This window comes from Cariama cristata, unplaced genomic scaffold (genome assembly GCF_000690535.1).
Source record: "Cariama cristata isolate BGI_N322 unplaced genomic scaffold, ASM69053v1 scaffold1250, whole genome shotgun sequence".
NCBI lineage: Eukaryota > Metazoa > Chordata > Aves > Cariamiformes > Cariamidae > Cariama > Cariama cristata.
This window is the reverse complement of record NW_009592769.1, coordinates 29,021-101,109: the sequence shown is the minus strand read 5'-3', so window position 1 is coordinate 101,109 and position 72,089 is coordinate 29,021. Positions and strand designations below refer to the sequence as shown.

Here is a 72,089-nt window from a genome sequence, read left to right as displayed (position 1 = left end):
AATTTCTAATTCAGTCATGCATCAGTTCTTCGACTTTAGAGGAAATTGGTCCAAAGGTGAGCAGATTCAAACTCATCATTGTCATCTGGCTGGTATTTACCCTTTTCACAAAGGCTGCATGATTTCAGTTCACTTCCTGTTGATCAAGTATCTCACCTACTCAGCAACAGCATTCTGATGGGAGCTGTATTTCAGGACGTCAGCATAAAGACAGAAATGGACTGGATGCAAACCTCTCACTCTGTGACAGATAGTCTCTGTAAGCTTGGGTTGATGGTTAGGCATTTTAGAGAGCTTTGACTAATCCTTCCTTCAGATTTAGGTGATAATTAGATTATTTTGTTTTTCAGGGCTACCCACAGAATAACTTGAATAGTGCGGAAAGCCTGTCAAAGAGCTTTTAACCAGATATCCAAATAAGGCTTCTGCCTTAAAAATGTAGTCTAAAAGACTGGCTGAGGATGGTTTGAGGGTTCTTTAGTTTTCTTGTTGTTTTGAGTGGTGTTTTGCTGGGGAAGCTAACCAAAATATCTCCGTACCCTGACACTTCTCAGTAAGTAACCATCATGGTTGACTGATAATAATTTGTTTGCGGACTTCACTGTTTGCTTATTCCTATCTTCCTTTTTCCAGCTCCATACATCTTCCTGGCTTATGGCTAACATTTCAAGGATACATTTAGTCACAACTGCACAGTCTGTTGCATTTTTGGCTGTGCTACGTGACCACTGTGTGGGCAAAGAAACCACTCATTTTCCATAGGACTCACACAGGGTTTGCAGTACAATATTTCAATGGAAGTATGGGAGCTGGTTTGTAGGGAATCGTATTTGCCAACTATACCTTCTTGGAATGGGAAACAGCTTTACCTACAAGGTCATGATGGCAAACAGAGTTACCAAGTCTGATGATAAATCTTCTGGCACAATTTCTTGAAACTCCTGGTAGAGGCAAATGAACCAGTATTACTTTCTATGCTACTGGATAAAGAACTTTTTTTCTTAACTTGAGACAGCTGCTAGAGTCTTGTTTCTTTATTAGCCTCATTTAGCCTTGGTTAAAACAAGCAGACACACCTGCGCTCTATCTGTTCACATGTTCTGGCAGATCATTGCAAAACATTTGTCATTTCAGGAGTTTTTTTTCAATAGGTATTATTCCACATGTGAGATTTAGCAGAGCTCATAAACAACACTGTTTTAACAATTGAGTAGGTAAGAACATTGCCAGGACTTTGAAACATTCTGTGTTTTGAAAAGAGAATTAAATTGAGGGGAAAAAAAAAAAAATGTCAAAACTACACACACATGCAAGACATTGGAAAGGAAGGATGTCCCTAAAGCTGCCAGAAATAAGTCCTTATGTATGGATACTGGTCACTTGAAATAGGAAAATTAATTCTCGAGCTACATAATATCTAATTTATCTAATATTGGTTAGTTTTGCATATTCAGTTTACTCATCAGCTAGATACAAAGCCGTGTATCTCCTAAGTCACGCAGGTCATAATTACAAACAAACAGTTTGATTTAGGTCCCACTTTTACTTCTGTTATGAAAAAAGCATACTTGTGAAGAAGACGTACCTGTCCGGCACAATTTCTAATTATTCAAGCAGCAATACTGGGGACAAGGAATCGTAGTTGAACTTTTGTAACTCCTTCTCACTTTCACATCAAGGTCAGTAAAATCTGCGTTAGTCAACAGAAGGGACAAAGAGCTCTCTCGCAAGTGACAACTGGCCAGTCAGGGTGGAAATCAGGGAGTGAGATAAAGCAGTGGTTGAACTGGAGAGTCTGGCTTGCTTGGCTGTCCCGAGGAGCGAGCTGCGTTCAGCAGTGTGGTGGTGCTTGGGTGGAGTGAGGTGGAGCTGACCGAGGGAGCAAAATGCACTGTGAGAACTAGGTCAGGGGAGCGCCCAGCTCACTGGGGGTGCCGGCGTAGCCGGAGGCTAGAGAGGGAAAGCCAAGAGGAGGTGAAAGGTGGATGGGTTGGGTCTGTGGCAGGTGATCTCAGCCAAGAATGAAGGCAATGAACTGAGGGGAAGGAATGGTGCAAAGAGGGGAAGATGCAGATCTGTAGCCAGCTGCAACCTCCAAGGAAGGGAGTTGATTTTTATTCTCCCCCCCCCCCTCTTTTTTTCCCCCCCCCCCCTTTCTTATTTTGCAAAGACACAGGACTGGCAATCAGTTAGCCGCAGAAACATGAATTATTTCATAGCCAGCATGTGTATTGACTAACACATAGTACTCTGAAATTAAATGCTTTAGTGTTGACTGAACATTTAGTTAAAACAGAAGCAGCAGTGCTTGCCATGGCTGCTATTGCCAGCTTTTTACCATACTCCCATTAGGAGAATTGTAGTATAACCTTTTTGGTAACAGTTTGCAACACCTTTGTTCTGTTTGTATGGGCTAATAAGAGTGCTTTAAACCATTTTGTCATACATTCTTCAAGAATATACTTAAATTTCACAATTTTTTTTCCAAATCCAGAGTTGGGCTGTACTATTTCTGGGGAAATGTGGTCTCCTCTGCAGTATGTCTCAAGATACCAGCAGCAGATTTGAGGGCTGTGTGGGGCTGAGATGGATCTTAGGAAATGAGGATAGAATTGCCTTTTTTTTGTGTGTGTGTAGGAATGTAAGCCTTCCGCATTATTCTACTGAGGTTTTTGTAACACAGGAAAAAGTTGGTAACACTTAGCTCTTATTCACTACTGAGACACAGGGACATATATGGAATTTCAAAATAATTCAGCTGTGCTTTGCAACCTAAGCACTCAGATTTTTGAAATAGCTTTCAGAGAAAATAAAAATCTTTCAAAATTCTGTGGTCTGTAATTCTTTCTCCTGGCAGTGCAGGAACGCCCATGTCAAATATTTTCCATTCTTGGCATGAATTTACTCCCTCAGAGGTTATGTTCTGTTTTAATGCAAATAATCTATATGGTGTGACACACCTGAGTGAGGGTACTTTAAAGATTTGGCATTCCATTCCAGTTAAGACATAAGTGATAATATGAACCTTAATAATAATTATATTTTTATTTTCTATACCTTCTTGTATACCTTCATTTACCACTGCCCAGTCTGACAGTTGCATTTTCAGTTCTCTAGGCATGGTATAGGACCCAACCTTACTACAGGGCTGTCCTCAAGCAATTTTGGCATACAGTGGCTAGATCTAGCCAAGCCTACCTTTTGGGGCAATGTGTCTATGGTAGAATCTCAGTTTGGATACTCTTCCATTGTTCAGGGGGTTTTGTTTCCAAAAAACCTTCTCATCTGTTTTGTTCATTAACAAATAACAGAGGATACTGGATTTTACCCTCATGCTTTGGCTTATAGTGATTCTGTGAGAATGAACCAGCAACACATTTGGTAAGGCAAACCTATAAATAAACTACCTGAACATAGAATTGATGTTTTAGGGTGTTTGACATGAAGTGATATAATGTCTCTGCGTGCTTTCCTCCGACTCTTCTGAAATGGGCATAACTTTTTGTTGGTACCTTTCAGTGTCCCTCAGAGAAGCCAGTGCGTTTCACCGTACACTTCTATGTCCTTTCCATACAACAGCTCCAATGGAAATGGCTATACTGAGCATTTAGCTTGGATTGAACTGCCTTAACCCTCCTTTTATCCAAAAGGAGAAACCTCTCATTTATTTCTTTTTTAACTTGACTTAAAGCTAGAGCTCACAGTACACTCTGGTGAGTAGACTCTAGAACTGGATGGGGATATGAACTGCCACCTCTCTGTGTGGATGTAGGCAAGAGTCAAGCCAGACCACTGGTCTGATTCAGCTGAGTCCGATTCCAGAGCCACTACCTCTTGCAGAGGGAAGGTACTGCCAAGGTATCTTGCTTTCGTAAAACTTGGTGTCAGGGAGCAGTTGGCAAGCCTGCCAGCTCCTGTACAAGCCGTTAGCCAGGAGCCCCTGCATGTCACTGAGGCAAGACCTTGCCTTCAGGCGTTGCAGAAATCACCTGCCATACGGACTGACTTACTGCAAAATAAGGAGTGTAGCGTGGCAGCGGAGGGCGTTATGGGTGATCTCCTGGCATCCTGGAGTGGAAGTGCTGCTGGTTAAAGAAAAGAGTAAGAGACATCGTTGGAAACATCAGGTCCTCCCATAATTCAAGCAATTATTTAAACAGGTAACTCAAGCTAATTACATAGTTTAGCCTTTGCAACTGACAGTTCTGTTTTTCTGGAAGCAAGATTCATCTTTTCTAGAAGTTTCTCTAGGTTCTTGTACTGGTGCCTATAGCTGCATTTCCTGAGTACTGAGTTATGCTTTTTTTGGAGCTCACAGTGCTTTAGCCATATTCCCCCACTGACAGACCCTGGATTCTGCCTCATGAGTCCCTGCTGTTGGGCAGCTCTACCTGAGTTTTGTTCTAAGAGCTTCCACTTTCTTCCTCCTGAGCAGAACGCAGAAAAAAAATTAAGATGTGGGAACTGCAAGTAGTGTTTTACCATACTTTTTATCTTCCACCAGCTGCTATGCTCTAAGAGATTAGCTTTGATCCATGAAAATGAAGAAAAATGTCTTGTATGAATTTGGTCCCCAAAGGGAGATATTCTTGAATTGTGATGATTATTCTGCTTGTCCCTCGTGTCATTCCTTATTTTGTAACAACTGATTTTTTTTTTAGACAGGCTGTCAGGATGGGCACATAAAATTTCTTAATTCAGTTTAGGATGATTAATTTCCTATATGAGAATGAGAGGAATGCAGAGCTTCCTTCCCTGTGGAATGGGAAAGAATGTAAAATAAGGAGTTATTAGAGTATACTCGTGTTGTGTCAGAATTCACTGTGAAGCATTATGTCTGAAACATCTAAATATTTACCTACAGGCGTGTCTCCTTAGACAGATTTTATGAGGAGTTTATGCACATGAGACCTCAGGTTGGTTGTTTGTTTTTTTCCCCCCCTGCTGTACCTGAGCTTAATTAATTCATTATCAACTGATTTGTACCATGGGACATGCTAGTAAGATCATATTATTTTGGACATGTGGACATTCCTCAGAAGTAAATGATATTTTCCTCTGCTAGATGGTAGCATGTATGTAGTTCACCCTCTCAGAGTAGTTACTGGATGAACTAAAGTTATCGGAACAAATTTGACATCTCTTTCCACTGCAGTTGAGAGAGACACCTGCACCTTTTGTCATTGCTCGTTATTTGCCTCATTGCACAAATACATTTGTAGCAGCCGTTATAGATGGGCACATTAATCTTATGTTCAGGTTTGTAATTTTTTCTTTTTTTTAGAAGTGGCAGGATAGAAGTGAAACGAGGTCATCTGAAAATGATTTATTTATCTTCTATGTGAAATTTTACTGTGACTCGCTTATCATGTATAACTAACCAATCACTATGTGTTTTCATAAATACGAGACTACTTGTTTTACTAGTACTTTAAAATCTTTGCGTTTTAATAGGCTTTAAACCTACATTTCTTTCTGAGAGAGAGCACGCCTTCCTTTTTGGGTTTTGATGACAATGGTCATATTTGAGAAATAAGACTAGTGTATAGGCATCTTCTGTCACTCCTGAAATGTGTCAGGTAGCTCAGGAGGGTGTATGGTTGATCAGAGCTTCGGCGTATCCCTGCTAGGTGGTCCTGCCTAGTCTTTGCTTTGCCAGCTACTGTTGGTCTATCTTGGTTCTTCCCAAATTTAGGAGTACAGGCACGGATGTGTGAACAGAAGTGTTATCCTAATGGAAAAGTCAGAGAAACATTTTCGTATCTCTCAGAGGACTGGTATACTAGAATGGTGCTATGTAAAGATGCTAATGAGACAGAGATAACAAGGGGTTTTATGTGACCACAAAAGGGAAAAAAGTCTGTACGGACTTGACTAGCCAGAACTTTGTTCACTGATTTGTAAAGTGTACTGAACAGATTTAAATTCTCCAAATACAGACAGTTAGCAAAAGTCAGAGTTATGTTCATTTTATTTTAATTTTAAACAGAAACTGTATATCTACTTCCTTGTTCCAGCATCCAGGGTTTAGAGGTTCTCTTTCTCTGCTTGCGTTTCACTGTGCAAAATGTGATTCAGCTATTTTTGGAGTGTTCGGTCTTTTCTGTTCCACATTTACTGTCACAGTCAGGTTTCTGAATGTAAGGTAAATGGGGAAAAAATACGTAATAAGGCTTAAAAGTATTTTGAGAAGTCATCTAGTCCATTTCTATATAGCAAGGCAGACTTGGTTTTATCCAGGGCTAGTTTTATGCTAGAATACCTTGAAGGCTCTTCTAGAGCCTCTTAACCCATAAGCTGTGCACTGTCTTTTGGGATTTTGTTAAGAGACTGACAGCACTACTTTCAGCTGTCGTTTGCTAGACAATATTAGCTTTGACCTTACATAAAATGTTCCTGACAGAGGTTTGTTTATACCTATCTTAAACACCTCCATTGCTCTAGCTTCATCTTTAACTGCTTTTGTCAGCAGAAAGTTCTTTCTAATGCTGATTTAGATCACCTTGGCTGTGATTTAAGCATGTTGATGCTTTCCTGATTATAGATTATTCTCTTCCTCTTGCAGTTACCTTTTACATGTTTGAAGACTCTTAGGCTGCCAGTCATTAGGGTTTTCTCTTCTCTTTAGACTAGACAATTGAAATTCTCTCATTCTTTCCTCATTACTTGACCAGACATCATACTTCACTTCCCAGCTCTCTCAGTTTGGTTCACCTTTCTTACAAGGCATTGCCCAAAGCTGGATGAAGTACTTCAGCTGACACCTGCATACTGCTTGGTAGCACTAGAGTGGTTTGTCCTTTTGCCCTTAACATTGTTTTCTTAAAAGATGGCTGTTTTTTTCCCTAACTCCATTTAGCTTTAATATTGCTTCCTATAGAGTTGCCTGCTATTTCTGAGTACAGTTGTGCTCTCCTGAAATCTGTTATTCTGCTGTTCCATTTCCTGCTTTTCCTAAGGCCCTTGATTTCTACCATTTTATGATCAATATAAATAAAAACTTTGAGTTAAGATACCCTAATGTCTACTTAAACTACTTCCAAGGTGCAGCGATGTTTTAAGTATTGTTTTTTAATTTGCCCCACAGCAATGTGGGAAGAAATAATATTGGAGGTAAGACAAAGGCTTGCAAAATGTCCACAACTGTGTTTTCCACAAGCAGTGGGTCTAACGAAGCCTGATTTCATCTTGTGTCCAGCATCTTCTGCCACCCCAGAACATTCCAGCTTGCCTACCACATCCTCACTTTCCAGATGGGCAAGAGACAGAATGAGCTATAACTTATTGCTGTATTTCCTTCAGCACATGAATTTGAATCTCTTTGCATATCAATGTCAGATTTTCCTGAAGGTTCAGGAAAGTTCACATCTTGAAGATCTTTGTTCTTCCATCATATTTGATTAAAATTGGTCTATAAGCTCAAAAGCTACTAGAGGGGTACGTACAGACAGAGGGGTAACATGAGGGAAGAAGCCAGTACTTTCTTAGAAAGCAGGTTAAAATTTTTCAAATCCAAATGCTAATTCAACTGACTTTTTGCTTCTTGCTATGCATTTGATAAGGTGTCTTCCTTTGCTGAACTAACAAAACCATGCTTCGGTCACTCATTTCCCTCAGTATTCATGCACCTGATTTCTATCTGTTGAATTTCTGGTGTCCTCCTTCTTCCTAATACTTGTCTTTTCAGGCAAGAACCACAGCCTCTAGGTGTTCACCTCTAGGTAGACGTGGATTTACTGATGAAAATTAGTACATGGTGGGATGAGGAATTTCCTTTTTGATTACAGCTGTGCTGCTATAAAACCTGGGAGAGCATTTATTTAAGGGTGATTTCTGCAAACCTGATAGTTACAGAAGGTTCAGATGAGAGAAAGCCAGCCATTCTCATCTTCAGTGTTACGAGTTACATAATTAATGGAACAACTTACAAAGAGTGTTTTAAAGTATGATCTACTAAAAAAAAAAAGTAACAATTTATTTCTAGATTCTTTTTTATGAATCTTCAAGCAATTGAAGTAGAATACAATTATTTTGTTTTGAGCTTTCAGATTGAATTAGCCAATGTAATAATGGTCAACGGTTATTATTACAATTAAACAGATACTAAGAAGTCATCAAGGCCCAGATCATCTTTTCCAATTGTACAAGGCATAAATTGAAATCAGTGGGAAGAGACAGCCTCTTGCAGAACTGTTGTATCGCCTCTGGGATCCTGGAGGAGTCCACCTGTGAGTTCCTCATAGGTATAGAGGTGGGCATTACTTAATCGTAACAGATTGAAACCACCTTTTCTTGGTATTTTCCAAACAAAAAGTAGCTAGAGAAGGATGTTACTATTTCTGTAGAGTTTTAGGTGGGGGGAGAAAAAAAATCTAAAATAAGTAATTGGTTGTCATCTGCTAAAATATATAGCTTTTCTGCATTAGGGCACAGGTTGGTGAATACAGGTTACTCTGTAAACTTTTCTGGGGTTCTAGCAAGATAATTTGAGGATAGGTGGGTTGCAGCCCTTGTATTGTTGTTAAATGAAATGGTGCTCTGATTTGATCAAATGTCAGTTCTGATGCCGGCATTGGTATAGTCAGTCTGACTTTAATTATGCCATGGTCACTGCAGCCAAGTTGCCTAACTATTGTTTAAATGAATTCCTGTCTTCTTGCTTAAGACAACTTCGCTTGTGTTTGAAGGTGTCAGGCTATTAATTTTCTCAACTTTATTCCCACTGTGATGTGCTGTGAGACTGTTGACACGTTTATAGGATGGCTGTCTCCCTCATCTTCCTCGAATTCTGTCCTAAAAACCTATGTGCTATACAGTAAGCGAATTTATTCTGGATGTTTGGTTTTTTCCCTAGGGCTCTTTTCTGATGCTTAAGTCCTATCCTAGCTCAAAGAAGGATCTTGTCTACCCAAATAGTCATCTTCCTACTGAGTTTTTAATTCTCCTACCTGTAAAACTAGGAATGCAAATCCTGATTGCCTCTTTCCTAGCTGTTCTTGAGAAATTCTGCTTTCTCCATCATTACATTGGTAATTTTTTTTATTATGGTATTTCATATCTCTCTCTTTCCTCTCTGTCTGTGGTATGCTAAGAGATCTGTATTTAAATATAGTTTAAAAGTAGTTAATTACCTTGGAAGAGATAGCATAAATCCAGGTAAGACACTAATTGCATTAACAAAATTGGCAATGATTTTCTTTGTTGTTACCTTTCTGAAATATGATACATTACAGAATAATTAGAATAATGTGCAAATTATTCTAATGATATGCAACTTTCAGTTAGCAAGTGTGAATGCTGTAAATTACACTTGTGATCCTTTAACAAGGGACCTGATGTATTAGTCCTTCCAGAAGTCTTCATCAAAACTGGTGGTGTCATCTTGGGAACTAATGATGCCCTGAGACTGTTTCTGGTGTTTTAACACGTTAAGACTGAAGCTTGTGATGTATTTGGCATGATCCAGGAAAGTCCAGGGACACATCCATTCTGATAGGGGATACATGTCTCATTATTAAACTGTTTCCGTTTGTCATCTCTGCAAAATACTAGCTGTGTGTTTGAAGCTGTTGTACTATATAACGAGAAAAACTCTGGGATCCAAGGATGATTCAGTTATGCAAGTTAGTGCATAAGATCTGTCTGTTCATCTATAGCGTTTTCTTCACACGGGAATTTTGCAAGGAGAGCAATTTGATGCTGGTTAGAACGTTTTCTGTTGTTTTGTGCAAAGTCACTGTGGGAAGTTGAGTCGGATTGCTTCATGTAGGTTTGAGTTCAGAATCCACACTGGGCAAAATCACTAACAGTATGGTTAGATCATCTCAAGTATCTTTCCATTCAGTTACAGTCTTGAGCCCAAAAAATATTAGTTTCTTATAAAAAATGTATATAACGTCCATAGAATGAATTTCTAAATGCTAAATCACTTCTGGAAGAAATTTCCTGTATTAGTAGGTCATTGCTAGTGATGTGCAGAAACTCAAGGCCTTTAAAGTGATATCACTTCATCATCATCTTTTTTGTTTGTTTATTCTTAAAGCCGAAGCTATAGGATTTGAATGATCAGGAGATATTCTGATGTGGCCAGGCAGTGTGAATCTTGTAGCTTAATATAAGCCTTAGAAATAATAGCAAACACTGTAACTTGACGCCATCAGCTATGTCAGGTTTGCTGTAACCTAGGCATTTCATCAAGTTCTTTTGTCTGATTCAATGTGCCTGACTTTCTACTCTGTAATTGCTGTAAGGTTAGGAAATAACCTTCTGGTGTTTGCAAGTATCTCTCTGGGTAGTGAACTTCATTGTTTTGTCTCTAATAAAATGAGATTATTAAGCTCCATCTTTGCCCTCATGCCTTCCTAGTTATGTTGAGTTGAGTCCACTTTGAATTTTCTGGGAGTAATGGCAGAGTAATAGCTGAACTAGGCATACGAATTCCTTTTTCTTTCTAGTGTTTATTGCTATTGCTTGCAATGTACAGATGTAAAGCCACTGGGAGAAGGGTTTACTGTGCAATTTTTTTTATCTCTCGTGTACTGTTTGATGTAAGTGCCTTAGTTGGTATTGGATAGTATCTGTTATGGTTTATTGGATAGTATCTGTTATGGTTTATATTGCAATTTCTGAAACCTACAGTTCGAAGTAGTGTGTTCTTAGATTCTTGTCCCCATCATCACGTTGCATTTTCATGGTTTGCTACTGGCATTTGTCCTGACTCTGCGTGCATGACTGTCAACTTCTGTGCTGTAAAGAGAGGTATGTGGCTTTTATTTTGACAAAAACAAAATGTAGTATGACCATTCTGCAATGTGTGGTTCTACTTGCTGGACTAAATTCATACCAGATGAGAACATGTGCTGATCTATAGGTCTGGTGAAAATTGCACACAGTAGACAGTTTACTTAATAGTTGCAAATAAACATTCATTGATGCTGGAATGCATATTGCTTGTAGTGTGTGCAGGGCAAGAAATTCATATCCTGATATACCAGGCTAAGAGACTTCTTGAATAAATATAAATATCTGCATAAAAACTTACAAAACAAAGACAATGAAATGTGCGCCTTCCAAGTTTGTCTTTGTGCTAGTTTAGACCTCTTGCCACTGCTCTCTCTGGACTTTTACCAACTTCTTTTTCTTCCTGAATGTTATTTACGAGTAAGTCTGCTGCAACCTTCCAGCCTCCTATATTGCACTCAGAAGTATAATTTTAGCATCAGAGTGAAGTGTTAGTCTGAAAATTATACGGTAATGGTATTGTTTTCCTAATTATATAACAATGTCTTCTACTTAATAGTATATTTCTAATGTGCTTGTCATTCGCATCTGTATTTTCGTAGTATTAGTGTCATAGTTGGCATTGCAGGACTTGATTATTTGGTGCTGAAAGAATTTATTGTAAGATGAATATGTTGGAGTTTCACTTGTGCTCGACCAAAAAATTATGCAAATCTGGAAGGTGAAGATCCTGTCTTTTTCTCCCTTTATTGGCAGTTGCCTGTAGTATGCTGTCATGAATATGTAGAGAGGCTGCAAGTTTTTAGTCAATAATTAGGTGATAGTTGATTAACAAATCAAAAGCCATTTCCTGGTGCTTGTGAAAAGTATGGTGAAAGGACTCAATCTTCATACAAACCTCAAGCAGCAGAACAGAACAAGCAACCGTTAACACCATTTTCAGGAAGCAAACTTTTTAGAGTTCCTGAGTTGTTAAATTCTAAATCTCTGGAAGTTCAATAGCACATGGAGTCCTAAGTTATTCTGAAAGTGTCTTGCATTTCCTAAACCTTCTGGATAGTCTTGGAAATTTTACCCTTAGTCCTTATCAATTGCCTTATTACCGGGTATATATTTTTTTCTTGAAACTTCAGCAGAAATCAATAATCAGTCTAAAAAGGATTCTGCAGACACACAGCAGCAACCAAACGAAAAAAACTTTAGTTCTTATTATTTATAGTTTGTGTTGTGTGAAGATTATGCTTTCTTGTGGCATTGTCACATTGAAAGAGGCTGCAGCCTTCATTTTAGTACCTTCTAGACATCTAATTTTTACAACTATTTTTAATTTAAGTCTTGTCTGTATAGCTCAATAAGCTATGAATTCCCTGTGGAGCCGTTTTTGGTTTACGTTTTAGAAACTTGAGCCTGTATGATCTGAAATGTGTTGTAACAGAAAAGAGACCACATCCTTAAAGGATGTCATTGCCAGTAACTGAAGAGATTTGTGAAGTAATCTCAATTTGCATCAATAGTATATTCATTATAGGAAACTTCCGATTTTCATAATTTCAATTTCCTTTTTTCTTTTTCTGGGGACTGCATACAGTCATTAAGAATCCCCCAGTGTCCAATGGATGCCTGGGTACGGTGGTTTTGGGGAAAATGTGATAATTATGGCAGTCAACCTGGTGAGTTTGCATAGAACCTGACAGTTTTATTCTTTGAGACCCAACCTTCTGGTGACAATGATCCATAGCGGACAGAATTGCACACCAGCCACTTCAAACTGTGACTGCCCAGTGGCAAGCTTTGAGCAGGATTCGGCCAGACCATACCCTTCTCATGGCTAAAATGGAACCATGTAGTACCCCATCTTCAGCCTCTGCTCCAGAAGGGTACAGACCTCTATAGGTCCTGTCATCCCCAGGTGGCTGTCTCACATATCCTAAGACGTCTAAAATCACCTACATTTAGGGTCTTGTCCCAGATGCTTTTCTTCTAGTGCCAGGGAGGAAACATCTGTCTAGAACCAAATCATCTGCAAGCAATCAGATGTTCCATCAATGATTTTCAGTCTGTTCTCCCATCAGTTTTTAACAGCAGCAATGCACTGTCCTAACTTACTCAAGATTTCAATGTTATCTTGAAATCTGGCAGATATTTTGAGCAAATGTGGCTATCATTTGGTTCCTAGTTTTCAACACCTCTCTCTTTATAGACATATCTCTCTTGGAAGCTCTATGTAGATCAGTCAACTTGCATTGCTTTTTTAATAGGTTGTATGCAACGACATGATAAAATCTGATCCAGAAACAGATGAAACATTCTGCTTAAACTGAAGGAAAGTAAAGTAAAGTTTCATCTGCTTCTGGATCAGATTTTATTCCTAGTGGGGAACTTATATTTAAAGACAAAGACTTTATTATTCTCCCAGTAGTTTTATTTCAAGGATATAGCTGTCTGCACCTACTGCTGCTGTATTGGAAGTGGCCATAATAGCTCACAAATACTTAATTAAGGAGAGGTTTCAAAAAGCAGATTGGATTTTCAGGATTTCTTTAGAGCTTATGTTGTCTCTACAGAACAGACTTGCATGAGGATAAGAGTTCTCGGGTGTCAGTTTCCTTGACACAGCTCCACTCACACAGGTTTACTCCTAACTTATGCCAGCGTAAGTGGTTTCTTCTTTGCTAGTAAATTAGTCAGGGCCAGCAGACAGGTTTAGTACTGTGACACTATGCCTATGCTGTTCAATTCTTAGCTCTCCCCTTGAAACAAATCTGGCTCATGCCAACTAGCACAATTCCACTTAAATGCAATGAGGTATTCTTTCCTAACTTTAAGGGTAGTATGGACAAATATTTAAGTGTTAATCATGCTATTGCGTAACTATCTTTTATTTTTCTTTGCTAATGCAAATATCATGTTTTGTAACTATTCCTTAAAAAGGTGTTGCCAAGAGTGTGCTTAATAGACTTCAAGATTAGTTTATATTATTTCTAGAGGAAGCTATTTTGATTAAGGTTTTGTGTCCATTATATTCGGGATTTTATACTGATATCCATTCTAATAGCACTGTTAGATTCGTTTTTAGTGTTAATTTCTTCATTTTAAAAACTGAAGACATTTGGGAGGGGATTCTTCATTAGGCAAGAGTTTTGAAATACTTTGGGTAACTACGGAATATGGGTATCTAAGAAGTATTGCACTTAAAGCTGACTTAACTGCATTGGCATCACTCCTGTTGACTTCCTTGGCATCAAAGTCTTGCCCAGGAATTCTCTTGCTGTGTCTTACTGGAAACCAATTTGCAGCTGTGGTTTGAGACCGCTGCCAAATCTGTTGACCTGGGTTCTCTGAAACTATGTACTACAGAGTTATAACGCTGAGCTGTCAGTGCAGCCTCTGGTATCAGAAGAATACAAGACAGCATGATCTAATAAGCTAAGCAGAGACTCAACACACAGGAGTTGCATATCCTGATTGTGCTTTTGGTTTCTGAGAAGTCAATGAAATCCTAGATTTGTCAAACTCTGTTTCAAAACATTCATTCATTTTGAATTTCATCTATAGTCTTTCTGTGTTGGGTGTCTTTTCATTGTATTAGTAGATTAGTTGCATTTGTGCCTGGAAAGTATGCTTACTCTGTGGGGGACTTCTGGAAACTGTTTTGATTTGAAATGCCAGCAGAATTTTTAAAACAAGCCAATAAAATGTGGATTAACATATCACAAAGGGTATTTACTCAAGATTTTTAAAGGAAGCCAAACAAAAAATTGCTGAGTAACTCTGGGCTGCTACTTAAGTTGGCCTTTTTGCCAGAGAAATGGGGGGTTGCAAATAAGATACAGTTTTGAAAAGGTGACCAGAGAGCTGCAGGGAATGGAGTCTCCCAGGGATCTCTTATTGGGTCTGTGCTCTCTCACATTTTCATCAATGGTCTGGAAAAAGGGATGAGGAGAAATAGGTAACAGTATGTGTCGACAATACCAAATTCTTCAGGGTAGTGAAAAATTAGCTCTGAGCAGAAACATTGCAGAAAGTTCTTGTTGGTAGTGTGTAATGCTGATAACACAGTAGACAAAATTGGAGGTCATTAAATGAAAAAAAATGAATGAGTTGGAGGGGGAAATGATCCTAAGAATGCACAAATAGCAGTGTGCTCTAAATTAGGTATTTATTGCAACTGAGGAAGGATATAGTGTAATGATAAGAGATATTTCTGAAACTGAGAATTGTGGCAAGAAGGCAAATAGAATGTTAAGTCTTTAAAAAAGCGACAGAAAATAAGACAAAGCGTCACTTGCAGATGTATAAATCCACACTGTGCCTTCAAGTGCTGTATGCAATTTTAATTCCCTTCCTCTGCATCTCAAAAAAGGTATTATTGAAGTTTGTAGAGTAAAGAGAAAGTTGACCATTAAAATATAAATTATTTAAAAAAAAAAATCTGTGTAAGGACACTAGACTAGACTAGGATTAAATCGATTAAGATTCTTCAGCTTGGAAAGAGACAAGTGGAGAGGCAGAAATCATTTAAGTACAGAAAATTATGAGTTGTGTAATTGGTTGAGTAGGAAAGCTGAACAGACAACAACGGTCAAAGTAAATTGTCAAATGAAATTATCAGGCAATTTTATAATAAAAAAAAGGAAGTACGTTTTTAACAGATTGAATCAATTATCAAAATTCACATTTCATTTCCATAGTATTTGTGGGCTCATAAATGATGAATACATTCGTAGTTATCCCCTGATTACTATTAAATGTTATCAACACAATCTCAGGCTCATGAAATCTCAAAGCCACCAATTGCTGGGATTTGGGAGAGTATACTGAGGAAAGTATCATTCTCTATTTCTGTTTTTAGAATCTTTGCCTAATCATCTGCTACTTAGGATTGCTACCGTTGAGGTATGAAGCTAGAAAATGTAGTCTACTGCAGATGTTATTACAGATAATAATATACATGTGAGTGTACAGTTCAGCAGAGCACCCAGTGTGTAACTAGTGATTTCTGAATCATTTCAGGCATTTGTAGGAGATCTGCTATATTTGATTTTGGTGTCAGTGACAGCTTAAATACATCTATCTTTGACATCTAGATGCTTTAAATGCATAGTTTGCAATTCCACCTCTTCTCAAATACAACTCTATGATAATATCTAAAAAGTCAATGGTAATGGAATGTAAAATGGAAATTAATTATTTATCCTCTGATTATTTAGGTTGGCTGAAATTGCTGAACTTCCTCATGTTGTTCAGTCCGTCACCCATACCCCGATGCTTAGATTCAAAGTGCTGCACAAAAACATCCACATTACCGCTCTCCAGAAGCAGCAAATCCACTTGTTTTGATTATTCCAATCCTGAAACTTTTTCTCCACTTTTTTGTGGGACTCTAGGGATGGATGAAATGCTCTGTTTCCCTCACTTCAGTTTTTAGACAAGATGTCACTGTGGTTTTTTGAATTTGTTCTCCCAGCCTTGTACTAACCTTGGGCTATTTGAAGAGTCTTGACTTTCATCAGCCATAGATTGGAGAATATGGCTCACAGTCTGACTCCACATTCCTAGTACTTTACTACTATTGATGATGTTTACTACTAGTTGTTTGTATTAAGGATAGTAGGTGACAGTGGTTAGATACTCAAATACATATGTCATACCAACTGCATAAAACAGCAGCAGCTGAAATGAGAATTCCACAACAGAAGAGTCTTACTGTGGAAGAAGAGTTTTGCAATGCAGGAGTCTGGTATGAGCTTCCCTGTTCCTTTAGCAATAAGGTATATAACAATAAAATGTTTCTTAAAATCGATAAACAGAATCATCATGCTAGTTCTCTCCGGGCTCAGGTGCATTATCACATCATCACAGCTTGCCAAGCCACAGTGTCAGTTGAATTGTCGTAGATGACCATAAGTATGCTCTTAGCCCATGGCAAATGTAAGGTAATATGACTGAGCTTAATCCTTGATTAATACTTGCTTTACCTGGTCACTGTGTGCACACAACAGTTGTGGCTCATGTGAAATATGACTTAACCATGTCTTTAATTCATCCTTAGAAAATGTTTTTCATGGCAAATGGGTTGCCCTAAAAGAGCAATTAGTTTGAGGTAGGAGTGCATGTGTAGCATTGCTTCGAAGATCTACCCTCACACGGCGAGAGCCAGTCCTGCATTCCTTCTCCCTCACGAGGCAATAAGTCTTTCCAGAGTCTAAATGTGTTTCTGTTCAGCCCTACCAGCATTTTTTTCATTTTTGAGTTTCCATCTTCTATCTTGTGTCCAGTGTCTTTTTTTCTTTTTCTTTTTTTTTTTCCTCCCTCTCTCCCAAGAAAATTTTGTGAATCCAGGATAGGACAGCCAATTACTACTGAAACCAAAATATTTTGAGGATAAAGGCATTTTAATGCAGTATGAACATCAATAGTACTCTAGGTCTTACAGGTACAGTGAATTTGCAGTTGTTCTTAATATGAGTATTCTATTTCAGCTTGATGCATTACATAAATAGATAATCCACTTTTTTTTTTTAGTTCATCCATCCTACAGGCAGAAATATATTAATGGTATTTCTTCATGTGTTGGTAGTCTTGCTTTATAATAGGCTCAAAATATATGTCTTGTGTCTTTTTTCTTTTTTTTACAGAGGGCACTATTTTTTCTGGATTACATTTTTTTATTTTTGAATTGGCAGATTCACTGTTACTGGACAGTATCTGTAAATGCTATCACATTTTGCAGAAATAAGGGAGTTACCTCTCTTTCAAAGAATAATCTGATAAGCCTATTGAACATAAGTTGGTTTGAGAAGATTGCAACAGAAAAAGTTAGCTTCTTTAATTTGAAAATGGAAATTTTAGAATATTGTGTCCACACATGGTTGTAAATTGCGAGAAGTTGCTCACAATAGGGTCACTAATTCCAACAAGCAGGGTATCTGTGTGTGTATCCTTCCCCACACCCTTTTTTTTTTTTTTTTTTAAAGTACCCCTAGAAGTATCGGAGAGGTCACTGAAAATATGATTAAAAGCATTTGGGAAATCAGAACAGAAATATAAGGCTGGGATCATAGCTGGTTTGGATACTTCCTCAGATCTGAAGAACATCATGGTAAAGGTGCCCTATTTTAGACAGGATCTGCTGTATATAGGTTAGCTGCTGCAATGGGTTACACAAGACTTCCAGAAGCAGAGTCAGGCACAGTGTAGGTGAGTTTTTGATGCTGCCCTTCCCTTTTTATAGCTCTGTCTTGCAAGAACAAAGTATTGTGGTTTCCATTTAATCACCTTTGAAATAATTGTCCAATTACACAATAATATGTTGCCAATCTTTCATAAGTTTCACGTGTTTCAACATAGACAAGGGAGTGGTGTTGAAGACACCTGCAACTGAGGACATTTGTGGAGAGGAGAGAAAATGAAAGATACTTGTAGTGGTCAGTGACAACTGCAGTGTTAAAGGTCCTTCTCTTCAGGTATAGGTTGCATCAGCTGATGCGGTGTGAGGTCTAGATGCCTCTCCTAATTTGTGACATATTAGAGAAAAAGATTTGCCTCGAGGTCTAAGGTCTGAGCTTTGATGATATGAAATGTGTTAATCACAAGTTTCTGTTCTGTATTTTCAGAAGAATGGCATATCAAATGGAACTCTGTACAGAAAAACAACTATTGAGCACTTTGAACAGGCACCAATGTATGTTGCGGTTCTTACTTTCCTGGGTTTTGGAGTGGGAACAGTATTTGGCTACCTGCGAGACTTTATGAGAGCCTGGGGACTAGAAAAACGTAACATTGCTGCAGAGAGAGAACAACAAAAAGTATGTATGAAAAAGACATTATGTATCCAAAGCTGAGTTTTCCCCTGCTTGAAAGTTATGTACAATAACCTACCAAAGTAACAAGGCAGACAGCTTTCATCTTAGAGAAGAACATTGCCTAAGGATGAGAGGAATGATACACACTGCAATATAGTTAAACACGTGTGTGAATACGTACCCATATATGTGTAAAATCATAATTTTCACCCAGACAGAAGTTCACCTTGTTCTAAGAGTGTCAGAATACTCTCAGCAAAATAGAATCTCAGTGTATTAGGTCAATCCACAGAAAAAGAAAACTCAGAAATGCCTTATTGCTGAATATATCATCTCTCCAAATCTCGTAAACCCCAATTTTTCTTTGTCCCGTCTGGCTGTCTTTCTTTGTCCTTCATAGCAATAGGCAGTGCTAACATCTTTGTAATTGCTGACTTATGTTTGCTGAACTGCTGGTCACAGAGCACTCAGGAATCACTGTCCCAGCACAAAGTGAATGTATCCTGAACTCTTGTGAGTCCTGACTTAGAAATTTTTTCATCCTGCATAGTTCCAAGTGAAACTTGCACCTCAGCAAGCTCAATTGCCTTCTAATTTTGTTTAGATTTTTTTTATTGCTCCTCCTTCTCTGTGCAGGTTGAGTCATCATTTACAATAACACTTGGCATAATGGAGGAAAAATGTGAATAGCGTTACTGTTTCTCTTACAAATAAAATTCCTGAAATTGTTTCCTGTTTTGGTTTTTCAAAGATGCATGCACTACTTAATGAAATATCATCGTGCAGTCTTTTTATCAGTGTTCTCATGGAATATCCTTTTCAATTCAGTTCATTATTTGGCCATTTGTTGAGCTATTTTGATTCCAGACATGCCAGTTAAATCTTTTTGCCATTCACTGTGGATTACTTGTTCATTTAATTTTCCAGTCTCCCACATAGGTAACTACATGCCATGTTCTTTTATCAAATTATTCTATCCAATGTCTAATATAGCTATATTGCTGTTTCATATAAAACTTTGTTTAGATTCCATACCTTTCTTTTAATTTAATTTCCTAGTAAAATCCATAGATAGAAATGAATTGTCAACCAAACTAGTTGTCTTAACTGGCTGTTTGCATGTCCAGTCTAGGCCAATAATGCCTGGATCAATTACATTGCACTAGCTTTAATGTATCCAACATTTCATGAAATATAATGAGTTGTTTATCCTAGTTTTACAATCTGCTCCACACATAGCAAGATGCTCAGTTTGAAGCATTTGGTTTCTCCAAGTGAAAGAATCATGAGTTCTTCTGTTTCCAACTCTCCAAATGTTGGACTGGAGAATAAGGCCAACTTGTTGACCATTTTAAAGAAAACAAAACAAACAAAAAACAACAAAAAAACCCCCACCCCACCCTCTAAAAAAGTTATCACTGTATTTCAGGGGAATTAAGGTAAAATATTTGCTGATTGCAGTTGTTTGTGAGACAGGAACATGTGGCTGTTGTAGCTCTCCGTTTACTAATGAATCAAGTTTTCCTTTTTAATGAGAATGACTTGGGTACAGAAGCAGACATTTTCCTAGGAACATAACCCTATGCATGTTTTCAAACCAGGATTTTGTGCCACTTTATCAAGATTTTGAGAACTTTTACACCAGAAACCTCTATATGAGAATACGGGATAACTGGAATCGTCCAATTTGCAGTGTCCCAGGGCCACAGTTTGACCTCATGGAACGTGTTACGGATGATTACAACTGGACGTTTAGGTGAGTCAGCTTACAGTCTGCAGCTGTCAGCTTGGTAAAAATACATCTGCAAGCACAGAAAGTTGCATCTAGCCCCTCATGCCTAAATCTTCAACTAATATACATCAGCATATTTTCTTCTGAAATCAGTACCATGCTGACAATCTGGCCCCTTTCTTCTGAATATTGCTTGGAAATGCAGTATGGGAGAGGCTGAACTCTGTCACAAATGGGTTTTGTGTGGCTGTGTCAGCACAAGAAAGACTTCTTACGCTTCATTTATAACAACAGACCTTTAGTCAGAATATTACAGTGAAATTTGTTGTATTCCTTGGTTAGGATTTAGATCATAATTCCTTGCATTGCAAAAATGTGGCTTCTTACTTACATAGTGAGCTTGAAGATTTCAGCCTATCGCAACTGTTACTGAATTAAATAGATATGGAGATTCACCACATAGACAATGTATAAGTTGATTATATTTCAGCTTATTGAGAATGTATCATAGTGTTTCCCACAACATTTTCCTCATGTTTAATTTCTGTGTATGTGTGAACACTGATGACTTTGAGGAAGCTGTTGGCAATTTGCTTGAAAAAATAGTGTCTATAAGTTGTTTCTTAAATAAAGTCCTAGGTTTGTTTATTTAAATCCATAAAAGCACCCTTTCACCTAATACCAGTATATTGCCATCTACGGCTTGGAATCTGGAAAACATTCTGAGCAAGAAGCAGTATTTAGTCAGGAAAAGAGAAAGGCTGGAAAAACTTTTGGGATGTTAAAGTATGAGGATTGTGAATTCCAAAATAGGAATTTGACAGTGGAACAAAATTTAGTGGGAAAATGTGGGGTTTTTTTCTTTTGTTTTTGTTTGAGGTTGGAGGGAAAGTGGCACTATTCTTTAAAATTTGCTTTAATTATAGGTTTACAGGAAGGACTATCAAGAATGTAATCAATATGGGTTCTTATAACTACCTCGGCTTTGCAGAAACGGATGTTAATGCTTTGAAAACTGTGACCAAAGAGTTACAAAAATATGGGACAGGAATCTGCAGTACCAGACAGGAAATGGGTGAGTAAACAGCTATATGGCCATCAAAGTTTCTCTACATATATGCTTTTTCTTACAGATATCTTGAAGGAATTGTATGCTTAAAGAATTTCAGTCGCATCAACAATTACTTGCTTCACTATTGAAAGTGATGCTGTGTTTTAGTCATTATCACATAAGGAGGTTTTTTTTAGGAAAAATGTTACTGATTTTCAGAAGAGCAAACACAAATGTGTCATATAGTGGCCTAGGAGTTTTAATGGTGGAAATAACAGACTTATTTTTTAAAATAAGTAAAATAAACATTGAGACTTCAAGAATTGTTCTAGGGCATATTTAATTGCATCACAGATTTATATCAGTTACCACATACAGATTGTTCTGATTAGTAAAATAAGCTTTTGCATATTTTGTTTTAATCCCATGTTCTAAGAATATATTGTAAAGTTTTATGAGACATTAATGAACACAACATAGAAATTGCTAGGGTGCCTCTAGGGACTAAATTCAGGAATGCTCCATCTGACTTTTTTGGTTGATATGTCCTTTATGATTTGCCTGCTTTTTTGGTTTGTAGACTGCATGTAGTGTTATCTTCAGTTGTATATTTTTACACAAAACCTTGCATTCTTAATGGTGCATTCAGCCTGCATTTCAGAGAAAACAATTTCGAGCCATACAAATGCAAGGGGAGGTTTCTTTTCAGGTTTTATCTTTCTTGGGAGTTATCAAAAGTAAAAAAAAGGTAGGCTTCCCAGCATGGACAAGTCTTTTATAGACTTCCTCCCTCTCCCCCCTGTCCCAATACAGCAACCTGAAAATTTTTCATTTTGTATCTCTCAAACCAAACTTTTTTCCTCCAGAAATCTTACGAAAAAAATATTGTATTTCATTTGGATTTTTTACTTAAAGTCTCATTTCCAGACAAAAAATAATGGTCACCATTACTGGTCATCTAAGGTGCATCAAAGAATATGCCTTGTGTTCCTCATTCTTTATCTTTTATGGATTTTTTTTGTATGGAAGACTTGCATAACTTTGACTTACTCTCAAAAAAAAAAAAACCCTTATGAAAAGATTGATTCTGTCGTCAAATACTAAAAATCTTATTAGTTAACTTCATCTGGTCTGTTTTGAGAGCCAATGTCTACACATTTCTAGAACTTTCTCTACATCTGAACTCCTGTGCAGCACTCAAAGTTATCTTGACAGATTGAGCAAAGTTTTAGATTCATTCTAACTGCTTTCACAACAAATAGTCCCATGAACTTCATTCAGACTCTTCGCAATGCAAGAATGGGCTACAAATAAAGAACATTGTGTAAGTCTTGTCATGATCAGTCTTGTAGGGAGTGAATTTCAGAGAGCCGCTTGAACATCAAGACTTGCTAAAATAGGAAAGCAGGGTGTTAAGTCCTGACTTAGATGGTGTAGATGAGCAGTCACAGCGTTCTGTCCTAGGCAGCTAACAGAGAGTTTGTGCTTGCGTAGTCAGTGGAGAGAGAGGTTGCTCCACTGGGCAATTCTGAGCAATGGTTACTTTATTGACCCTGGCTCTGTTGGAGCCCATCTACTGCCAAGAGCTGTATAAACAACCTAAGGAAAATAGCATCTTACTAGTAGTGTGGACACTCTTTTCTTTTTCCTTTACTCTCTCTATTCTGGTTCACAACTGAGCAGATTGGAAAAATTCTATCTGAGTTAAATATATATATACACATACACTTTCAAGAGGGAGGTAGGGAAGGGTCTGTATGAAAGATCTTACCTTTTTTAATTATTATTTGCCATCTTCATCTTACAAGAATAGAACAGAATGGTTTTGTTCCTGGGCAGATAACATTTCAAAACTTTTATTGTTATTGTGTGGCTGAGCTAAAGTGGTTTGAAGTAAAAATGCAGTGAGCTGTAGAAGCCAAGGCTATAAATTGCCTGTGGGGTTTTAATCCAAGACAGCACTTGAACGTATTTATAATTTCAAGCTAATTGACTTTGAAAGTACTGTTCTGCTTATGTGCATTTAAGTGCCTGGTATGTTCAGGGTTTTACCAAGATCTCTCTCAAAGCAGTGACAGGTCTCTCTTTTTGAGAAGGATCATTCCACTACTTTGAGAAGATTTCAGAGAGGGGGGAAAACAAAGAAGAAACAAATAAAATTAATGTGAGCAATGTTTGAAAGAATATATGATGATAAAATTGTCCTTTGTGGTCTTCTGCCTAAATTCTTCTTATAACTGTCCAGGCTGTGGAGTGCATATGAAATGCTGTCATATCAGAATGTTTTTGCAGGTAGTTTACTCTCAAAAGAAGTTAATCTGGATGTTTTACAAAACTGTTTTATTAAGGAAACTTAGCAAAGCTAAACCTTACTAAATGTAAAACACTTATTCTACATTCCCAGAAAAGTAACTTAAGTAAACACAGCTCAGAAATCAACTTCAGTGAGAACTGTGAAGCCCTGCTCATGCTTTCTCTAAAATACTAATGCACATGCCACTTGAACAGACATCTCTGTTTAAGCACAAAAGCACAGGAAACTGATAAAAACAGTGGCTGGTCTTCCTAGATTTGTCCTCCATAAAAAGATTTAAAGCTTTTAATTCCATTTTTAATTCCATGCTCTTTTCAAATTACAATAATAATAAATCACTTTCTTAGCATAAAAGTGTCATTTAAGGCACATTCCTGAGGCTTTTGTGGGACTTTCAATCTGAAATAAAAATATTTTCCTTTTTTTTAAGACGAAACTAACTATTATCCCTTAGGAGCAAGATCTTGGAGTTATAAGTGGTAGTTCCATGAAAGCAATAGCTTATTCTTCAGTGGTCAGAAAGCAAATCAAATACTAGAAATTATCAGGAACTGAACAGAAAACCAACCCCCGAACCTCAGTATGCTACTGCGTAAAGCTGTGGTTTGCTGTCATCATGAGTACTCTGTGCACTTCTGGTCAAAAACATTTAGCAGAACTGGAAAGTGTCAGAGAAGGGCAACAAGGATCATCAAAGGCCTCAAACAGCTTCTGGGTGAAGAACTATTGAGCTAGCTGTCCTCAGCTGTCAGAAATGCCTATCATCTGGCTCAAAAAAAGCATAAAGGTGGAAAGTATAGAAATCTTCAAAATTATGTGTGGTGTGGAAGAGTGGTCAGGGTTGGCTGTTCATTGTCTCTTCCACTACAAGATCTACAGAGCATCATATGAAGCTGGTAGAAGGTTTCCGTTTAGATACAGGAGGCAGCTCTTCACACTGGAGGCTGGCAGACCCAAGGAACTCATTGCGAAGAAGGCTGCAGATGCTAAAACTTTACACTCCTTTGTGTTCTAGGGGACACTGGCTGAATATAGGGGAGAGATCATTGATGGCTACTAGAAATACCAAAACTATGATCTGATTCGGGATGTCCTTATGCTGAAACTAGTTAGAAGCTGGGATACTACTATATATATGTTTGTCCTGCTTTCATTCTTCCCCGGACATTGATAAAAGACTACGGTCAGATGAAGGATTATGGGCAAAAGGGATCTTTTGTGTGACGCGGTGCATCTAATATTAGTTATTTAGCATTATTTTATATTATTAGTTGTTTAGTATTAATTTATATTATTACTTATATGCCTATGGCCGTTGCTGTAAAATGATTAGTACTGGACTTGTGGACTAGCAAATCATTGTACAAGTTTTGCTTGAATGGAAACGTGCACATACTCATATTTTTTATAAAGTTGGGCAGTATTTACAATAGAGGTAGCATATAAGGAACTAATGAAGCAGTAACCTGGCTGTTTTCAGACTTTGAGGACACTAAGATTAAGTGTCTTCTCTTAATGTCTTTTTAAAGGAGATCAACAAGAGTTGCACATATGCTTGGGACATGTCTTCTAAGAGCCGTAGCTTGGGTGGACGCATGAAAGTGTGTGTTTGCAGATGGTAGGCAGAAGCAAAAAAACACTGATATCATGGTCTGCTTAGAGGTGAAAAACTTTTCAGGTCTGTGTGATATGTGGCGTGGAAGTAGTCGCTGAAGGATCTTGGCAACAAAAATTTAAGCATAAGTAAGATCCTTCAGAAAATTTCAGAGCGGCTGGAGATGTAGAATGAGGACCCTCTTGGTCAGAGGGCCAGGCTGGGAGGAATGATAGGACCTCAAATGGTAAGAGTATTCTGAGTGCATCTGAGAATGGCAAGGTTAAACTTAGCAAAGCCAGAGGAAAAGATATGCTGCATTAAATATGTGAGATGCCAAGGGAGGATACAGACCGATCTGTGCTTACCATATCCGACAAAACTGAACATGGGTGTAATTTAAATAAAAACAGCTTTTGTCAGCAGCAGTCTCTTCTGCAGGTGCAGAAGAAGTAATTTTTTTTATTTCTTTGGCTAGTTCATTATAAGTCAAGAAACCAATCAGGATATGAAAAAGCAGGAAGTATTGTTTTCCAGGAATGAACATTGGGTCTGAGGCAATAATTCTTAAATATTGAAGGATTTAAGTAACTGGAAACCAGCTATTCAGGTAGCTGGAGTATTCAGAACAATAGGGTATTTCATATAAAATACCACCAAAAAAATCTCTGTACTATTTTTATACATGTTTTATTTATTTTAATCTTCCTTTCAAAAGTGTTTTTTTTTAGCTTAATAAAAACACTAACAAATAGGATTTTAAATAAATTTGAAATAACATGTATTCCCTCTGTATAGTGAAAAGAATGACAACTTGAATGTGAAGTCCTTTTTTCCCATGCAAATCAATGTATTTTAGTGGTTAGAGTAGGAGTTGGCTACTGTTGGAGGCAGGGTCACAAGCCTTTTGTCTGCCCCCATCCTCTCATTCTTATGTTTATTATCAGCCTTTTCTAAGCAACGTAACTTTAAATTATTAAGGGAGAGAAATACGCAAATGATTATTTAAGACTGCTGCTTGCAGATGGTAATAAAATCAGTAATGTTACACTTTTTTCAAGATAAGGCCTGGACGGTGACAAGGCTGTCACACGAGCAGCTAGTAGTTCCAATGCTCTATTTGTCTAACTCACCATTAGTCCTTATGGAGATGATATACGTGAGTAACAGGAGCAAATGTATCATTACTGCTACCTAAGCAGCCAAGCAGGATTCCTGCCTTTTGAAATCCTTCTCCTGTGATTATGCCTTGGACCAAAAGACAAGACGGAGCCTGCACAGAACACTTGCAGGGTGATTCATTCTGGAGGGCGTGGTTAGGAGATTACCTTTTAATGCCTAACTTGCACTTGGTTGTAGGGCTTTCTGTTTGTTTGAGGGTTTTTTTATAATCGATTGTGATCTGATTTCTAAAAAGCAGATCTGAAAACCTGTGTCAACGTTTAAAGTACAGAAGTAGCTTGGACCCCTTCACTTCCTTCTGTTAGGTTTTAAGCCCTAATATGAATTTGTAGCAACATTTCAAGGTGAAGAGTTATTTCGCTGTTCTTTCTTTTATAACACTTCAAAGCTTTAATTAGGGCCAGGGCTCATTTTAAACTCAGTACTGTACAAATACAGAAATAAATGGTCCATTTTTCAGTTAGGAGAAAGAGATAAAGAACTAAAGTTCTTATAATTTACAGTTTCCAAGTAGGAGCTTAAGGAGAAATACAGCCACATAAATGAGAATTAGTGTGTGTGTATATATATATTTCATAATCTTGGCTACTTTCTGATAGAGTATGGTATGAATTAGGAAACAGTTCATGAGAGGAATTTTCCTTCTTTGTCCTCTCCTACTAACATCATTTTCCTTTTTATGCCTACCCTTTCATAAATAACTGATCTAAGTTATGATCAAAGGGTCGAGTTTGTTCCTGGTATTCCAGCATTGCAAAAGTATGCTTTGCAAAACATGATTAAGCTCTGGACAATCTGTCTTCTGGCAGGTGGAACTGAAGGCATCATAAGTAACTAAGGGTTGTGTGACCTGTTTGAAACTTAAAGTATCTCCAACATATAATGTTACCTATGTACATGTAAATATTTAGACACAACATACTACAATCCAGGCTTTGGAATGAAGAGGCTGAACTTAAACTGTAAATTTTAGCCTTGTGTTTTTATAAAGGAAAAACGCAAACAAAACTGGAAGATCTAAATTAAACTGGAAGTTTCGTTAAAAATGAATCTACTCTTTTCTGAGAATCAGTGAATTGCACAGGTACATTATTATGTCTGACACCCACAGAATCTTTGTGGTACGAAAGTCCTATCAGCTGGCAGCAACATTAAAAAAGCTTGAGCATTTTCTTTCTTGCAAATGCTCCCTCAAAACCCACTCCTTTTAGGGCTTTTTTATGCACATCTAGTGTTAAATGAGACAAGTACGTAACATTGCTGTGTGCTTCTCTCCTTCTCTCTTGCCAATATGTATCATTCTACAAGTTTAGGCTTTGCTCTCGTGGCGAGCTCTGTAGGACAGTGATACCATCTGCATCATTCACTCCTCGAGAATGGTGTAAAAAAATAATGCACTTTCTACATCTTCTGTTCCTTCAACCTTCCGGTAATAACTCATCCTATCTTGTTTTTGTAAAAGTGTGTATGTGTTTCAGTAATATTATGTTTTCATCTCTGACAAATATCTTGACAGAGTGTTTGTGACTGTAAGTTTCAAATGTGGCAGGGAAGTTAGGTGTTGTGTTCTGTTTCTTGCCCTCCTAAGGCTACCTCTGACAAACCACCGTTTTGATAGAGTAATGGTTCTTCCTCACTTTGGTGAATCACATCAATGGTCCATAGGACTCCCAGCTGCTGTTCATATGTGGAAGTGTCTTTTATGGTAATCTGTTCTTTTTCTTTCAATGACTTGTTGCTTATATCAGTTTATTCCTCCCACTTTTGTTTAACTTGAAGTGACCTGGTATTTTCTTGTCTTCTTGGAGTCTCAGAATTCCAAACGAAAAGTTCTGTTAAAGAATACTGTTGCCAGTGTTGGCAGTTTAACCGGTACATGTCGTTAGCACGTAAGAACCTGAAAGACTGTATTGGGCAGACTGACCAGTGGTATAAACCACCTTGTCCAAGCTTGAAAGTCTCAAAGCTAAATAATGAACTTGTGTGGAAGTGCGTTTTCAAGCCTTATCTGTCTAGCAGACTGACAGTGACTTTCAACCCTAGAGTATGGGTAAGCCTATGAAAGCCTGCCAAAGCGCAGTGTACTTCATGTTCCCTGTCCCCAGAGTGCAGTGGCAAGTTAATGGAAGGAACTGGGTCATCAGATTTTGAAAAGGAGGAAAGCGTGGGAATCTGTGGAGGTGGCTAACATTGTGAGAGTCCACTTTTGATAAGATCTTCGATTTTACTTTCCATAACACCTGTACAATCTTGAAACACAGTAACACCTGTTGTATTCTATTGCATACAACTGTTCATCGGGGAGGAATAACTCTCAAAAGAAAGTATTCCATTTTGTCTCTTAAAGATGCGGGTAGCTTTCTCTTTTTCTTTTTGTCTTAAATCTTTCCCAGTAAGATGGCATACATTATTTTGTTGTATCCTCATTTCTCAGGTCAACCCAAAAGTAGTCAGCATAAAAATCAGAGCAGGTGGACTATGCGTAAAAATTCTAACATGTATATATAGGAGAAGTATAGAAGGTATCTGTGTATACAGTGTATTAATAAATTTATATCTAGTATATAGTTTTTCATTCACCAGATCACGATGCTGGTCTGAATCCAGCACAATACAAGACATTTTAAGAGCTGTGATAACCTGACTCGACACTGCTGAGGTTGTATTTAATGAGGACCAGTGTAATTACTGCCTTTCTTATATAGTTTAAGATGTAACAGCTTGTACCGGTGGAAGTTCCTTTGGATCAAATTTGCATCTGTCTGGTAGTGCTGTTTATGCTTGTTGGGGTGGTTACGGCAACCAGCTGGGAACGCTGGTGGACAAACCTCATTCCAGCAAAGCATATCTGACCCCTTGTTTCCTCCAGTGGAGAAAAGTGATATAATTGATGCAGTTTATATGGTGTCCAAGGACTGATCCATACTGGAGAAACCTCCTGATATTGATTGAATAATTGCATAATTTATTAAATATATACCTTTTTTACTTTAAACCTGGAAAAATGCAAGCTCATATGTTTTATCAGCTCTACTCAATGTGTATCACTGTCACGAACCTCCCACTGTCAGTACCGATGCATGTTGTATTGCTTCTGCAACACCTCACCTGCCACCTCCGATATTGCCATTATAATTAAAGGAATTCAAAACTAGGGCTCACATTGCAAATCCTTGTAATTCAGGTTTTGGTTTTGTAAACTGAACCCCCGTTGACTCCAATTTGTATTCCAGGATTTGTAGGCAATAGTGATTTACAATACCACCTGTATTCACTGTTAGGATTAGTAAATAACAAGTAGCAATCAGTCACTTTCAGAACATGTCGTCTTTGCCATCACAAAATCAATAAAAATAGGTCAAAAATATACTGTCCCTTTCTGGTTCATCTAATAGATTCTTGAACAGAATAATTTGTAGTGAGTCAGGCTTTTCTTGTTTGTAAAAACAGAAAACATATGATGCAACCCCAAAAAGCAATTTAACTCCACCCCAGTAGTGTCAGATTTACTCCTGGAAGAGTCAGGGACAATTTTGTCATGCCTTAAAATGCCTGCCTTGCAAAGCACACACTGCTTATTTCTCATGCTTTCACAAACCTCCTTCTAATTCAAGCTGTGACCATAGTGTGCTTGACTTCAAGCTTCCATTTCAAACTTCATCTTCTCTTTGTGTACCAGTAGCCCTCAAGCAACAAAATATCACCTTCAGGAAACCCTAGGGCAGCTGACCGTGCTGGAACCCTCAGTTGTCAATGAGTGCTGTAACCAGGTTGAAGACTAGAACTAACCTTAGAAATACACCCTGAGACCTACTGGGCTGACAAATTAAGACATAGATTCTCACACACATCTCCAGTGAGCAGCTCAACTCTGAAACACTATGTGGTTTTGTATTTCATGGAGCTTGGCTACTAACCGGTGGCTGTGTGCAGAGCCAGCACATATCCTTGTGTATCTCAGCATCTACAAATGCAAAAAGTAGCCATACTCAAAGAGCTTCATGCAGAGTCAGATCACATTTACTGGAGGTTCTGCAGAGCCAAATTTTCTACATCATGTTACCTAACTTATCAGAGCACAGAGCCAGAGACAACCCAGCTCAGTCTACAGCCAATGTGATACAATGAACGCAGGGACGTTCTTGAAGTTCTACTGGAGTTGGCTCAGGTCTAGCAGAACCCAGGCAGGCTCTGTGCAAACTCACGGCACCACTGTTCTTTACTGTCCATGTAATCCAGGTTTTTCCAGAAGCTACATGATCCTTGCTCCTTACCTCCCTAGCTATTGGAGAGCTACCTGCTTCCATGATATTTTTCACATTCTGTTTCCAAGTGAATACCTTTCCAAGTGAATATCCTTACCTTGGATATTTTATGAGAAAAAATAGTAACACTACCTCACTGTAACCAGCTGAGTTAGTGCTGTTGATGAAACTGTACCGCTGCCACTTTTTTTTTAATTAACTTTCCTTCATGGTGAAGGTAAGCTCATCTTCCTGACACATCATTCTTGTCAAGACATTCTAGCCAAGCTTCTGCTTTCCTCCATTCATCTGCCCTTTGTCCATCACAGTGAACACAGATTTCTTGTTCCCATCAATTGTAATTCACTTTGCCTATGCGACGTCAATTTGTGCAGCGCAAGTGAGGTGAGATATTCACTTCCCTAATTTTTTCTTCTGTTCCCTGCTTACAACCTTATTCACAGGGGAAATGCTCTGTCAGAATCCACAGGCCACTCTCTTTTCTTCCCCACAGATCATCCTGTAAGAGTTCCTTCTGCCTTGGTACCTGCAATGCACAGCCAGGCAACCAAAGACTAGAGAGCTGGCAAGTTGAGATGATTCATTACTGTTCAAAGTTATTTGTTATCTCAATCTCTTAACACCACTCTTTTGTTTGTTGCCTTCTGTATCTTGTCATCCTCCACTGTGAGCTGGGCAGGAAAGATACTGCTTTTGTTGGGTAGTTGGAGCGCCTTATTTGTTCGGAGACTCCAGGCACTAATATTAGATAAGTAACGTGTTAAAGTAGGCTCTCTAGTGTTGCCTTATCATTTCTGTTTGACTGTTGAGACGGAGGAAAGAGGAGAATTATCATCAATTATGGAGTGGCATGGATTTATCTTCCAAAGTAGAAAAAGATGGAGAACACTTTTGTTTGTCTATCCACATAAAATCATAATTAAGGATTTTGTACACATACATAGACACCCAAGAAAAAATGGAAGAATTTTGTTGTCATCGGGTTTTGCTTTCACATCCAGAGAGAACTCAAGAATGCCTAAGACATTTGTCCCACATTTCCTATAAAAAGGAGGTATTTTGACCCTCATTGGAGGGGGAGAAAAAGGCAAAAAATTACTCTTCAGAATAAACTATGTCAAAAGTTGTTGCTGTGGAAAAAGGAAACTTTTTCCTATAGCAACTCCTTTGCTACTTTAACAGCAACAGTATTTGTTACCATTAGTTATAGCTGGTTTGCATCCTTGCTTTTTCTTGCATTATGCCACATGCACAAGATACAAATGGAAAACCTTAATTAGAACTTAGTGTTGTATAGCTTAATGACACACTTCTAGCCTGTTCTTTTGTATGTTTTATGTCCTTAGAATTAGTAACTTTCACAGTTTAATGAGATTTAAGATTCCCTATGCTTATTTCTGCAGGCACTCTAGACAAACATGTAGAACTAGAGAAACTTGTGGCCAAGTTCCTTGGTGTGGAAGATGCTATGGTGTTTGGCATGGGATTTGCAACTAACTCGATGAATATTCCAGCCCTTGTTGGAAAGGTGAGTACTTCCTTAAGGAACACATAGAACAATAGTTTATTAATAGTTTTAACAACTGTTGCGGTATTCTGGGTATGCATTAAGCGGAAAAGCTTGATCAAGGAACAAAGGAATAATCCTTGATATCAGGAATGCATGAGTCATACGGCTGATGACCTTGTGAGCTTAAATAAAATATGCTCCTTCATCATTTTTTCTAGCTCTGGGTGTTGCTGTCACGCATACCTAACATCTATTTAAAGATGAGTGATAGGTTTGTTTAGTTTCTCTTAAAGAAGTTGCTTCTCCCTAAAAAGTAAGCAAATGTTGCATCCCATGTCTCAGGTGTTGTGCAATGAAGTATTTGGGCTACTTGCAGAGATATTGCACAGCTGCCTGTGGTGAAAGATGATGATTAGGACATTTTTTACAACACTTCCAGAAAAGAAAAAGTATAGCATTTAGCATTCCTGATGAGCCCATCTCCAGCCAGACCTGCAAAGAGAGCTGGCAGCAAATGCAAGTCTAAAGTTGTGACCATAGGACAAAAGTTAGGTTGTTATTTGGTGTTGAAGGAGCTTCATCTCCAGTTTGGGGTACCTAATGCAAAGGTATGAAAATCCATCATTCTGTCAATCACAACTCCTGACATAAAAAGCAGATACACTGTGCTGTTAGCTGGGAAAGCAAGTAGCTCCTCTTTAGCTCATGCAAGTGTGAAACAGTATGAAGCGTGTCATGCAAGTGCAAAACAGTATTTCCGTCTTGGTGGAGATGGAATGAACTCACTGTGTGCTGTATGATCAAGATTTCTTCTGAAGCACCAGCGTAGAAGCAAAGTCACTTCTTCACTCACTATTGAAGATGAATCCAGCTTTTGCAAGAGATTTCTGAAATACACTTGTTTTAGAAAGGGTTGGGCAAGGAGAATTGCTTCAGCTGCCCAGAACATGAATTCCAATTTGCAGCAGTGCTGCAGAAGTCCAGCAATTTCAAAGAGAATAGATACAGAGAATTATTATGCACTCATGTCAATAGATGTCAAGAGCCTCCCAATTCATGTAGATGCTTATTGTACTCCTTCTCCACAGGGCTGCCTCATTTTAAGCGATGAGTTGAACCACACTTCTCTCGTTCTTGGTGCGAGGCTTTCAGGTGCTACTATTAGAATCTTCAAGCATAATAGTGAGTATTGAAGTTGGAAATACTTAGAGATAGAGTTGTTCACACCTCAAAGGCAAGAATGCTTCCGTTCGATGCTTGCTTTGCTGCCAGTTCCCAGATAATACTTTTCTCCAGGCAGAAGGATTAACTGTTCAATATTATGAGTGATTTCTGATGGGGAAAAATTTACAGTGTAATACTATAATTGCTGTTGTGCATGATTTGGGTCATCAGGTTGGACCTTAATTTCAAAATCCAGAGTCTTAATCTCATTGCTGTCTTTCTGATGTGCTGAATGACTGTGTGCTGTCATAAAGGTTTTATGGTTATTGTCACTATAGACAAAATAGTACATACATACTTAAAAAAATGTAGTCTGTATTTCATGCCTCTGTTTCTAGCAGGTTCAGTGCAACCGGAGTTACATTAATGTGACATTACTTTGAAACGGTTACCCCGAGTTCCCAGGGGGCTATAACAAAGATGCAGATGATTATATCAAGAGCATCATCCCAAATATTCTTTGAGGTATAATTTTAGTATAGAAATCACACATTAAAGTTGCAATCATATAGTTGTCTTCTAAGATACTCATGCTTTTTAACTTTTATTTAGTTAATGCTGCTGTGGTTACTGTCAGAGACATTGTGACTGGCTTTGATGACAAGAGCTTGTTCTTTTCCTTTATTCCTCATTGCAATTCCTCTTTCCATCCCTATTGCTGCCACCAGGCAGTGATTGCAACAGAGGTTAAGAAACTAGAGAAGTGGTGAGGAACAAGAAAAGAGGTCTATTAATAGCTAATACAGTCCCTTCTCTTTATTAAATGTTGTGTTCAGCCCTAAGGTGAGCAAAAATGAATTATGTATATGCTGTAAAAGGCCTAAGGACCCGTTGGAATGAAAAGCACAGTATAATTATATTATAAGATGTTGTTATAATTAATATCTGTTCATAATTTGGGCAAGAAGTAATTTCTGAAGATCATTCAAGAATTAAAGATCATCTGAACCTGAATGTTTTTACAGAAGTAATTGTTCACAGATTAGCCTAACCCCAGCTTGGTTCACTTCCACAAATCTGGATATGCTAGGCATGGTTACTATACCAGTCTTTTCTCAACCCTTCCTCAGTTTGTTCAGTGCCTTATCCCATTCAAACTTGGGTTTGCATCACATCTTGCAGGATGACCTCTCACTACCCAAATCCAAATGTTCTCAGCCTCTCCACCCACCTATGCTGCGTGCAGCCCAGCTGGCTCGTGTCGCTTCTCATGGCATTTCAAAGAACATTCCAGCTTGAAGAGTGCATTACTCTAAACTGCTAGGAAAGCAGTGAAGACATCACTTGGAGCTGTCATTCTCGCTTTAAGGAGTTCAGTCGCTAACTATCCCCCCAATATTTCATTCCACTCTCAAGAACCTAACCAGCCTCTCCCTGCACTTACGATAAATTAAAGCTGATGTTCTTTTGAATAATGTATGAACCTCAAAATAAGTGACCTGTCCAAAAAACACTAATCCAGCACTGGAAAATATAGACAGTGCCTTTAAGGGTCTCAGCAAACATCAGTGGAAGCCTATCTAGGTTGCTTTGGAAAAACTCGTTACTTTCTAGATTAGAGATCTGATTTGCCAAAGTCAGTCTTGTGTGCCATTTCTGAGACCACCTTAACTTATTTTCAAAATGAAACTGTGGAAACTTATGCAAATATTGTTTGGAATTTGAGTGTCAGCTTTTGTCATCACAATTTTGTGGGCCTTGAGTCTTACCCTAAGTTGCATTTGGAGAGCATTTCATGTGAAGAAGCTTCATGGTCTCTTGGCCCACTGTAAATCTCTCAGTACGTTAGTTCAGTGGTTAGAAAGTTCTTTCTTTTTAATATTTCCTTAATCATACCCATGATCTACACATCACCAACAGCTTTTAAAATCACATGTGCAGAAATGTATGTATGTGCCTTTTGCTTTGGAGAAAATAGGATGTGTATTGGGGGAGGATAGCAGTGGAAAGCGTAATCCAGCAGGACTGCCTTTGTAGGATGCGTGTTTTCACCCAGAACAAAGTAGACAGCCTTGTTCTCTGTGGATGTGCCAGGGAGTAGTGTATAATTAAGGACAGACATAACCACAACTTCCAGCTTGTGTTAGGGGGGTTCTTTTCAGTTAGACAGGTGCTTGTTTCTTTTGTTAGATCAAAGCTATGTTGCTTATACTCCCAGATTATCCTTCTTGCTAGTGTGTGGATATATAGCATATATACAAGCATGCACACACATGCCCAAATTGCCAGAGTGTGTTAGTGCTGTCATTGTCATGCTTATGAACAGGGGAATTAAGCTATTATCCATGTCATGCTGCTGGATGCAGAAGAAAGGTTCCTTATGCTATATTGGCCCTGTGGATGAATAGAAAACTTTGCACCTTGAGTTACCACGCAAAGATCTTTAATAAGCACTAATTTCAGCATCAGGTAATAATGTGTTTTGTCTTACTTTTTAAAATCCTCCTCTGTATTCTAGTCAAAAAAGGCAATATCCTCTGCTGCTTCTTTCCAAGGACAGGGGATTGATGTATGCCATTTCATATAAGGAAATCAATGACCCTTTAAAGAGCTTGGCCCTGGGCATCAACCGGAGGATGTTACTGTATCAAAGGCTTGGCTGGGGCCCTTTGATGAGCAGTTGGAACAGTTCTCCAGCAAGGTGCAGAAACAAAGAATAAATCTGAGTCCTATCCCAAAGAGGATTAGGGCTTAACATGCATTTCAGTCTTGTATGCATGCAGCCAAGTTGTGTGCTGGCATGAGTTGGCTTATCTGCTTTGGAGCTGTGCCAAGTTACACACACACACTCTTTGACCCAGTATTGCCCTACGCTAAAGACAACAGGAGAGATGGCAGGCGGTACCACCGCTGGTGCCTGAGACGTGCTTTCTGGGCAGGAGAATCAAAATAAATTCAAATCAGGCAGCAGATTTTGAAGTTACGTTTTTGCTATTGGAATGCGACTTCAGAAAGAGACTTTTTTTCCATGCTTCTTGTTGCTTACATCAGCCTCTTTTGAAATGCTGTGTAATACCCTTGATAAAACTGCCTAGAGCATATTTATTTTGGCTCTGACTTCTTTGGTTGCACATGTGTCGAAGAGACACTGGGAGAAGGGTGAGGTGTGAATGTTTGTTGCAGTTATTATAAATGGTTATCAAAATGAGGAGGAATAATTATGTAACAATTTAGTGAAGCAATGATGTATTTTCTGAACCAGCTACTTCCTGAGTATTATACAAAAAACTTGCACAGGTCTGTGCTAGTAACCTCCCTTTCTAACAAGCTTGGCATTGTAAATCTCTCTCCCCTCCCTTTTTTTCCCCCTGTTATGGAAAACCTATTTTTAAAAGAAAAATTATAGGAAACTTTGTTCTATGATAAAAATATTTCACAGAAAAGAGTAAAACCTGCCATTTTAAACTTGCTACTGAAGCACATTCATCTTTCAAAGGCTATGCTGTAGCTAATTCTTTAAAACTGTGTTATTTTATTTCAAATTATATCATCTGTAATACTGGATCTATTTGTCATTACTCAAAAGTAAATAATTATGCTTATTTCATTAGTAAGCCAAGAAGTAATCTCTACCTATCACCTTAATTATGTATATTATAATTCTTATTCTTACAAAAGTTAATGAAATTCTGTTTCAATAAGTGGGTAGCAGTCCTAGGGATGACACTTTTCACAAAAAATCTAAGTAGTTTTTCTAGAACAGATGAAATTGTGAGGCCTCTATGCTTCTCCTAAGTAAAATAAAAGGCATCTGGAAGTTTCTCCTTTTTGACAAAAACATTGCACAGGTGTATGAGAAGGTTTTCAAGCCTTAAGGTGAATAATAGAACAAAAATGTGCTGTGGACTTGTAAGTCCATTTTTATTTGGACATAGGAATGTGCCCTGCATCCTGCCTGCCAGTGAACAATCCTCGCCTTGTAAACAGACAGGAATTTACAGGCCTGGGCTGAGAGAAATGCACAGGCACACACCTACAGATCATCTATGTGAGAGAATTTAGGAGAATACTCCATTTCAGCCCTATAACTAGAAACTACTGAACAGGGCGTTCCCTTCCTGTGGGCTCTCATTAGCACTATTGCTGGTCTTCACCCTGCCGAGGTCACGCCAGTACATCACAGGTATTCTGCCTTGAGGAGACTTTTTCTGTTCCAGGGACTTGTGAGTTTTTGTGGATGCTAGCAGCAAAGCTCAGCTCCCTGCAGTCCCTGCTCTGAGGAATGGGTGTGTGGGGAAATTTTTTTTTTTTTTTTTTTTTTTTTTTTTTTTTTAATTTTAGGACCTAAGCAGTCTTAAATTTTTGTAGTAGTGGTTTTAGTGGGCTAAAATTGTTCTGACCTGCCCATAAAGCATCTCCCTTTTGTAGTGTGGGCACCATTCAAATTACCGTTTCCCAGGCATTGATTTGTTTAGGAATCTAGAAAAGAGCAGCATTTCTACACTTGAAATGCAGCCAGCAGCACGATCCAATCCCTAGTATGCGGTGGGAGGCTAAAACATCTCCCTGCCTCTGTGGCAGTAGTGACCTGGCCTTGGTTAGTTTTGAGCCAGAAGGTGTGTGATGTTACCCTTACCAGGCCTGGGCTCCAGGGAGCCTCTCCCACCCTCCCCAAGGGACCGGCATAGGGGTCCTTCAGCTATATGGGGGCTACACTCCTGGATGTTTTTATTTCCTGGCCCAGGGAGAGACTGACTTATCACTTGCTCTTTTTTATTTCTAAGACAATCTTTCATTAATAACATGTATTTTAAAGCACATTTTCAGAACCTCTGACCTGTATCTTGGTTAAATATTAGCCAAAATCCCTTGACCCTTCCAATAAAACTTGAAAAACAAAAACCAAATAGCTAACCATTAATCAGCTTGTGATTTTTATCAAGGGTTTTCTGTCACAGTGATTCTAGGTCTTATATAAATATCTGGTGCAGCAGTTTTGGGTCTTATACTGGTATCAGGTGAAAGACTATCTTTGTTCATTCGGTGGACAGATGAGTGTGTTACTAACTACATCTAAGAGAATTCTGTTCTTACCAGCCTGTATAAGAAGGTGCTGTACAAGGCTTAGGATTTGTTTATTCTTTCCAGTTCTACTACATTTTTCCCGTATGGCATCAAGCAACTCAATTGCAGTCACATTTTCAGGTTTAGATTACAATTGTGTGAGCAGTCTGTGGGAGAAATCAGGCCATGTGAAAAAAAAAAAAAAAATAAGATTCCGGTTCTCTTTGTTGCAAGGGCACTTCAACATGCAGTCAGAACAAGTGATACAACAAGGAGGGTAGGCAATTGCAAGGCACAGCCTGGTTAGATGAAAATCTGGGCTCTAATCTGGTGCTTGAATCCACATCTGAAATGGGAATCACAGTAGTACATTCCTAGCTCCTCCTAACGCACCTTTTCTGAGTGTTGCGAAAGCAGTAGGGGTTTTTTTGGGTTCTCACAAATCAGGTGGTTGATGACAGAATTGTGTCATGCAGGTGTGAGCTGTTCAGGTTTCCATACAAAATATAGTTTCCTGCTTGGACAACAGTTGTGAATTTATGTTAATCCAACTCTGGCATTTCTCAGTCTACTCAGTCAAATGAATGCTTTGGAGTTCAGATATGTGTGCCATGAGGAGGACGCCTTAAAGAGAAAACACAACTGCCTGGAGGACCTGTAGTTAACATCGAAAGAAATTTTAGGCAGCAGGAGGCCCTCACCTTTCAGTGCAAATGTATTCTCTAGCAAAAAAAGAAGGAAAGAAGAGAAAAAAGAAGTGGGAAACTGTAAGTGCATGCCTTTGAGCAAGCAAACAAATAAAATAGGGGGGAAGCAAAAGAGATAACAACAGGTAAAAATTAATGAAAAATATCTTTGGTTGCAAAAACCGAAGAGTTTGCAGTGGCTTAGTACAAGATGGTTCCTTAATTTATGTCTTTTTTTCCAAAGGTGTAAGGTGGCCCTTGGATTTAAGAAGGGAGGGCAGCATAATGAAAAATATCTTTGGTTGCAAAAACCAGAGAGTTTGCAGTGACTTAGTACAAGATTGTTCCTTAATTTATGTCCTTTTTTCCAAAGGTGTAAAGTGGCCCTTGGATTTAAGAAGGGAAGGCAGCGTAATAGCTATTACAGAGCAGGATGAAAGGCACATTACCCACTAAGGTTTTGTCCTCCTTGGAGCCTTTGACCACTATCAGAGACAAGATTATTGCACCAGATTGGTGGACTGCAGCCTAATCCAGTTTGGCGTGTATTTCCCTGTGACACATACAGACGCTGCCACAGAGAGGAGACTGGTATATCCTGCTCCTAGCATGCTGTGTCTGCATTTGCCCTCTCTGATTTGAGAAAGCCATGCCTGACTTGCCAAGTGTGAATACGAAGCTTTCCTGAGCGAGTGCCCTTTACTTTCACAAAGATATTATATTTATTGAGGGGCAGGGAGGGGAGTCTCAGACTGTTACTGTGACTGCAGTAATCACCACTCCCACCACCCCATTCCAAACAAAGATATTCAACCCTGAGATTTCAGGGAAACTACTCTAAAGATGCTTTTGGTGCTCAGAGCTGTGCCAGCAGTCAGGGACTTCTCAAAGACTAGTTTTCACTAGAATGAAAACCACTTTCTATAGTCTTACGGTTACTGTTTAGATCAACAAAACCCTTGCAGTGGTTTCCCTTTGTTGCTTTAGGGATCTGCAAGGAGAGACGGCATTGGAGCTAGCCACCTGAGTCACCCAAGAAAGGACAGTGACCAGGAAAGGTACCAGTGGGGGGACAGCAAGAGAGGAGGTGGAGGCTGCAGCAGATGCACTGCGGCAGGGAAGAGGTGGTTGCACGGGAGGCTGAGAAAGGACAGGTAGCCACAGAGTCTGCATGAACTTGAATGAGTCCAAAATGGGAGAAACTGAAAACAAGAGTGGTGAACGCAAGGTGAAGGAAAGAATGTGATAAGAGTAGTAGTAGCCTGTTTATTTTAATTAAAAAGGCTTCAGCTGACATCACGCAGGAGTTTTCCAGCCCACGCAGAGGAATGGTGATGACATCCCCAGCGTTGCAATGTAAGGATGAGGGGTGGAGACGTCGTGTCTCCCTGCGAGGAGGCACTGAGCGTGCCTGGGAGAGGGCAGGGACCCTGCCAGGAGCCTGGAGTCCCACCTGCACTGGAGGCAGCATGACACACGGCTGCCTGCCCAGGTCCAGGCTCGCTTCGACCCACTGGCAGTTTGTGTTGTTGGTATTTCTGTTGAAGTAACTCTGGAGGATCCCAAACAGGGATTATGCAAGTCTATATTAAATTCTAAAGAAACCTAAGAGATCCACTATCCCCAGTTGGGAAACTTTATCCTCCATATCTAGACAGTATGCCATAGGGAGAAGGTGGAAAGTGAGACAAGGATAAATTTGGTTGTGCTTTGACTGCTTAATCAAGTGAAATTCTTAACACCACCTTCTGGGCTGGTGAACAGTTGTTAGCCATTACCGCTGAAAAGCCTGGGCTGGTGATGGTCAAACGAGGAAGGACAGTTATTTTCCCCATAACTGGTTATTCAAGATGGACTCGTGCAACTCATCATCTCAATATCCCAGTGTTTCGCAGTCTAACTATATTTAATGGGCAAATAATTTCATATCCGAAAGTCATCTGGAGTTGCACTGTTGTTTTTCCTGGCGTTCAGTATATCCCACTTTTTGGAAAGTCTAAGCACAAACATATAGAGAGCACTGCATCTTCACTTTGAATAACAGAAGCAGCCTTTTAGGGGGAAGATTAAAGGTAACAGATTTTTCCCTTCCTCCCAATTTCCCCTTCCAAATAAAGCACTACAAGCAGAGAGTAAAAAGGTCGGTAAAATTCATTTGCACCTAAACAAATTATGTGTTGACTGTTACAGCTCTAAGAAAGGGTCACACATATATGTTTTTCAGAATGAGAGATCAAGACCAAAGTGATATAGCCCTGACAATGCAAACAGACATGTCCTTAGCCTGTACGCCAGCGGGACTACATCATGTGTAAAGTCAGGCAAGCTCATCCCTCAGAGAGGTTCTTCACCATCTGCAGTCTCATGTTCCATACCACTTTGGACAGCTATGAACATCCATGTATTTTTTTTAAACAGCTCTATTAAACAGAGTTATATACATTTCACTTCTCTCTATCCTTTCTTCTTTCCTATCTTTTTTTGTGCATGGATGTATGTTGAAACAACTGAATCTTCAAGCTGTGCTTTTAGCTCAGAGGGCTGGGCAAACTGACTTTCCTGAAGTCTACAACCGATCTGGACTGACATGTAGACATAATACTGAATTGATAGATCTTGTGTGATTCAGAGGAGGGTTTCAAAGGTCCCAAAAGGATTTAGTTGACAAATTAAATCGGTAGAGAAACAATTCAGTTGAGAAAAGCACCCAAATTTTACTTTGAGTGACTGAGTGAGATTTCTGTCATCCTGGGGAGTCCTTTAATGCTCAGAACTCGAACAGGATTTCAGAATATTATCTCCCCAAAACAAAAGAGAAGGTGAGCAACTCTTTTCTATGAAATACGGACGTGCTGCAAATGCTCATCTGGGTTATAAATACCCCTTGTAAAGCACTAAGGAACTTTTATTTCCTTGATTGCCATCTAGTGGAAACTGTGCTGCCTGCATTGCGTTATTCACAATCGCACTGCCATCCCGGAGCTCACTGAGCTGTGCAGGTGATTGCACCAGTGAAATAAGGGGCAACTTAATCGTGCATGGTTTATGCTTTGAAAATTATAGCAAGGTCTTGCTAAGTCAAGAGATCACACGTTAAGGTTTCTCTTGCTGCTATCCTGGCATGCTTCACGCAGCCTGATCCAAACCTTTGCTGAAGCAATGCATGTTGTTCACGAGCCCATGGTGATGTTGGAAAGCAACCAAAAACTCACTATTCGGAAGCCTTGAGACATTATGAGTATCGGCAACCTATACAGAGAACTGCTGGCAATTAGCCTCAGTACTTAAGCAAAGTGATTCCCTTTTACCTTTAAATAAAAGTGTATGCCAGGAATTTCTAGAAGTTTCCCAGACAAGGTGCATAATTGAAAGCTTTTTGTAACTCTCCTTGTCACTAGATTACAATCAGACAAATTAAATCAATAGTTTATTTTCAGGATGCTGTTTTTTTAACGTTGTCTTTTTCTGTATAGGAAGAAATAGTACCCAGGAGAAAATCAAAAGTTCTTTAGAAAAATCTTTGTTAATGTTTTTTCCTTCCTCGTTTTTCTTATTTTTAAATAAAGATATGCAGAACCTTGAGAAATTGCTGAGGGATGCAATAATATATGGGCAGCCTCGAAGCCACAGAGCATGGAGAAAAATTATCATCCTCGTGGAGGGCATTTACAGGTATGTTTGCATTTCAGAAACATGAGTACTCTATCATTTCTGAGGACAGAATGAGATATTGAGTGAAGCGAAAATTGACCCTAGGTATCTGAGAGAAATCTTAATGAGAGTGGAGGTTACAATAACATTCTGTGATCTTATAAATATGTTGATTTCCATTACGTCAGTCTGAGCCCTGGTGTAATTTGCTCCACTTAGATCCTGTGCATTGTTCTGGCTGTTGATTTAGCAAATCACAGCAGAGTGGGAGATGTACTGTGAGAACAAGACAGATCTTCAGCTGATGTATGTTGCCACAGATGTGGTAAAATTCACAGAGCTATAGTAGGTGACGAGTTTTGCTAAGTGAATAAGCTGAGTTTTCTAGAGTTATTTGTTATGTATGGGCAGATCAAAAGACAACTACGCAGAACTAATTAAGTTCTGCATGCCTCGTTCTTACCCAGCTGTTGGAATCTAAAAACTCAAGCTAAACATAGGCCATCTGATATCAGCACCTTTCTAGTAATTAGTGCTGCATCTAATGGACTCACACTTTAACAGGAAAAACAATTAAAAGCCTGGCTTTCGAAGAATTATATAATGGTATTTCATGTAGCCCCAGTCCCTGGAGGAATTTGAATGACAGAAGTGCCTTGGAGATTCCATTAGATAATATCAGCATCGATAATACCATGTAATTACAGAGCATCCTAGTCAGATAGCTCCAGTTCACTAGTGTGGTGCATTTACACCCAACCAGAAAGACAAACCATCACTAGAGTTGAGCAGCAAAGCCGAGGCGCCAGCCAGGCTCACCATCCTGGGCTTCATCCTGGCAACCACTCAAGTCAGGAGAAAGTTGCTGGGGAGGCAGCCATGGGGGCTAGTGGACCGCAAGGAAGGGGGGAACCACTGGTGGGCGTGGAGCCGGAGCAGGGAGAGGTAGAGATTGTGAAGGGAGGAAAGGGCTGAAGAAGCAGCGATCTGGACAGTAAGAGAGTTTGCAGGGCTCTAGGCAAGGCTACCGTGGCGATGATGAGAGAGGGGGGGAGTAGGAGAAGGATAGCTTTGGGAGTAGTGACACCTGCACCAGAGAGAAGGGAACTGGAACCACTCATTCGTAGAACATGACATGGTTTATGAAAGCAGCACTGAACATTACATGTAGCGATCATGTCAGGTGTTGCTGAAATACAGCCAGTCTGAACAGGCAGTCATTCTTTTTTATTGAGAAATGCTAGCACAGTTGAGCTGATTAGCTTTTTTCATAAGGAATCTTTTACAATCTCATGTCATCACAACTTCGTAGTTGTCAGGGCTTTCTTTTTACCTAACATTTTCCATCTGCAAAGAGAACAATTCAGTCCTTATCTAAACACCTGTCACTCAGAGCTGAAACAGGTCGGCAGCAGATCAACAGATCCAAAGCAGGCTGAACGTCTCCTTTCAACCAGAATAAACAGAGCTAAACTGCAAACAAACATAGCTTGGCACTACTAAAAGAAAGCTCAGATTTAAGGACTTTGATCATGCATAAATTAAGTGGACCACCAACGTTTTACTGACAAATATTCCCATCGGTCACATGGCCTGCAGAAAATGCTCCAGCTGCTGAGCTTTGTTCACTTTTAAATCCTTTACCCTGGATATTGACCACTAGGGAGCAAAAAGGTAGACTGGTGACACAGAAGCATAGATTGATCCAAGCAGCGGAACAAACCACTCTCAGATATTTGCAACTATAATAACTATCTTTCCAGATGTATATTTGATTTGGGGTTTTCTTTTCCTCTAGTTTTGCAGTTCATTTTCAAAGGAGAGTTCGTTCTCAAAAGTTCAAAGAACCTTGTCTTGGAACGCAAAATAAAACCATGTTAAACCTCAGAGAACCTCACTAAAAAGGAACCATAAAGTTCCTTCAGCCCCATAAGGGCTAAATAATGTTAAGACCACTCATGTCCTGAGTGTCTATGTTTATGAAAGGCATAAAGTAAAACAAAGTTCAGCTCTCAAATAGTCTCTCATTGGAAACAAGCCCTAGCAGTAGCTAGGTTGGTTAGTTAGTTGTTTTCATAGTCTAAGCAGATCAGAAATTGAAGCTTGTGGTTCGGTTGCAAAGCAAGTCTGCTCTGACTTGAGGGAGAATACCACCACACCCCACCGCGTGCCATCCCTGCCGTCACTGCCAACCCGAGACGCAGGCAGCTGATCTGTCCTTACGGCACTGCTGGGAACAGGCTCACAGACCATGTAGTCTAGTCCAGTAAGTAGCTAATAACATTTCATATGCAAAAGAAAAGCTGGAGAAAGACATGTTAGAAATACTGTTACTTTTTTTGTGTATGCATGTTCCTTCCTTTCTTGGCCCATTATTTTTGAAAGAGACTAAAATTTTCCAACCCATATTGGCTAATGTTAGTTTTCTTGGAGATTTGCCAGATGCTAAATTAACATTCATCTAGAGGGTTTAAGAGGAGGTAGAGTGTTGTTAACATATTCTTCTTACACTAGTTAATACTGCTTTTTTTTTTTTTTTTTTCTTTCACGTTAACGGACTTAAGTTATGCTTCAGGGACAACTGATACAGAATTTAAATAGCTTGGTCAGAGTCATTCTCCAAGTTGAAGTATCTTGACTTGCAAGTTTGGCTTGGCAAATTTTTACAGAAATGCTTTTTCCAGAGATGCAAAAGAAACCCTAAGCTTTCCTTCTTTAAAAAAATATTGTTACATGGGACACCATAGTCTTAGTATGGTGAAGTTGATGGTATGGGGAAAAAAAATGCCTTCTGTTTCCATTACGAGTGTGTTAAATTGTTTACATTGTGCATAAGCCCGAACTTACCAGCTGTCAAAATTTGAAAAGGGTCATTGTTAGCCAACACGAGCATTTCTGGAAATCAGACTTGTGTTTGAAATCATAAGCTACAGATTTTGCTGGGTTACAACTGAAGGCAGAATTGACCCCTTGACTTGGGAAGCACTCAGGCTACATGTCAAATAAATAGCAACAAGTATATGTTTGTTTGCTTTTTAATGTCTCTATTATCTTAAAAAGAAAAAAAAAATCATCAGAAGTAAATGTAACTACTAGTGAAAGCTGGTTCTTAACTCGGACTAACCTAGAAGCAAATGTATTCCATTTGCGTTCCAAACTGAGAGAGACCATTTTGCCATTGATCTTCAGTACAAAAAGCATGAACAAGTTTTGGCAGTGTCCAGGGCACAAGTTAAACTGGCTTGCTAAATCATATTTCTATTACTTAAATGCCAGCTAATGCTTTCCTTGGCTTCTACCATTTCCAGTTCAGGATTAATCAGTGACTGTGTTCTTACAAGGTTTGTGGAAGGCTTCTGCTCTCTCACACACATATTTACCTAGAAGTCAGATAGACCAAGGCCCAGGGCAGGAGTTATGAGGCACCAGAAACTGATCAAAACAGATTGTTTTTTCCCTACTTTTAATTTAATTTGGGTATTTTTCCCTTCCAGCTAAGAAAATAGCTCTCTGCTCAGTTAGATGTTGTCCAGTTCCTTTTCATGTGCATTAGAAGTTCCTTGGGATTCAATGCCAACACCGTAGGAAATTTATCAGTTATTTTTTATTTCCTGGGATTAAGCGACTGGACTTCCAGAAAAGAATGGGGTAACATTTAATGTCTTTGGCCAGGGACCAGCGTTAAAGTTTAACATTTCTGTTGTTTCATTCTATGGGGTTGTATTTGAGGGCAGGGTTTGAAGGTTTCCTTAAAACTGTTGCTCTAAACTACAAAACAGAGATTGTTGTATGAATGTGCGAGTTTATGTAAGAAAACAATACCTAAACAGTAAAATGGAATCCATACGTCTTGGGAGTAACAGGTCAGGGAAGGAGGGATTTTCCCAATTACAAACTAGCCTGAAAGGGGAGCAGATTAGGTTTTCAAATGTTGAAAGGATAGTGGTACTGTAGGGCATGTTTAGACATGTAGAGTGATGCAATTATGAAGAAGATAATAGCTTGAATATCAGTAAATTAATTTTCCTGACAGAAAAAAATGAAGCGGTAGGATGTAGAAAACTCTTTTCCTGAGGAGTTTCAAAATAAACTGGACAAAAACTGTCAGTATCCTGTCAAGAATGAGCCTGTGTTCCAAGTGAAGTGACCAGCACAAGGGCACACCTCTTGCCTCTCAAAGCACCTGGCTCCACGATTCATCAGTTGCATCAGGAAGAATCTCAGTGGTTTGGCAGGAATTGAATCAAGCTTCAAAATACAGTCATCCCAAAATTTTGGATTATCTCCTCATGTCTGGAAGTAGATTCAAACTGAGCAAGCTTTTGTGCCTGCCTGCCGAACAAGGGAGGGTGAGGGTCAGCTGCAATCTAGAAGCTTTACATCCCTGCCATCAAGCTAATAATTTTTGCTACAATACAGGATGTAATACCATGTAATGAAAATGTCTGGCCTGGGCAGAGCCAACTTATGTTCATCTGCATCCAGCTTTTTTGATGTGCCCTGTGTGCTTGAGCAGATCAATAGCTTTGTAAAAGTGACACAACCAGATTGAGACAGAATGATTACAGTTCACTTCTGGCACTCTGGTTTAAACTCAGTCGACATCAATATTTACTGAAGGATTCAGTAAACTTTCCCTTTGGGCTACCCAAGGGGTTATGTGAAGTGAGCTTTATCTTGGAGCAATTCTAAACAGAGCGGATTTCGTATCACAAACCAGCTCCCAGGGTCAAAAGAGAGACCAAGAATAGAGTAGGCAGCAAAACAGCTCTCATCTCTGCCATCAGGAGGGCTGAGATCTGTTTGAATGGCAGCACAGAAAACATACGTGAAACCAGCAGCACTTCATCTACTCCATGGACACTTCAAGGCTGTGTTAGAATCTCTGTCAACTGTTGTAACGTTTATCTCAGCGTCTTTCAAGAGTAGTAAATTGACACTGAAATGGAATACAAATGCCTTGTTTTGCTAAACAGCTGGGTTCAAAGAGAAATCTCCTACTCACACAAGTAAGAGAAGTTTTCATTAAATCGTCTTAATGGTTAAATCTTGCAACAGCCATGTACCAGCTCTATGTATTCTGGGATTCAACAACAACTTTGCTGCCATTCCACAAATATGCAGCAAATCAAGCTCTGTATTTTTAATTTACCATCTTTACTCTTGTTTTTTTGAAGAGAAATGCTGTCTCTCCCATCTGAATCTCCATGAGCCACTAAGCCTAATGATGTCCCTGTAAATGTGGAAGAACTATTATTGTCCTTCTCTGCCTACCTGGTCTGCCCAAGTATTGCTGGAAGGTGGAGGGTGGGATACCTATTTTCTTCCTTCTGCAGAGGTGCTCCTTGGCACCACTCTCACCATCTGACCATGCAGCCGACCAGACGCAGCCAAAAGCTGCCATCCCCAGCACATACTATGCTGCGTGCCCAAGCACACTCAGTGGCTCGGTATAATTTTTAGCTGACTAATGCTTTGACTCTGGGCTACCTGAGAACTGTAGGCTCTTCCCTTGTATTCATTAGGAAAATAGCTGTGGTGGTTCAAGTTACTTCTCCCCCAGCTGCCAAGTGCCATTTGGAAAAAGTGAGAAAGCCCAGTCTTCAGGAGCTTAAAGTACAAGCCCACCCTTCTTTGCTGCAAGAGGCTGTGGTGCCGAACACTTCCCTGCAGCTGCCTCTTCTATGGCTGGGCAAGACAGAAGGGCAAGGTTTGCCAGCAGTCACCTTACAGCCGAAAATATGCCCCCGGGCACACACAGCCAGGCGTTCTCAACCTCCCAGTACAAACAGCACAGGCAACCCTTTTCCATGGCTGCTCCTCTTGTGCTGCTCTTTCAAACTAATGGAGGCTTCCCTATGGGTAGATCTCCTTCAAAACTGGAGACCAAGCTGTTTCCAAGCTTACTCAGGAGACCAAAGGATGAGGGAGAGCTAAAATTGTCAGAAATTTCCCAAGTGCTAAAAGCACGTCCTGCTTTTTTTGTGGTACTGAACTTCCCACTGCATAGTGCAGCTAGAGTGGCAGTAAAACAATCTCTGAAAGCCACTGGTCCAGGATCTAAAAATTGCCAAGAAGTGTTGATTGCACTGCTGTTTTGTACAGGCTATTTGGGAACAAACTTGATGTTTCTGCTTACCTGAGACTCTTGTAGCATTTGCCATCAGAGATATGCCTCAGGCACGGCCCTTAGCCATGGAGCACTGGTTTTCCTGGCACACAGCACACTCACTTTGTGTTTGATAGGAAGTATTTAACATCTAAAGACCTGCTCACTACAGCTAGTGGAAGAGAGCATGTTTAACTCGTTATGAAATGGATACGGAGTGCATCAGAGCATATCCAAGCATAGCTGTAGTCATCTCACAAAAGTTTTCAAGACATAATAGTCTTCACAGCAATACTATTGATACTTCATCTTTATGGAATTAGAGTGCATTTCTTATTATCTCCCTGGGCTTTCATTTTGCTGTACACCTCCTCTGTGCCTTCTAACTTACTGTTGTGCTTACCAACAATACGAAAGACTTAGCCTGTTTTCTTGTTTCTACAAATCTCAATACACCATTAGTGCAAGTTTAGAATATTTCCTTTCCCTGCATGGCTGTAAGAAAGTAAAAAGAAAAAGAATGGAAACTTTTTTCCTGTTAAGTACTAGGTAGCTGGCTACATTTCCTAGAAAGTACGTATTGGGAGCAACAATTGGCAAGAGTGGATTTGAGGTCCCTTTTCTAATCCCCGACTATGTCCACTCTAAAGACTGGGGCTGCTTAGAGTTATGGCACGATCCGTGAGTTCTGTGTGGTCCATCTCCTGTGTCTGTTAGACCCAACTCCTCTGCACCAGAGTAATTTGCTCTAGAGCTGTTACCCCCAAATATTGCCACAGTAGCTCACGATGAAGTAAGCAAGGACCGAACTGAATTATAGCGGTTCCTTATAATTCGTTACAATATCTGTTTTGTAGTGAATGGTAATGTGCTGCTTTGGGTGAGTATCTCCGCCTTGCTTTATACCTTTCCTTCTCTTTCTGGCATGTTGAAAATTTGCAGATGTTCAAAGACTTTTTGACTGGTTTTGATTGTTTGAATTCTAAAACTGTTTGACTGTTTTATACTCACCTGCAGATGGGAAAGGGTTGCAATTTTTCTTTGAACTATAAATACAAATTGAAGTTCCAGAAGATCTTTCATGGAGTACAGCAATTAACGCCTGTATTTTCTGCCAGTATCTTATAGAGAGAGTACAGGATTTGTTGTTCATCCATGATTCTCTCCGTCTGCAGCATGGAAGGGTCCATCGTGCACCTGCCAGAGATAGTCTCCTTGAAGAAGAAATACAAAGCCTACCTCTACTTGGACGAAGCTCACAGCATTGGTGCAGTGGGAGCAACAGGCCGAGGAGTTGTGGAGTACTTCGGTATGAGTCCTGATGATGTTGACGTATTAATGGGAACGTTCACAAAGAGCTTTGGCGCAGCTGGAGGATACATAGCTGGCAAAAAGGTAAAAGGAAAACACAAACATTTTAACATCAAGGTGGGGGAAGTACCTTCTTATTGTGTATGATGTATTTCATTATCTTTTTGCATAGACCACTTTACAGGAGCACTATTCTAAAGTTAGTACCGTTTTTGTCTGGATCCCTAATGCATATCAAACAGTCAGACTTTCTTATTTTTGTCTCATGTTCATATTATGTAATTTGCTTGGGTTGGGTATTTCTGTGCCACCCTGATGATTGTTGTTTGTCTTGGAAATGTTTAGACACATTGTGGTTGGCTAAATATACTTCACTACATTAATTTGCATGCAGATTGCTCGTTACTTTGTTTCACATTTGTAAACAGCGTGTGGAGCAATATTGAGAGATTAAAGCCACAGTTTCATCCAGTAGTAAAAAAATTCCTAAAAAGTTGTGGATTGTCACAGTTGCATTTTTTATGAGGATGGAGAAAGAGGGTTACTGAGGGCCTTTTGCAATAGTAAAATCCGTGTCCTTAGTTGCTCTGCATACATTAACAAAACAACCTCTTGCTAACAACAGATGTCAACAAATAGTAGAGCTGAGCTTGTTTTAACTGGGGGTGTAGAAGAAGAGAAAGCTTAATCAGCACCATTGTGAAATGTCATCGGGTTTGTTGCTTGACAGAGATATCAAGTGGTTGCTGACTATTTACCCTTTTCATACTGTGCTGAATGTATTTCTTAAGCAGTTTGCTGAATGAGTAGGAAGCCTGTTTACACAGCCCATATGGTGGTTGTCAGGATAACACTCATAAGGGTAATACTTGAGTAGAATAAAAGGGCTATAAGAAAGTATAAAGTGTACATTTTTTTACTGCCTTTTTTGGTTTTGCCTCTGGAGATCTTAAACCAGGCTATCATAATACATCAAGAAGCAATTTTCTTTGTCTCCTTGGTTTCCTGAATTTGTATCTGAAGGTTTAACTCTTACCAAAGACAGTGTGGCTAAAGTAGCTAGAAATTACAGGAAGCCTCGACCTGTGAAAAGCAGGCTAAAGTAATTCATCACCTAATCCTTGGAAGTTTTCTTAAATGAAAGTGGATTGCTCTTTTCACACCTGTGCGTATCACTAAGCTTTGCCTCGGGCATCCCTGCCTCGGTGGCAGCTGCTCACCCAACACACTTAGCACACTTGCATTCACTTCTGCAGCCAAAACCTGACTGTACCGCTCTTTATTCTGTGTCAGCTAGAGCACAGAAGCCTTCCCAGCTATTTGATCAAACCCTTAGAATTACAGTTGCAATATAGCAATGCAAAACCTGTATAAGGTTAGGTAAATCTTTACTCTTAGCATTGGAGTTACAGCATAAATTCATACAGCTTTTTTGGTAATAATTTGTGTTACTATCAGGTTTCAGGGTTTTTTCTGGTGATATTTTTTATCAAAGGCAGTTTTCAAGCAGGCCTCATCCCTTTCTCGCCAAAGTGCATTCAGCTTTTGATGTGGTAACTGTTACTCTGATATTTTGCACTGGGAGGTATAAGCTGTCTCATAACAATGATCTTAATCAAGCACTGAATTCCTACAGTGTCCCTGGACTTAGGAGAGTTACTGGTGCATTAGACATGCCTACAGTACAGCAGCACTTTTTCTAGGAGCGCGCATTGTGCTCTTAGTTATACAAGGAAATGTTAAAGCAACTATATGGACTCTAACATGACTGTCCCTGCCACACTGATGGGAATTTTCAGTTGAAAGAAATTCATATGCTGATAGCCAAAGATAGATCCCGGTAAGGTTGGTTTTCCTGGATTACATCTTGTGGCAGAGAAACTGTACTGATGTCATGTAGGCTTTGCTTCCCTCCCAGACAGGAACTGAGTAGTATTTTAAATGCAGCTGTTCCTTTGGTCTTTAAATGATTTGGGCTCCTTTATAGTAAGTCTTAGCACAGAAGTAAACATTGTTCTATCCCAGACCTTTCTTTCAGCTGTAATTGCCCTACCTACATGGTAAAGTATTTGCACCTGCCTGGTGTTTCTTCAGGCTGTGCATTAACAGTAGCAGCCAAGAAAGCAAACCAGTAACTGGTGAAATGTCCTCTTCCTTTTGCATGTTCTCACTCCGGCAGTAGTTAAGAGGGAGATCTGCTGTTTGGCCAGCTTAAAGCTCATTCATGCTTTGTTTTGCTTGTGTAAGGACCTTGTGGACTTTTTACGAACTCATTCTCACAGTGCTGTGTATGCCACATCTATGTGTCCACCCGTAGCAGAGCAAATCATCAGGGCAATGAAATGTCTGATGGGACTAGACGGGACAACACAAGGTAAGCCACCTTTAACTGCACTTATTTCAGTTGCTACCAGGGAATCTGCTGCATACAGGCACACACAAAATGTCATCCAGCAGCAAAGTAGTATGGTAATGCAATGCAAAGGAAATAATTCTTACTGTAAAATCAATATCCAAATCATCATACTTATAAGTACTAGTGATTCTGTTTCTTTTTCCACACTCATCCACATGCAGCAGGGATAGAAATATTCTGGAATTCTGGCCCTGTAGTTGCCAGCCCACTCTGCTTTGCAGCAACAAATAGAAGTACAAATTGCCCTTTGAGTAGATTGTCTGACTTTGTAGGAGGGATTCATAAGGATAAACCTTCATTAATGGGCTAGATGCTGTCAGTTTAGCTGCTTTGTAAGTGTGGACCTTCAAAATGGCAAGCAACTCAAGCATGGTGCAGAGTTTCAAAACAGGTATTGTATCTTAAATCGTAGTATAGGATTATTATAATAATTCCTGCTTCACTCAGGCGTTAATTATGGTGTCCTAGAGCTAGTTTTGGAGTACGTTTGGTCCCAAAAGAATTGACTACTTGGTGTCTTTATGAAAAATTAGGTTTATTTATATTCCTTTCCTGAAGTTGCAGATGCAGCTACCCTCCGATCCTCTGCGTAATGTGCTTTCTGTGCAGCAAGCAACAAAATAGCTGTGACATATCTATCTGCTACTATTTCAAAGCGATACTGTGAGATGTATTCAGTGTTCTACGGCTTAAATCCTAACTCAGTGTGGTGGGTTTTGAATTTGTACAGGTTTTGTCAGGAATGCCCAAGAATCATGCCATTGTGTAACATGCAGTGGAAGATACAGGTTCTGCTCTGAATTGCAATCTCTTTTATATGGGTCCAACAGCACTGTGCTGTGCTATTCTCTCTTGCCTTGTGTAGGACTAACCGAGTAATTCCGTATTAGCCCTCCCTGATAGATATGACCAGCATAAGGTGGGAATTGAAACGAAAAAGGGTATATGAGAGCAGGTAAGACACTTCTCTGCACTTTTCTGTTGCAGTGGCCTAGAAGGCAGTTTCAAACCATGATAGACATGAGGCTTTTAAGACATTTATCGCAGCCCTTCAGTGGGGCCAGAATTTACAAGACCCCAGTGTACAGAAGGAGGGATAGAGAATCCAGTCCAAGTGCCAAATTCTGCTGAGTGCAAGACCAAAGTGCAACAAAACTCTAGTGCAGTGTGTGGACAACGAGGAAATGATGCTTTTGTCATTTTAGCAGAGAAGTCAGAGTGTAACAACTGTTTCCAGCTTGCAATTTGAAAGGTCAAGGTTGCGTATGCTGATGCCTACATCCTGTTCGATATAAAAAAAACATCTATGACAGCTTTCTTCTGCCCTGGGGACCAGGCGTGCAGCCTGTCCTGCGGTGCTGCTCCCTGGCCCAGCTCTCGGGAACGCTTGCCGTGAGAGGGCGGTCTGAGACTGAGCCTTCCCGAGCCTTACGTACTTCAGGCTCTTGTAGAGGCTGCGTGTAAAATATTAAACATGCAGAGCACTTCCAAACCTTCAAAGCCTCTTAGAAATGATCTTCCGCTAGCGTGATTCTGCATGCAGTTCAGTGCAGGCTAATAGGAGAACTTGATTCAAGACGGAGTCTTTGAAGATGTGCGTGTCTGACTGTCTTAGGGCTAAGAGTTTGCAGCATTTTCTCTTCCAGAAGTATTGTCTGATGACACAATGTTTGTATTTCTGCACAATAATAAGTGCTTATTAAGTCTTCTGCAAATCCTTTACAAAATAAATTAGCGTTCTGTCAGGTTTTTTTAAATTTATCTTGTAATATGAAATGCAAATGAATAGAAAAACAAATTAATACATTATATATCACAACTTAGAGTATTGCACAAAGGCTAGCAAACTGGCTATGATGTGTAAAAATGTTTCTTGTCCTTCTGAGCCAGACTCATTATTTTAGTCTATTGGTTTTTCTTTCATGTGGGCCTCCCTTCATTAGGCTGTCTTGTGGACTACAAAAAAAAAACACAACCCAAAACACAGGAAAAAATGTTATGCTGGACCACACTACAATGCTGCTTTGGCATCAGGGAGAGGAAGGGGGTGGCTTAGAAAGGAGGGGGGAACAGAAGGGAGAAAGCACTGTCTCTTCTTAGATATTTTTGTTTCCAAGGACAACAGCGGCCCTGGCTGAGCTTTTTCGGTCCACTGTCATAGGAAATGGTGAATCCTGCATGCGAGCCATCCTTGTGAGAGCATGAGCCGTGTAGCAGAGACACCTGGCAGAGAAGTTTCAAGTAAACCAGAGTTGCCACAGGGTGATATGGACCCTTTGTTCTCTGGAAGCCTGTTAAATCGATAAAAGTAGTTTATTTTGCAATTTATTTAAATGGCATTCTCTTCCCACAGGGTGATTTGAGGACTCCTTTATAAGGAGATGTCCACTGATGACTTGTCCTCCGCAGGGCATTTTTGTAGCGGAGGGAGCCTTGCAAAAAATACTGGGAATGTTTTGGAAAAGAATGAAATTAGAGTTTGCTAAAAAGTTCCATGATAACTAGAGGGTGCTTCTTGGAAAGAATATGAAATAATGGGATGACAAATGTGTTAACCTAGTATGTTCTTACATCTGAACTTCATGACTGACTCCTTGGTAGGTTAATAGAAAACTAAGAGAAGGAAGACTGATTTGGTCATTTAAATTGCTGCTCTGAAAACCCTTTATTCTATATTTTTTTAGCACTTCACACAGTCTTCTTTTATATTTTCCCAGAAGTCATGCTTTTGCATTCCCTTCAATTTCTTGCTAGTTATTCTCCACTAATTTGTTAAGCATCTGATCTAGAAAAGAGCATAGGTGGAATCATGTAGCGAGTAATGCCAGAGGTCAGAAATGCAACGATACTGCTTTTGTTTATCCTGGTGTGTATCCAAATGATTGATCTCCCATATTTTCTTCCTTTATTTTCAATTAGTAGGAATATGGTTGTTTGGAAAAGGAATCAGGGTATGCATTTCCAGGACAGAATCAGTATACTGAATGCATGACTGCAGGATATGAATAGATGTTTATGGACACAGGGGGTACAGCTTCATTACAAGGTAGGAACAGGTTAGCGCTTTAAAAATAATTCTGTGAAACTGTTTAGCTGGAAATTATCCACAGGAGGTGTCTGTTTCAGGCTACAATTTTTTGATATCAGCAGAAAAGGTTCAGTCCTTCCTCAGAAGAAGGCTAGATACACATATGGGGTTTGATAATTTAGGAAAGAAAAAGAAGAGGGAAAAACAATTTTAAAAAATGCTTTTTCTCCTGAAGGTCTTTAGATTCCCCAGGCTTTGGGATGAAGATTTTGATTGTGATAGCCAAGTTTATAATTTTTGCCATAAAAACACCATCTGAGACTTGTGATGTTACAAGTCTCTAAAAAATCTCTACTTGAAATGAACATTGGCAAATCTCAAGATCCACTGACTTGAAGGAGCATTTTCCAGCTGAGTTTGGGGAGCCTGAACAGAGCATCCCCCGTCTGGAGCCTGGGCAGAGGACTGCGGCCCTGAGCACTTGCGTCCATCCTGCGCTGCCAGACAGCCTGCCTACCTTAGGGAGGTGAGCCAGGAAGAGTAAAGAGAGAAGAGACTCTGAGAAGGAAATGAGACATAACAGGGAATAGATAACAAGTGGGTGATAAGGATGGAGACTAGGACCAAAATGAGATGCTGAGAAGATGGGCTGGAGAGACTGTGAACAAAAAGGGCCTGGTGTGGGGAAGGAGAGGAAGAGGTACAAATGTGTCTGCAACAAACTGTAGCAAACACAGAACCCTCCAAACCTGTGCTGGTACCTCAGACGCTCCTTGTTCTCTGGTCAGCAAACTGCTGTGCAAGTGTGCTAGCAAGATGTGTGCTTACCTTCCTTTGCAGCCGGAGCCTCCAATTTGGATGGGGAAGTTCTCATTTTAAAAGCCTTGCACTGATGTAAGTAAAAAGATACAGAAAAGACACGGTATCTCCCACAGAAACCACCTATAAATGTATGGGTATGTCCCATATAAATATTTGTGATAGTTGTGAGACATTAATGTCATGATAATGTGACTGGGAGGATACTGCAGAGCCCACAGTCAGCTATTAGTTTCCTCCTTTTGCCATGTTTTCTGCTGTGACTTGAGAAAATGAAGCACAAGAAATGCTGAATTAGGAGACGACAGAAGTTCCCTCGAAACTGATGTGCACAGTTGTTCTTGCCTGGGAGAGAGGGGTAGGTTGGGGTCACTATGACCAAGTTCTTTGTTTCTTGAGTGACTTGGATCAGAAGAGTCAGAGAATCACAAGTCCTGGCATTTTTCAATGCCGTGTTTTACAGGACTCTCTGAAAATGAACAGCTTGTAGAACAAGACACGTTTATTCTTGGTAACATAATGTCATAGATACTATCATAGTTCCTACAATAGAGTTGTTCAAAAGCATATGAACTTCTGGCAGCTGTATTTCCTTTAGTAATGTCATAAGGCAGCAAGTTCCACAGTTCAGTTCATATAGTCTATTAAAAAAAAAATCGTTTTATCCCTCTTAAGCCTTTGTGGCTTTTTCATCTCAAATGTGTCTCTCCTCATTTATTAGGAGATATAGGAAGCAGAAGTTCCCATGGCATTTACTCTTTATAATTCATAATATAGATATTCTTTATATGTTCTCCTCGTGGCTTCTTGTTACAGCACTGGAGACACCTCAGGAAACTCAGCAGCTGCCTTAGTGGTTTTATCCCCACGATGAGACTGTAGTTGACTCAGAGTGTTTGGACCCTGCACAAATTTTCAAGTACACTTACTTGCATGCAATACAGCCCCTCCAGCTGTGACCTCAGACCTTTTTTTTTTCTCCCTCCTTTCTGTCTGAGAATGCCAAAAGCATATTTTTACACTTAAATTTGATAGGTAAAAAATAGAACCACTGGGTAGACAGAGTTAAGACTGCTAGAAGATCTAAAGGAATTTTCTTGATGACTAATAATAGATTATAGTGGTGTAAAACGCAAATTGCAGCATTTGCAAAGGCATCATTTCTCTGTTTAATACATGGCAAATGGTAATTCACCAACAGCAGTAGGCATTTTTTGTATATTTTTATGGGATGCTGAAAAGTTTAAAACCCCATCCTCAGGAATCTACTGTATCTATTATATTAAAAGATAATTCCTGAGGTTGTTTAGATAGAAAGTGTTTCTTTAAAATGTTAATTTAGTTTGCTATTTGTGCTGATTGGTTTATCTTTTTGTAACTACTAGTTTTCATTTTTGTTTTTAGCAGACTTTGAGTTCTTGCATTTGAATTCATTCAGATTGCAAGAAGCTGCAGAACGCTGCTTTCTGTTTTGGCTTGGCATTAAAGGGTCTGTTTTTAAAAGGTTCCTTTTTAAAACATTTCTGCCTGCCTTAGATTTTTGTATAACTGGAGGACCAGCTTCTTAAAATGTTGAGTTTCCAACATTTTCCACTGTTATCTGTGCTCAGCAATCTTTTGAAAACATTAGCTTTACCTGTCAAGTCCTCTGTAAATTTGAAAACCTTAGTCTCACATCACTACAACCTGACATAAACTAGCACTGGTGCAAGGAAGGGCAGTCTTGCCCTCCTTTTTGCCTTTCCTCCCTGTCTATCCCCTTATTTGTGCCCCTTTTCTTTGTGCCAGCATTACTGTTCGTGCAGCCGTGCAATGAACTGAATCAGAGAACTGATCTGGCTGAAAATAACTGACCCTCCCACCCATGGTTACCCTACCGCCAAAGTGGTGGGTTCCCTGAGCCAATCTGCCATAGGGCTACGTGAACCCCAGTGCCAGGACTTGAGCAGCTGGAGCCGAGAGGAACGATCTCTTTTGCAGCAAAATAAATCTGTGCAAGAATGAACTGATCATTAAACTATCGCTGCAAGCTTTAATACTGCAAGCTATTAGCGACAAATCCCTTGAACCTGCTTGAAACAGCTTGCAGAATCAGTCATACTAAAGTATTCCTTTTTACTGTTCCCTCTCAATTTCTCATTTTGCTGCTTCATTCTGAGATGATTGCTTCTCTCGGGTCCTCACCAAGCAGAATGCTTGAACCCTGGCTTAATTTTAAGTTAATATTCCCAATAAGTATGTACTTACATTTAAAGCGCTTAAGCAAATTTATTCCCTGTTTGCACAGCATTGGCTGTGTGACTAGAGCTCCCAGTGACTATGATGGTAAAGATGCTAATGATGATACTATGCTGTCATGATTACGATTTTTCTAAGCTGAACATCACAGCTGTTCTCCCAGCAGTGGATGATGAAACAGAGCTAAACTCTGCCATCTTTACTCAAAATAAGTGAGACATGTCGTTCCAGTGGAGCCACCTGCCATGCAGTCCACCTCCTAAAGGAAGCCAGACGTATCCAGGGAGGGTCAGTTGATCTGAACAAAGCAGAGGCTTTGGAGTAATAGTGTTTGCAGTGATTTGTAAGAGCTCTGAGGATTGACCAAATTCTACTTCATTTGAAGTCACTTTTTCCATATTCAAAGTTAAACCAATGCTGCAGTCCTACCCACGGATAGGTGTCCCCTGTATTCACAAATAAGCATTAACTGCAGGCAGAGGAGGGATGCGATCAGACTTGGATGTGACTCGTAGCCTGTTCCTCAGGAGAGAAAGCTGTGCTTTCCCTAGGGACAGCATCACAGTGCTCCATGACACAGTCGCCTTTTCAGGGTGTCTTTGCTGCCGGGATAGAGTGTGAGGATCCCTCATCCGTTCCAGATGCTGCTTGCTGCTGCCCAAGGAATCCAGTGCTGTTATCAGCCTGAGGAGCACAAAGGAGAGAAGTGCCTTTTCTGACGGCATTTAGATCACCGGCATTTCAGAAACACCTAATGTGATACAGATGGAGCGGGTTGTGCACTGGCTGCAGGAGGACTGACACGCTTGGTGATTAATCACCTGTGCTGGGAGTAAATAAGGCTCAGCCAAGGCTGGCTGCCCTGTCCGCACTTTTGTGTGGGACACTGAATACTTACATTCTATATCTGAATATAGAGAAGGTGCTGGGTAGGCATAGCTGAATCGTTCAAGAAATAAGGTACAAATGACAGAATTTGTACCGTTTTTCTCCGTTCTGCTTCAGCTGAAATTGCCACTTTTTCTTCCCTTAATCTGCTCTGGAAAGTGTTTTGAAGCAGTTCACAGTTAAAATTGGACTGTCTAAATAAGTCCTTAAGGGCTTATTTAGCAGCTGAATTAAACTGAAATTACTAGGTTTCTAGCTGGCTTTAGATTGTAGAAGAAAATGGCTTCATGTCTCCCCAATTCATAGCAAAAGGTATTTTTTTTTGTAAAGATTTTTGATCTGAGAACATATTTCCTTTAGGCACCCCAGTTTTATAGCATTCTATTTGTGATTTAATGCACATGGAGGTACACGTGTGTTACTCTTATAATGGAACTAGAGGAAAAAAAGAAAATCTGTCCATCTGCAATAGTTTAGTGGGGAAGAGCTATTGTTTTCCAAAACCTTTTCTCAGCCTATGAAAGTTTGCTTTTTACTATCTAGATGTTAGTAGAGGAGGGCAGGGAGTGGAGTTCCCCATGCAACGCACACAGATTGAAAAGACACACTGACGCTGGTATGTAAAAGTTTGATTGTGTAACTAATTATCTAGAAAGACCCTATGAAACAACAGCTGGAGAAGATTAAAGCAGGTGGATATGTGTCTTGAAGAGTCCACCACATGCCAAAAAAAGTACAGTGTGGGATTATCTTCCCTGGAATGGGTTCAGGAAAAATAGCTTTCCTTCAATTAAAATACACCTGAGATCTTGATATGAAAGGCTACAGGTTGCTTATTCCTGTTTTCAATATACTGAGTCAGAATTTCCAAGGGTAAAAGCCTGCAGGAAAAGTTCAAAGGTAGAATGTTTGTGCAGGAATTGAGCACAGCCAGCTTCTCTGCTTATTAAAATCTTGCAGGAGTGAAAAGCAGACATCTCTGGAAGAAGAAAACAAACTTTTGTTTCAGAGAGCTGATAGGTTTACTACCCCTTTTGCTGCCAGGATAAGGTCCTTCAAAGCTCTATTGAAGGGTGTGGAGCTGTGCCAGGTAACACGGGCCTGAGGTCAGGCCCTCAGATGTGCAGTGAGGATCCCTTCCTGCTGGCCATCTCCAGAGCAGCTCCTCACTGAAATCAGGTCTGAAGCCAAAGCCAGCCATGTCACAGAGCATCTACCAAGTCTGTAACTCCAAGTGGCTCTCTTAAAAGGCTTGTTGCTTCAAAGAAATTATGCACAAGCCACTATCTTTTATCATTTCTCTCTCTCTCTCTCTTGCCTTCCCTTTGTATTTTTCCTTAAACGAAACCATATTAGTTTTGAGCTATAAAGCCTTCTAAAAGCCTGCAGAAATTAATGAGCCAAAACTGGCAATATGCATTAATGCTTGATAAAAACATAATCAGCATTTTTCCCACAATTGCCAACATCTTAGAACTTTGCAGTAAACGAAATACTTTTAAAGTGGTGCAACAAATGTAAACTCTAAATTTGCCAGCAGTAGGTGGATTGCAGATGCAGCAAATCTGTTTTTGTTGTGTCATCCAGGTAATTAATCCTGTATTTCAACAAAAATGCAGTAAGCTGGCTGTGCATCACTGCATGTTCCAAGCAGCATGAAAATAACTTCTGAAATTTAAGAATCCTTTATCATTCAGTTTTCTCTCTTTCTGCCCTTTCTTAATTCATCTAGTAAAAAGATGTAGAGCTCTTAATAAGGTCATGCTCAACCTTAGCGGAAAACTCTGGAGCATTAGTGGGCTTAGTGATAATTAGCTAAGGGTCAGTTTTCCCTGTCCAGGCTATTTTCTCCAAATATATGCAGTGTTGTGGTTCACACGGTTTATGGACTATAACTATCTGGATATCCTGCATGCTGTGCTATACGCTATTTGCATAGATTGTAAATCCTCAAGAATTCTGCAAACTAAGAATTTTTGAACATAGGTGTTTACTGTCTAAGGCCCTGATCCTCTAATTAGTGCCATACAGGTAAATTCTTACACTCAAATAGATGCAGCTGTATCATTTTAACTCAAAGATCTGACTCTGCAGATTTTTACTCAATAAAGGATGCAAGATCACAGCCTCAAGAATCAAAGAAAATAGTTTTTTAAATGCAGTGGTTTTGGTTAAACATACCACAGTGAATTTGGACTAAGATCTAATTCTACACTGAATTTGTCACTCTTACACTGATTTCATGTGCAGTGTGGGGGAAAAATTGGGCCGGTGAGACCAAAATAAACATTTTGCTCAGATCTATCTCCTTATCTAACGTTGGAGGGTCCCATAAAGGAATGAAAAAAAGCATTGAACTACAGTTACAAACTTTAAGATTTTTATCGCTCTTGTCAGGACAGCATATAGGATGGCTGTGTATATGATGTATGCATGTGGTCTTTGACCACAAAACTTAACATGAGAAAGGAAAGTGTTGACACTTGGTAAAGAAATAGGTTCCTCCCAGCCACCCACCCAGTAACACAATGTGTGTAGCAATCCGCTCCTAATGTGATTTTTTTCCCTCCAGATATATGTGAGTACTCTGATCTTTTATTTGGCTCTTTAATGCATCCCTGCAAATGAAACTACTCTTCTGGGATGTTGCTAAAACATTAAAGCGGCTCTTTTGCATGAGCACTGGCTGGCTTGACATGAGCTCTATAGGTAGTCTCAAAAGGGGATCCATCCCATTACAAACTGGTTGAGGACGCAGATTTACCAAGGGAAGACTGGAAAAGGAAGAGGTGTTTAACTTTTGGAGAGTTGCCTGAAACTTCTCTTTCAGCTCTAATGTCTCCTTTGCTGGATTCCCCCTCTTGCTTTGGAGTCTACATTTCTGGTACCTAGAATAAGAAAAGACAAACTGATCAACTCTGGGCCATGTGGATATGGTTTGATAAATAGGGAACAGCCTGGAATCTTGCATGGCTGACACTTTGTTTCCAGCTTTGTGGTAAACAGCTGAATAGAAAGGAGAAGGCAGCAAGTCTTAAACTGCACTCGCCAAGAACATCTGCACTTATGAAAACTTTCCCTAATTGAAAATCTAGTAGTTTCAAATGCTGTAGACAGAGTTTGGAAACTAGCTCAGGGGCTGCTAAGATAGCAAGAAGCAGCAGTGGTTTTGAGCCCCCAGGTCAGGTTACTCCTCCACCTTCCTCCTCATAGTTTGGGCATTCAAGAGGTGCTAATAGCATCTTTACAAACTCTAACAAGGGAAAAAGTCTCTCTTTAGACTTCAGGCACTTTATTCTGCAGTTCTTCTCTAGCTCCCTTTCCTTGCCATCTCCCCAGCCCCCATTCCTCCTCCTCCTCAATATTTCCTCCTGGTTCTTTGAGATCTACTACACCAAAAATATTTTTGGAAATACCACAGACTATTGTTTTTATTAGTGACTGGAAAGCTTTGTAGTAGGATGCTTTTGTGTTTCATTTGTTTTCCTTGCTCTGGCACAGCTGGTTTTGTTTTAGCAGCATTAGAGAGATGGTTAAACTATTTGTGGCCTTTTCTAACCCAGCAGATCTCTTCCACTGAATGCTGTAAACTGAATGACTGAAACTGTAACTAACAGGTTGTCTGTGTGGGCAGTTTTGTGCATAAAGTTACAAATGCACTGGTTTTATGAGGTCTTTTAATTTGTTCAGCAAAACACTGATCACTGTGAAGCAAGTCCCAGTTTCCCTATAAATTTCCCAGCCAGAACATTGACAGAACCTTGACTCAGGAAGATACAGAACAGATGAAGCAGTAGATCTTGTTCAAACCTACGTGTGCTCAGAAATGATTAATAGAAAAGAGGTTTATGTAGGTGTGGTGATCCTCACCTTAGCCAAGAGGGAATAGGAAGAAAAGCCACAGCAGGTGGTGGGGCAGAATGTGGTCGGAGACAATGCCGAAGGTGGTATGTAGCGGTTACAAACGCCTAACTGGCCACTGTGGTTACAAGGAGGAAGATGAGAAATTAGGTAACAGGCATCCAGTCAGAGAAAGGCCACAGCAGAAAGCAGTAAATGAATAATGAAGCGAACAAAAAGTAAAGTAAAATGAAAAAGTAAGTGGATAGTGAAGATGCAATACATCAGTGCAAAGGCACCTTAAAAGCAAAGGGAAAAAGGGGAAATGAGTTGTACTGGAGACTTCAGTGTTCGTATCTGGTGACATATTGTAAGTAATATTGAAAGTATGAGCTGATGAATGGCAAGAAAATGAAAGTTAGGAGTGTAGCCAAGATATGTCCCGCTAAATCCCAGTCTTACCATGTGTTCCCACCACTGCTGCTGGGTAGACGCAAGCAGCTGCGCAGCGATTAGGTTTAGAGAATGGGTTTGACACTGGTTTGGTGGTTTTCTTTCTGGCGAGGTCAGGCAGATGGTGGACCTGGCTCAATTCATCGTGTGGCTATGTGAACCTAGGACTGGTACTGGGGAGGCGGTGGGAAAGAGCAGCATGTGGGTACGGGGTAGGTCAGCACCTTACAGCATTGGAAGAGCAGTGCATAGATCAGCTCGCTGATGAAATACAATGCAGGTGGAGTGGGGAAAGGACGTACTATGTCTCCTGCCTACGGTAACGTGGAGTGTGGCTCTTTTTTGTATGCAACAGGTGGGGAAGCAACTGCACTTGTCAAAAACCACCTCCTTAGTGATACTCCAAAAGAAAAGGCTGAGATGACTTTCCAAGCATATTTTTTCTCTGCTGTTTTTGCCTTTTCCCTTCATTAAAAATAATTGTTTTCAACGCTCATGTTCATTTTTGCTGGGGGACACATCAGTGGATTCATGACTGAATGAGGCCAGGGACAATGCAGAGAACAAAACTTGTGTCTGAAAGTCTTGAATGACTAAAATCTATGGTCAGATGATGATATTGAGGTAATAATAGCAAGATAAGAAAACAGAGAAATTGAGCAGGACTCAGCAAGCGATTACATATGTAGATGCATATTAGAGTAACTGGAGTTATGCTGAATGTTGGTAACAAATTGCAGAAGATTGGACCTTGTGTAATAACAAAGTTTATCATGTACTTTTCCTCTGTTTAAAAAATTGCAACGAAAGCATCAGTTTGAGCTGGCCCAAAATGCAGTATTTTCTACTTTAAGCTTTATTATAGACACAGAACTAAAAAAAAAAAAAAAAAGATATGCACAGAACTAGCTAAGATGTAAGAGGATCCCTGTGGAATATTGTTAGTGGGAAAAGATATGCACGTACTGACATTTGTATTGACATCTGTAGACATTGGTTGTTTCCTTTTATAGTGAATTATGTTGAGAAAGAACATACTCTATTTACATGTCCTCTACCCACAGAGACATATAACTACTTCTCTATAGGTGTGTGTCATTCAGTAGGCACAATATTCAGCACAATACAGTAAAGGGAATTGTTCACCTATCTATCCCCAGAAGACGTTCTGTTTCTGCTGGTAGGAAGGCACCTCATAAGTACAGGAATATCAATCATCTATCCTACAATGCCATAATAATCAATGTAGTTGCATTTAGCTCATTCCATGTTTTTCTTCTGAATCAAATAGCAACACACACATTTCAGCCAAACTTTTTTGAACTGTTACCCACAGCTCAGTTTTCTTGCCTGTTACTAGACTCCGGTTAGGATCTTTGCACTGACTGTTCTCCAACTGACTCATTTCAGGACTCCAAAGAGTGCGCCAGCTGGCAAAAAACACCAGATACTTCAGACGAAGACTGCATGAAATGGGCTTCATCGTTTATGGCAATGATGATTCTCCTGTTGTCCCCTTACTCCTTTATATGCCTGGTAAGATAGGGTAAGTACTGGAAAAAAAAAACAACTGTTGGCAAAACAAACACTGTTCAAGTTCATCGGTTATTTGGTATGCACTGTGAAAAATGTAGTTATGTGTGGTAGATGCTTCACAGGAGAAACATACACTGTTAGGTGAATTCGTCATTTAGTTATGTTCTATTTTAAAGTGGGCCCTAGACTTAATTTTGAGCTGTTCCAGTATTCAGAATTTTTAAAATTTCTCTTATCCTTTTTTAACTTGCTGTGGAATAATACTTTTGATAGCATTTTGAATTTGGATTTTTTTTAAAATTTGTATTCATTAAAAGAGATACATTGCCTTTGATGTATGAATTGTTTTGGACAGATGTTCTTTTTCCCCATCTGATCTTTGAACGATCTTTGCATGTTTTACCATTCAGTACCCATCAAGTAGCACTTGTGCACCGACTCGGACATGCAGACCATAGCGTAATGTAAGGGTTGAGCTGTAGGGAGTATTTGTAGGTAGCTTAGGGTGACTGTGTGCTCTAGGTCTAGTATATACCACAAAAAAGGTTCCTAAACTAGCCAACTAATTGTGAGAGCAAAGAAACCATCACGCAGATTGTTTTATTCCTGTTGATGTGCAGGAACCCAGCTCTCATACCTTCCAGAAGCCAGTTGTCTTCTGTGCTTAGGGACTGTGAATGCCCACACACTTTGATTTGCACTCAAAGCCTTTCATTGACATAAATGGATCATGTCTATTCTACAGTGCTCTCTCTGCCATCGCAGTTCTAGTATTTGACACCCACTTGGCTTCATGAGCTGTTAAGCAGCAAAGAATCTCAGTCCTACTGGTAAAATTCTGGCTCTTGTTGAATTCAATAGGAATATTACCATCCACTTCAATTGAAGACAGGATTTTACCCATTGTTTTATTATACTTGAATGTTTTCTCTCTGTGGTCATTTTATTGGAAATAATTTACTTTTGTTTTTTTTCTTCTTCTTCTCTCCTTAGGGCTTTTGCAAGACGCATGTTACAAAAAAATATCGGGGTGGTTGTGGTTGGGTTTCCAGCTACTCCTATCACAGAATCCAGGGCTCGATTTTGTGTGTCAGCTGCACATACACGGGAGATGTTAGACACGGTAAGCACAGCAGATGTCCTTTTTTTTAACTTCAGATGCAAAGGAGGTTGGGAGAAGCTGTGTGTCTATTACTTTGAATCTCAGTAATTCATTTTTACATTTGTTTTTCTGGCCTTCTGACTTGATCTTTAAAGGTATTTTAGCCTTATGTATTTTATTTTTTATAATAAATTATGAGACATTTAACTTGTTATGTTCTTCTATTTCTAATAGCAACCAAATCTGTCATCACTAATAAAGACCTACATGAAGCACAGCAAAGCAAAAGTTAAATGCTAGGTCAAACTATCAGGGTAGGGAACCTGAAAACGATATGGAAATAATTGAAAATCAAATTTTCCGTACCCTTATTTTCATTCCATATTTCTACATGTTTCTTGAGTTGCAGAAATATATGGGACAGCCTTGGGGTACAGGTGGAAACTGCAAATGGTGTTTGGAACTGTTTGAACCTAATGAGGTTTAATTGGTGCTGTCTGGCCTGTCTCAGTTCTGTATCTTTCTCTGATATCAGAAATACTGTTGAGAGCATGTTGAGACTTCCATCGTAAACTTCCATTCCAACATAGTCAGAAATGTGTTTAAAATAAACTGTTTGAAATTTTCCATTTCTGTTTCTTGCCGAAGGTGGTTTTGGCCTGGCTTGATATACGTTCTTTCATTCTCAGAATAAGCTGAATTAGAGGCATGAAACACAGAGGCTTAACGGCAAATTTCAGGCTTTCTTTTTCCTGTCTTTCACAAGTACAATGGTCAAACCACCAAATCCGTGAACATGGAAGGTATTTGAGTGAAAGACACCACTCCATGCAGACAGGCACCTGTGCCTGCAGAGAGCCCCTGCCTCTCCGTTTGCATCCTGAGATTCATATGGAGCTTGAGGCCAGAGCCCTGCCTGGCTGCCCAGCTCCCACGCCACTGTAGGCCACTCTCAAACAGCATTGAAAAATCTGCCTTGCACGTGTGCGGTGTAAAATTCCTGATGCTCTTAAAGGTGCAGTAGTTATTAAGAAGGTATAATACCATAAAGATAATATTGCAGAGAAGAGGGCATTAGCTACATACTTGTGTTGGTCATTGTCAGCTTTTGCTGTTTGACTGTATAGATTTTGGCTTATGTAACTAGTAATAGGTGATGACATTGATCTGAAGATTAATCTCTTGAGGTTGTTGCTTTCATTTTCTTCCTCTCCCTCCACCCCCAAATGTCAAGCCCGTTACATTTTGGTGCCATCTTTGCATGGCCACTTCCTGCTACCTGCACATTGCTCCTTCCTGGTACCAGTGAAGGTCTGAAACACTCCCCAGCCATCATTCTTGAGCGTGCTGTCTTTTTGCCTTTGAAAGTGGGATCATTGCTGTAGAACTTGTGGCTTTCTTTAAACGTCCTTACAGTATGGGGGAGTAGAAATGCCCTGAGTTTAATTACTTGCAGATGGAAAGTTTTTAGGACAAACGCTTTGTGAATACGCCTAAACCCAGGGTAACAACAGGTAACATGCACAATGAAAACTTTTCCCTTTGGCAAAATTTGTTTTGAATCTCAGCCTGGAACTAAAAAGAGGAAAGATCCATGTAAGGGCAAGCTCCCAAGAATAACTTCCTTAATGACCTTGAAGCTATCTCTCTGCATAAACTATTACTAAATTACTCCTTTTTGTTCTTGAGCTCATTTTAGTGGCTTAACAGAAACAGGCTCAAAATCAAAATTGCTGTTTTCTTCTTTGATGCCAAAGAGTTGGCTGCTCTTGAATGTGGATCAGATGCTGCAAACCACTGAGCTGCTTCTCTGTTCCCTGGCTACTTTTTGAATCTGCTGAGAGCTGGGGACACAGCTCAGCAAATTGCGTTACAATATTAATGCATTATTAATTATGCCTGTGATATTAATACAAGAAGATAATGGAGTGCACTAAAAATATCTTGAACTATTCAGATTATTTATGATGACTCTGATCAGCACTGTGGACTGAGCCCCATCTAAGAAAATGCAGTAACACCACCAGTCTTTGAGATTTGTAGGGAATGAAGTATTGCCTTATGCATCCCTTTTGCATAAGCAAAGATAACTTTTTATCTGGATTATTATCTCCCTGTGCTTTTAGAAAAAGGCCGGTTTTTTTCATCCATGCTCAATTAATGTGCTTACTAATAAACCATAACCCACTGAAGGAGTACATTCCATTCTCATAGATGCTATTGTACATCTATGACTGCATTGACATTCACTACAGGAGAATGAAAGCAAACTTTGCCCATTTGCCCTTTAAACTTTCTTTCATTGATGCTTTTATAATCTTCTTGTTCTGCTGTAAAAGTAGAGGTGACTAGAACTTAATTTCTTTTTCAAGAGAATTGACATAGTATAATGGTCTTACAGGTTTTGAACGCTCTGGATGAATTGGGTGATTTTCTACATCTGAAATATTCCCGGTATTCCAAGTCATCTCATCCTGAACTGTATGAAGAAACTAGACTTGAACTTGAAGATTAAGTTTTCCACCCATGAAGAGAACATTATGATGCTATGAAAGGGGGAAAACCTGAAAACTAAAAAATACGAATGCATTTCTTCCCTTCTAAGGACAATTTTTGTTTCTCAGTTAATTGAAAGGAGTGGAAGCTCAGGTGTTACATTTTATTGTATCAAATTTCTGTATTCCAGAGACTGAAATATTGATACAGATTTACCTCCCCAGGAGATCTGTCCTTCTTACGGTATTTTTTGATGCAGAATGAATGCATCCATTGATCAAGTTGCTAACGTACAGCTTTTGTTATGCCTCTTTTTATGAAAAGGCTTCAGATAGTCTTAATTGTGACTGAAATAATAAAGTTTAAAAATGGAATGGATTCCAGTGTAGTATGGTAATATAGCTGAGCTTCATCAGTGAGATGGACTTTTACCTGTTAAAGAGCAGAAATCAAGATATCGGTGTGGACGGCTACAGAGGAATGAGCGGAAAGTAACCTCTTTAACTAAGTTGCCCTATCACGCGTTTCTCCAAGGACAGAAAACGTTAGAAAAAGGCTAATGCTGAGAACAAGAAAAGTAGCCTGATCAGATCATGTATTTCTGACAGTGGATTACGGGAAAGGGAAAATGCCTCCTCCCCTCCACAGACTCTTTCTCAGCCACTTAAATACACTGTAAGCTTCGTAATGTACAAAAATCTAGGCTTAGACATAAACAGAAATGCTTTTCTGCTAATGCATTTGACCTACAGCCTATCACATCTTATCACCACGTAAGTTCTTCAGCAGGCTTGCTCCCTTTTCGTGTAGCAGTAGTAAATAATTTTAATAACCATTTAACTTTCCCGTAAAAACCTTGATCAAAACAGTCAGATACTTGCAGTTCACAAACTGCAGATGACATTTATGGGCCCATTCCTAAGTTTCTTGAACTACTTATGGGCTTAATAAATTCGCTAACAAGTACATAATGCTGAAGCTGTTAGTTATACAGAACGTGAAGTTCAAGATACCATAAGCAGTTCTGCCACCTGTTAAATTGAAAACTCTGCCATTTCTAAATGTGCTAAAGTCATCCATTTAATAACATTTCTTGAAATATTTTCATTTGGTTTATGTGTGTCAAGGGTTGTTTTCCTTGTCTAGTTGCAGACTTTTTTGAGCGGTTTATTTTTTAAAAAATTGATTATATCATCTGAGGGGGAAGATGTCCTTGTCCCCTTTTCCACTGTCCAAGTGACAAATGCTCAAAGATACTTGGAAGGACTTGTTATAGCTGACAGTTTCCCTGCAATGCCTGCAACAGCATTATCATCAGGCTTATGTGGGCTGAGTTGCTTGAAGGAGACTGGGGGCTTTTTCCCTTTTTTTGCGGCGTTGAGAAGCGATTCTGCAGCTTTAAGAATGAACTCCAAACAATTCCACGCTATCAAATGTCATTGTAAACACATCAGATGAGAGATGTTTAGCTTTCTGTTGCACAGATGTACCACACTTTCATGTTCTCTTGAAAGTTGTGGTGTAAACTTAACCCACAGCTGCAATGTTAGATTTAAGAACAGAACAATTAAATTGCGGAGTACCAATTACACTATATTACTCCCTGCTCGTTAAAGCAGCTTTCAGGATATAACAAGGCTGATTGGTTATGAGGGCCCATTTTTTGTTGGATTTTTGTTGTTGTTGTTGTGCAAGTTAATAAAAATCCAGTGGTGCTATAACTTTAAGAATTGATTACAACACATTCCATAATATCAAATGTCGGCTTTAGGAAACATATATCAAGGGCTGGGGGGGGACTAAATGGTGTCATACGATTCTTCACTTTGGTAGACGGATTTGAAAAACATTGCAGAGGTTCAAGGGAGCTGTGTTTGGGGATAAGAGCAAACTCACTGTATAAATATTAGAATACTTACGCCCAGGACAAGGAGAAATTAGGAAACGTGAACTTTGTCTTTGAGTAACCCGGCAATTTGTGATGTACAGCTTTGTTACATGCAGGGTGAGTGCACTGACTGTGAAGGAGATGGGTTGAGAAATTTCTGCAACCTGTTCCTCAAGGAAAAGTACTGAATTTGATATATTGCATTTTGATCTCTACTGCTGAACATCTGCGGCCAGATCCTCAGTTGACTTCTGACCTTCCCTCTTGGTGTATACGGCAATAGTTTATGTTTCAGCAAACATTATTACACGTGCTGTTGCAGGCAACATGCTATTTCCCTCAAAGAGAGGCCTGAGATTGATTAAACTGCAGAATGATCACTTTTTGTCCCCCTATAGGGGAATGTTTTCTGTCTAAACCCAAATTCTTCCTGCCCTCAGAACATTACTCTCTCTCTCATATTAAGGAGACGGGACAGCTATTTTTCAGAGACTGTCGGTTGATTTATTATATGCTCTCTTCTGATTTCTTCCATCCCTTTCACATTAGAGAAAGTGCAGGCTGACTATCCCTGGGCTTGGGGAACAGTTAGGGAGAAATCCCCGCTCCACTGGTGCAATAATAAAACTCCCAGGAACTTCAGACTTCTAGATTTTCCCCATGAGGCTTAGTTATGTCCTGGCACTGGCTTTTCCACCAGCATAATTTCAGTGGAGTTTTTCCAGATTTACATCAATTGTAATAGATTTAGAGTTGATCAGCACTTGGAGACTCTATTTTAGCTAGCTTAAGAAAAAAAAATAAATGATGGAGTACTTATTAGGGAATTAACACATCTAGCATAAAGATCACGTATTTCCTAGAATGTACTCCATCTTCAGGCGTGCGTGTTCTTGGGAGATATAGTTCTCTGTAATAGTTTTAGATGGTTTTGAAGAACTGCCTTCAAGAAATAAAAATTGCTGAAGCTGTCATATTTTAATCCAGTGGAAATGTAAGTATGAATACACTAACTTTTTGTTGGCAAGCTGCAATTCCAGCATCTTGTTATCTTGCATAAAATCTCGATTGACCTTCGTGCTATGGGAAGACTCAAGAGTTGTCTGTTTGACAGAGTATCTGAATTGTTTGCCCTTTCCTGTACCTTTATCCCACCTCATCTTTTAGAAAGCCTTCATTTCCTGAGCTTGTCAAGGTGGTTCCCCCA

At 39.5% G+C, this 72,089-nt stretch overlaps 1 protein-coding gene across 1 annotated transcript; it reads left to right on the top strand.

The window, feature by feature from the left end:
* Positions 1 to 18,362: 18,362 nt before the first annotated feature.
* SPTLC3 (serine palmitoyltransferase, long chain base subunit 3) lies at positions 18,363 to 69,363 on the top strand. Its single transcript, XM_009709844.1, has 11 exons — positions 18,363 to 18,548; positions 20,147 to 20,301; positions 21,204 to 21,352; positions 32,087 to 32,211; positions 33,282 to 33,375; positions 42,674 to 42,779; positions 50,043 to 50,262; positions 52,426 to 52,552; positions 65,271 to 65,406; positions 66,390 to 66,519; positions 68,900 to 69,363. The coding sequence occupies exons 1-11, from the start codon at positions 18,423 to 18,425 to the stop codon at positions 69,011 to 69,013; spliced, it is 1,482 nt and encodes a 493-aa protein (XP_009708146.1). The 5' UTR covers positions 18,363 to 18,422; the 3' UTR covers positions 69,014 to 69,363.
* Positions 69,364 to 72,089: the final 2,726 nt, after the last annotated feature.

Excerpts from the sequence above, each read along its gene's own strand:
- SPTLC3 (XM_009709844.1), top strand. The coding sequence starts at position 18,423 with ATGTATGTTGCGGTTCTTACTTTCCTGGGTTTTGGAGTGGGAACAGTA. Across the intron at positions 21,353-32,086 it reads CAGTACCAGACAGGAAATGG|GCACTCTAGACAAACATGTA; the intron begins GTGAGTAAACAG and ends TTATTTCTGCAG. Across the intron at positions 42,780-50,042 it reads CTCGTGGAGGGCATTTACAG|CATGGAAGGGTCCATCGTGC; the intron begins GTATGTTTGCAT and ends CTCCGTCTGCAG.